At 29.9% G+C, this 72,089-nt stretch overlaps 5 protein-coding genes across 5 annotated transcripts; 4 read left to right on the top strand and 1 right to left on the bottom strand.

The window, feature by feature from the left end:
• Positions 1–2,660: 2,660 nt before the first annotated feature.
• Positions 2,661–4,777, top strand: LOC129320317 (pentatricopeptide repeat-containing protein At2g15690, mitochondrial). The gene has a single exon (XM_054965711.1). It carries the CDS (start codon positions 2,759–2,761, stop codon positions 4,622–4,624), a length of 1,866 nt encoding a protein of 621 aa, XP_054821686.1. The 5' UTR covers positions 2,661–2,758; the 3' UTR covers positions 4,625–4,777.
• A 9,743-nt stretch (positions 4,778–14,520) lies between these two features.
• Positions 14,521–19,904, top strand: LOC129320094 (guanine nucleotide-binding protein subunit gamma 2). The gene is made up of 4 exons (XM_054965276.1): positions 14,521–15,079; positions 18,978–19,030; positions 19,349–19,393; positions 19,498–19,904. The coding sequence occupies exons 1-4, from the start codon at positions 14,945–14,947 to the stop codon at positions 19,580–19,582; spliced, it is 318 nt and encodes a 105-aa protein (XP_054821251.1). The 5' UTR covers positions 14,521–14,944; the 3' UTR covers positions 19,583–19,904.
• Positions 19,905–19,959: 55 nt separating this feature from the next.
• Positions 19,960–24,254, bottom strand: LOC129320093 (uncharacterized). Its single transcript, XM_054965275.1, has 3 exons — positions 24,080–24,254; positions 23,517–23,718; positions 19,960–20,565 (listed from the first exon to the last, which is right to left on the bottom strand). Exons 2-3 carry the CDS (start codon positions 23,706–23,708, stop codon positions 20,206–20,208), a joined length of 552 nt encoding a protein of 183 aa, XP_054821250.1. The 5' UTR covers positions 23,709–23,718; positions 24,080–24,254; the 3' UTR covers positions 19,960–20,205.
• Positions 24,255–32,533: 8,279 nt separating this feature from the next.
• On the top strand, positions 32,534–39,233 carry LOC129319185 (pyruvate kinase isozyme A, chloroplastic). Its single transcript, XM_054964175.1, has 6 exons — positions 32,534–33,343; positions 34,954–35,044; positions 35,169–35,362; positions 36,104–36,225; positions 37,345–37,823; positions 38,508–39,233. Exons 1-6 carry the CDS (start codon positions 32,750–32,752, stop codon positions 38,807–38,809), a joined length of 1,782 nt encoding a protein of 593 aa, XP_054820150.1. The 5' UTR covers positions 32,534–32,749; the 3' UTR covers positions 38,810–39,233.
• An 11,435-nt stretch (positions 39,234–50,668) lies between these two features.
• On the top strand, positions 50,669–55,813 carry LOC129321030 (uncharacterized). Its single transcript, XM_054966760.1, has 11 exons — positions 50,669–51,265; positions 51,432–51,610; positions 51,806–52,028; positions 52,169–52,310; positions 52,387–52,587; positions 52,739–52,870; positions 52,979–53,107; positions 53,621–54,033; positions 54,218–54,434; positions 54,536–54,726; positions 55,478–55,813. Exons 1-11 carry the CDS (start codon positions 50,904–50,906, stop codon positions 55,656–55,658), a joined length of 2,370 nt encoding a protein of 789 aa, XP_054822735.1. The 5' UTR covers positions 50,669–50,903; the 3' UTR covers positions 55,659–55,813.
• Positions 55,814–72,089: the final 16,276 nt, after the last annotated feature.

Genomic DNA, 72,089 nt, shown 5'->3' with positions numbered 1-72,089 from the left:
CCAAACTAAAACCCATAATTCAATATTAGTTTGAACAAAAGAAAACTTGAAAATACACATATAAATACACATAAATCCAGAATAATTTACCAGTAATTGAGCACAAGAAAATTTTAAAACACACACATTCTCAAGAGAAGAGATCAAAACCCAGGAATTAGTCATTGTAAGAAAATTTACAAACATACACACAGAGCATAACTAATTTTGAACTAAATAATTCAAGATTTAAAAACAGAACCAAGCCATTAATGTTCATATTTCCACCGTTCTGGTTCCTATTCATTCAGCATAAGAAATTTGAACCATACACACAAAGTAGAACTACGTTTAGATTCACAACATTCCTATTCATTGAGTATGAGAAAAGTTCGAACTAGACCTTCTTCTTCAACATTTAGATTTGCAATGTCCAGAAACTCTTAAGTTTTGGATTACCAACGCAAGTGGAAGAAACGGTCAAACAGAGCAGAAGCACCTTCAATAAAAAAAACAAAAGCATAACCGATTTGGAGAAAAAATTAGAGGACCATTGAGCGTCTAAGACCTAAAAGAAGCTCCAAGCGTCCGAGCGCAATTCAGGTCTCAAGTGTTTTTACTTCTGTCAGCTTCGTAATGCTGTCCAAAACCCAAAAGAAGCTTGATCCGTGAGCTATAAATGAAAAATGGTGATTGGAATGGCGAGGAAGGATGACAAAATGAGACCACGAGCTCGGCGAAGGAAGAAGTCAGATCTATGACTAAAGATGGCGGGGGAGAGACAGAGGAGAGAAGGATGAGAGTCACTAGAGATATGGAGGACAAACGGCAGATGAGACGAGAGCATAGAGAAGAGAGAAAGAAGGTGGGTTTTGAAGAAATGCAGATGAGTTCGGGCAGGAGGAAAGGACAAACATGAGGCCAGGGGTATCATGGTCATTTTAAATAATAGGTATCACATTGTCCCTTAACTGACTTTCTAAAAGCTACTCATATCAGCTTTTAGATTTTGCCGTTCAGCCCAGGTCCGAAAAGCACATTCAAAAAGTCAATTTTACACTATAAATAATCTCCAAACAACATTTAACTTTTCCAAAGTAAAAAACAACTTTTTAAATGTGAAAAGTAACTTTTTCAAACACACCTTAAGTGTGCGTTTGGTTTTCAGTTTGTCAAAAGTTCATTTGGTAAAAATTTATTTGGTGAAAGTTAATTTGATACATTGAAAGTTGTTTGGTTTGTGATAGTGAAATGTGCTTTTGAGTGTACAATTATCAAAAAGGACATTAATTTATAATGATTTATAATTTTTATTATACAAATGTAATATATTTAAAATATTTAAAAAAATATAATAAAGATTTTAAATAACACAAATTTTGATCTATAATGCTAAAAATTTCATCTCTAGTTATTTATATTTTTTAATTTGTAATTTTAAAAGATGTAATAAAGATTTGTAATTTTTAATATACATTAATGCTAAAAATTAATATGATTAATTATTCAATTTATAATACTAAAAAAATTGATACCTACTTATTATTATTAAAATAATAATTATATTTTTAATGAATTAACTATTTTTTAAATAAAAGAATAAGAGATTAAACTTAGGGTAATATGGTCAAATAACATCCTACTTTTCAAATCCACTTTTCAAAAGTTTCAAATAGTTAAGTTTCAGAAATTCACTTTCAGCTATTGTTTGAATACTTTCAGGATGTGTTTTCCTGCAAAATATTCTACCCAAACAACTTTTAACTTTCTGAAAGTAAAATTTTACTTTCTGAATGTGAAACGAAAGAAAACCAAACGGACCCTAAGTTTGTCGTCTTCATCTTTAACTTTGTGTTTGCTGTTCATGATTGTTTGACTTTGCTGTTGCTTTTAAGGAGGTTTTTTTTTCCTTGAGTATAAGCCATGAAAAATCGTGTAAAAAAATTAAGGTCTAATAATATTATAAGCCATGAGGCTTATACTCTTAAGTTTTTTTCGACTTTCCCTTCCCCTTGGCTTTTGATGATTCAGCGAATGCCTTATGATTTTTCTTGCTGATTCGTGACTGTTCTGATTTTGCTCTGATTCGTGCCTGGTTTTCTGTTCACGGGGCGGAATTTGTTTCAGTGCTGTTGTTCTTGTCATGCCCATGCTTCGTTCCTTCTTCCCTTGTCGGGATTCTACAATATTATTGCAGCATAACCACTTCTTGTTATAGTTTTTAATTATTTTCTTTAATATATGTTATGGCAAATGAAAGCAGGTTTCATTTTTTGTAGATTGACTAAATGTAAATGTGGCTTGTTTTTGTCTTGACCATCAGAATTAAGGGTTCTGATTCTGTTGTTAATTTTAATATTTTATCAGATGTGATGACTCTATGACCTTCTATATACATTTGTATGTGGCGTGGTTTCCTTCCGTGTTGATCGTTTAAATTTATAGTCTCACGATGTTTGGTGATAACTGGGAGGAATTTATCAGTGTTGTTCTTAGTCTTCTATAATTGAACAAGCCAATAGCTGAGCAGATTTAAGAGGGGAAGGCGTTCTTTTAGTAGTTGAATTTTCAATTTTGCCATCGGCCAAGTGGCATCATCTGGATCATTCGTATAATCCGACGGCTGATATATACAGGCTTCAAGAATTTTCGGGTTTTTGACACTACAAGGGGAATCATTCTCCTGCGCCATCCCTCATCTCAGCTCGGGCTGTTTGCTTGCGAGGGTTTATCACAGGGGAGGGTTTTGGTTACATTTTGCTCACTTCATCACTCGAACATGGCGTCGTTCACGGTGATTCAGCGTGCACGAAGCACAATGCTCTCTTCTTGTTTCCTCAAGGTACGCTGTGACTTGCAGCCTTCTTCTTTCATCTACAGCAACTACTATAATCAAAAACTGGGTAAAGCTCTGAGCACTTCTGCGATGCCAAACGAGTTTGAGAGAACTAATCCTCATCAACCTTCATCCGATCCTAGAGCTTTTCGAGATCACAGAGACCCAAACCAGTGGGACCCGCGATGGCAGAGTGGTCCTCGAGGTGGGAACTCTGAACAATCGAACCCACTTGCACAAAACCAGGGCTACGTTCAACAAGGAAATCCCAACTATCAAGCTAATCGAGTTCAGAACGTCCCGGGTCGATATCCTCCTAATCAGGGTCAGATTCCTCAGAATAGGGAGTATCCTGAATCAGGGCGGCGATATGCTCCTCAAGGAAACCCTAATCCGTGGAATCCTCCGAATCAGAGCTATCCCCAATATCCAGGTTCTAACCAGATGAGCCCTCAGAACTCTAGTTTTCAGCCAAGCACTCGACCTAATCGATGGAACAATCAAAATCAGGGATACCCCCAAACTGGAAGCCACAACGAGTTTAACAGTCGGAGTCAAGTCTACCCTCAAAGTGGAAATGCCAGTCAATCGGTTCCTCAATTTCAAAGTCCTAATCAGTTGGGCAATCAAGTTCCTAATCAGGGGCAAACCATTGAAAGCCAACCTTCTGTTTCTCCACCTCCTTCGATTATAGATTTGACCCAATTGTGCCAAGAGGGGAAGGCTAAGGAAGCTATTGACGTGTTGGATAAAGGGGTGAAAGCTGACGCAAACTGTTTTGATACTCTGTTCGATTTGTGTGGTAAATCAAAATCTCTTGAGGATGCAAAAAAGGTCCATGATTACTTTTTGCAGTCTACATTTAGGAGTGATGTTAAATTGAATAACAAGGTACTTGAGATGTATGGGAAGTGCAAAAGTATGACTGACGCCCGTAGAGTGTTTGATCACATGGCCAATAAAAATATGGATTCTTGGCACTTGATGATTTATGGGTACGCAAACAATACTATGGGAGATGAGGGCTTGCAATTGTTTGAGCTGATGAAAGAGCAGGGCTTGGAACCTTCTTCAGAGACTTTCCTAGCAGTGTTATCAGCTTGTGCTAGTTCAGAAGCTGTGGAGGATGGGTACCTACAGTTTGAATCCATGAAAAGTAAACATGGCATTGAACCAGGGATGGAGCATTATATGGGACTTCTGGATGTTCTAGGTCAATCTGGGTATCTTAAGGAAGCTGAGGAATACATTGAGAAGTTGCCTTTTGAACCCACAGTTGCTGTTTGGGAGAGACTGAAAGATTATGCTCGGACACATGGAGATATTGATCTTGAAGACCATGCTGAGGAGTTGATGGTTAGCCTTGACCCATCAAAGACTGTTGCCAATAAGATCCCTACCCCTCCACCAAAGAAGCGAACTGCAATTAGCATGCTTGATGGAAAGAACAGAATCATTGAGTATAAGAATCCTACACTTTACAAGGACGATGAGAAGTTAAAAGCCTTGAGTGCAATGAAAGAAGCAGGATATGTTCCTGATACAAGATATGTTCTTCATGACATTGATCAAGAAGCAAAGGAGCAAGCCCTGCTCTACCACAGTGAGCGACTAGCAATTGCCTATGGTCTTATTAGCACACCTCCAAGAACACCTCTTAGAATTATAAAGAATCTTCGTGTATGTGGTGATTGTCACAATGCCATCAAGATCATGTCCAGGATTGTTGGAAGGGAATTAATTGTCAGAGATAACAAAAGGTTTCATCATTTCAAGGATGGCAAATGCTCATGCGGGGATTACTGGTGAAGGATTCACATTCTACTTCCCTCCCCTTTACTCGCTGCTGAAAAATTATGTGTGCAAGGGCTTCAATACTGCCAGGGCTATGAAATGAATTGTGCTCTGATTTAGAATGTGCTTACTTTTCCTCTGATAATCTATCTTGTTATTTTTTCCCAATCTCTTTTGAGATCTGCATATATCCTTTCTACTTCAACTCAGACTTACAATTTAACACCATTTACCATTATAACTTAACCTTATTGCATCTCTATATTCTACAAAATTGTAGGCCATAGGAATAATGTCTTAATTGGCGCCACTTACATTTTTCACCTTGTTCATACTTGCTTAGTTTTATAATTTAGTCATGACTTTGTTATTTCGAAAAATAGCCAAGAAAGGAATTGAGATGGTCGTGACAGAATATAATACTCAATACTTATATATTTTAGGGACAAAGAGTATGCAAAAACAACGTTTTCTCTGCTGCAAAGCCCATGATTAACCAAGTATATCAAAGATTTTATTGGGAAAAATAACAATATTGTTCAATATTTCAGTTTAGAATTCGTTGAGTTACACTTTCTGCTGTTTAATTCTGAACAAAAAAATATTGGTAAAACTTCACAGTTTAAAGACCTAGTTGAAAAACACTTTTTGCCGCTTAATTCTGAAAACATGCAAAAAAGAAAAGAAAAGGCAACTCTGATTTTATAACTCAAATCTAATATATATATATATATATATATATGTTGTTATAAGTAGTCATCTATTTATAAATTGTGGACAATATAGCTCCTCATTTAAAATTTCAATCGTGTTAATGGTTATTCTCTCTTCTGCATCTCATTTGTGCATGTGTCGTCATTGATCTTCTCACCTTCTCTCTCTTTCATCAGTATTTCACCAGGTTTTGAATTTTTATTGATTAAATTCATGTATACTAGGAGGTGAGAGTGATTGGTGGGAAGTGTATGGGCTTTTGCTTTATGAGTTAAAAATAACTGATCATGGTTCTCTTTCCTTTTCCTTTTTCTTTTTGATATCATTGACAATTTTGGATCAGATGTTTGATGAAGGTTTTAACCTAAATTAAAAGTTCTAAGTTGCGCAACTTGGTGAAGTTTGCACACTTCTTTTTCATATTTAAACTTTGAAGTACCTATAATTTGTCACTTATGATTTGACATAGAATCTCTGCTTAGATTGGCATTACATTGTCAAAACAATATTCGTAATGAAAATTCAAGTGATTCTGTGTTCTCTCATATTGTTACTCTTAAAAGAGCTAGCCTTGTAGAGAATTTCTGGTACCTGCTGCTCTGTGTGCTGCACTGGTCAATATAAGCTGATATTGCAAGTTTCAAAGGGATGTTCATCTGTTGTAAATATATCAGTGATGTGACCAATTAAACGCATTTCAACTTTGAAGCTTAGGCTGCTCTGCACCTACCCATACGTCTAATTTTTTTTTTTTTCAATTTTAAAATAGTTTGGCTTTCATGTCTTTATTTATTTTTTTTATTTTTTTTATTTGTCAATTTGAAAGTAGCTTCTTTCCCACAGTGGCATTCTTTGTTGATTTTTCTTCCTTCACTGGCAATGGAAGTATGTTTTTGGAATAGAGCCATAGGCTATTAACCTAATGCAAGGGAAGCATTCTCTCTCTACTTGCGAATAACTACATGAAAATTTTCACCATAGTGCGATTGAAGTATACCTCAATCTCTACCTCTCCATTTGTGCATGCAGGTTCCCACAAGGGAACTGATAAGACCGCATCACTAGTCAATGTCAAAACTTTAATAAGGAGACATAAAAAGAAAAGTGACAACAAAAATGGGACCATTGGTTTAGGAGAAAATCCTATGGGTGAAGACCAGCTGACACATCAAAGTGGGGAAGTTGGTAGGAGTAATATGTAATTTTTTGGCTCTTTAAATCTGTAACTTCGTGTAGAGGGGGTTGTGGAGTATTTTGAAATTGTGAGGGTGAGGAGAGCTCTGGCCTCTTGAATGCCTGATTGGGGGTGGAGGAAGACTATCTTTCTTTATCATTTTCTCTAGTTGTTTTAGTGTGTGTAAGTTATTGACTTATATTTTGTGATTGTTGCTGGTGGAGAGTATTTTGTGCTGTTTCTATTTTAGTATGCTGTAAATTTCAGTTCCTTATTTTGCTTGTAATCCAACTTTGTTATTCAGTAATAGTAATTTTCTCCATTTGTACTGTATTTTTTAGTTTATGCTTGTTTAAAGCTTATTAGAGTAGAAGGTTCCACCAGGAACAAAAAGGTTTTGCCAGACAAGGGAGAGAGGGTAGTTTGATTCCGGATATGTATTCTTATCCCTTTAACTGGAAAGATGCTTCATACAACCATACCCTCTTTTCTGGAAACTTCACTTTTTTGAGCAAGGCGGGTCATATTGGAAATAGAATTCAATTTCTCAGATATACTATGTTATTATTTTTGCTAATTCTTTTATCCCTCCTTTTGTATTGATTGTGTTACTAATCCATTCATTCTCATTTCTCAATGGTGGATTTATCTGAGAAATTAGTTTTGCCGCTTCCAGTTGTCCAATTCAAAATGTTATGCGTACATATGCTGCAATCAATCATGGTAACAGTGGAAAGCCGCTCTTGGATGAAGCAGCCATACATTCCCCATCAAGCACATCTTTGCGTATATGATTTGCTATTTGAGTGGATACTGTGAGCTCTTAATTAGCATTCACCTTGATTGCATCTAACTTTTTTGGAAAAACACAATCATTGGTATTTATCGTTTTATTGAATTTTACTTTTAGTTCTTATAGTTTTTCTTTTAGTGTTTTCAATCTTTATGGAAACTATAAACATTGAAAATACTGAAATTATAAGAACTTGAGAAAAAAACGTCATCCAATCTTAATGAAATTATATGCACTAAAAACACTAGAAAAGAACTACAAAAACTACAAATAAAATTTGATAAAACTATAAGGACTAGTGATTGTGTTTTTCAAATTTTTTTATTCAATTGGTAGTGTTGGTTACCTTGAGTGCATTCATATTTTAAGTTCCTTTTTGTCTATATCATGTGAAATAGTCTTTCTGTATTTTTTTTTTTTTTTTAACAAAAGTCTTTCTATATGTCATGTTTTTCCATACATCTTATCTCGTGGACTTAAAAGGCCTTTTAGTATTCTTGCATTAGTTACTGCTGTTATTTTTCTTCCAAACCTGGTGATGCTTATCACAATTATTATCTAACTTTTAACATGCTACAAATAGCTACTACATCCTCTATATAATGCAAGGTAAAGGTTTGGCCGATTGGATTCCCATGGGTTTCCTAAATAGGGTTGCTTGGGGAAACACAAAATTGGAGGATAAATACTATATAAATATATGTTGCTTTCCTGGTTTTGTTTGGACAGTTATTAGGATCTACTCTTTTTATGGACTGGGAATTGGGATAAAGATATTGTCTCTGTAATGTAAGTGGGGCTTTCATTGGACTTCTTGAACTATCAGCCTGCACATGGAATATTAGTACTTTTCTACTTCGTGATCTCTCATTCTTTTTGTCTTTAAATTTTCGCTGTTTGACTGAAATTTTATTTTACTTTAGGCTCACTTTGTATCACGGTGTCTATACGTTTACTTTATTTTGGGAACAAAGAAAACTCTGGTAATTTTTTTTTAATAAATAAAGGATTTATTTAGGTTGTTTTTGTTCACCTTTTTAAGAATTATAATTATGTTATATACAAATATTAAAGTTGAAATATCAATGGCTGAAAGAAAGTTGAAAATTTTGCGTGCTGTTGGTGTTTCTGGAAACGAAAATGCTGCTCACTTTTGGCTAGAAAGCCCTTGTAGCGCTTGGGAAAAAAGATTTTCGGAAGCAGTCAAGAAAGTTTTTCCCTTTTGGATGCTGTACTCATTTCATTTCCTAATTTCTTCTTTGTGATGTAAATCATTCTCACACAGTTACACATCAGGTGGATGGGATTTGTGCCGTAGATATTCTAGTATATGATTGGATGGATGAAGTATAGTAATTTTTAATAAACTTTTCAAATCCTTACATTAGTGCATCTACTTTCTTATAATTGCTCTATTAGGATATTTCTTTTCATATTAATATTGTATATTTCTTATCTCACGTATTATTTTCCATTTTTTATATTATTTCTTATACTTATTTAAGTTTTCATCTCTCCTGTGAATCGTATGGGAAAGATACCTTGTTATTTATATAAGATTTTTGGGCAGAGTCATTTGCCCAAATAATTTTCTTGAGCGGCAGATCTTTTGTATATCTTTCATGCCATATTACGGAGGAAGGGTTTGTGTATGAGCTCTTTAAATTAGTTTAATATAATCTTGTTTACATATTTCCCTTTTTAATGGGACAGTCAAAAGAACTTAAGCTTGCTGGTGAGACCTCTACTTTGGTGCCTTATTCAGAGGTAAGTAAGTGCAGAGATCTTGGCAAGATGTTATCTCCCAGTTTGGCAAGTGATTTATGAAATAGATCCCAGTCTTTGGAAATTAGAAGGCAGATTATGTTCAACTTATTATTGGTGACAAGGTACTGAAACCTGGAACCTGTTATTGAATCGGTAAGGTTATTGAAGGATCAATGGTTCAAACTATGGTTGAACCGGGGTTAACTTAGTCATGATTAACTCAAAATGATGCTGATTTAGGTTTAGTAAAGGATGAAAAAAAAATATAAAATTCAACCTGGTGATTCATCCAAAACTTTCGAGTGAACTGGAGAATATTAGTTCTTTGGTTTGGCCAGCTAACTCGAGTTAAGTTTTAATGCCATGATTGATGATATGAACAACTCTAATTTTCTGCAGCTTATTTTGCCGATGGATTTTAGTATTGATTCAAAAAAAGAAACGAGAAGAAGAAAAGTAAGGGTAATTTATTATAAATGTTTGCTTGGCATTTTCATTGCTACTGAAGTATGATTCTGCCATTTAAAAATCTAAAAATATTTTGCAAATAATTCCAAATTTCCTCTGTTAATTCTCATATAATTCATTGTAATTATATATTGAATAATTAACAAACATAAAATTCAATATCTTTTCCGGGTGCCAGAACAATCTCACCCTATCCTATTCAACCCAAAGTACACTCATATCAAGTATTAAAAAACACACATAAAGTGGGGGAACAAAAAAATTCAGTTACAGAATAAATATATTAACAAAATTTTTCATCCTCAACAAGGGAGGGAAACATCACTATGGGAATTATGCACATCATACTATTCATAAATCTTATCACTGCAAATTTCACATTCAAAAATAAAATGACTAAAAATGAAACTTCTATATATCTTGGCGAGTAGACCATTTTTAATAGTAGAGATTGAGTACTTAGAATAAATATTAAACTGTTCACAACTAAGTTATTACATACATAAGAGCTGACATTCAAACTTCCAATAACTTATTTAAGTAATGAGAGCTCATATGGATCATGCTAACTTAAGTTGGTTACGTTCATATTATTAGAATAATGATAAAAAAAATTAATAACTTCATGAAGAAAAGTAGGAGGGAAATGAAGAAAATATGTTTAACCGAAAATAGGAATTTCGATTATCCCCAGTAGCTCAATCATATGTTACGTATGAGAGTTGTGATTGCTATCTATTCCTTTTCAACATGGTCTCCTCATACTGTTGATGTCACATGGCGTCCTGATGAAGCGGAATATGTCGGTCTCGAGTATGACAAAATTAGTTGTTATTCATTTAAATGTTGGCATTTTTTTAGTAAAATTATTTGTAGTAACCTGCATGTTATTATGAGGCATGTTTTCTTTTTGTTTGTGATGCAAAGTTAAGAAAATGAGTTGTATTAGTTTTGATTTTTTTAAATAAATATGACAAAGACATACCAAAGAGATCGTCATTGATAATAACGGTCTCACATAGTGAGGGTTCGAATTAATTTAAATAAGAGGTGATAATACTCATAAGTTTTCTAGGATATCAAACTATGAAATAAAAAAATAAATTATTATTTCTTAATATGGTTAAGATCACCAATATGGAGTATGTAAATAAAAAGTATACAGAGTTATTTACAACTTATGAATAGTGTGGCTTATTTTAGCCTTTGTGTGAAAGCATGAGCATCAAGTTCATCATGTTGAGTTCATTTCAGGGAGAATGTGTTGTCATTCTTCCAAATTAAGTTGTCAATGAATCTAAAAGTAATTAATTATTTTGAGAGGAACTAATATGCAATTCACCCTTCATTATTTTATGCTTCAATGGAAAGAAAAGAAAAAAGATAGTATAAGAGAAAATAGGAGGGAAAAAGAATTTTCCTACATTAATAAAAATAATAATAATAAAAAGTGGAGGAAAAATTATATAAGAAGTGCGTATTTTTTCCTCAAAATTCTCTTTTTAACGGTGGAGATATTTTGGGCGGGAGACATATTTTTTTGAAAAGAATAAAAAAATAAAAATGCTCATAAAATTATCAAGCTAAAAACATTTAATATTCTAAAGTGAGAAAAGATATATGAGTGCACTTAACATTATTTAAATTGATATAAAAGTAATTAATTTATGAAATGCTTTAGATTGTTTTTCTGACACTCAAGTAAATAATTGATTTATTTTACTTGATATAAAAACTCGAAAACCTTTCCCCATCAGTCCTCTTCTGTTTGTTCTTCCTCCTCGCTTGTTCTATTGTTGAGTTGCTTCTTCTTCTCTCTTCAAGCAGCAACATTGCCCTTATCTCTTCCCTGAGCACGCCGTCGCCCTTTTGTCTCCTTCCCTCTCCAATTATAGCAATAGTGCCGAAGATCTTCCTCTCCTTTCTTCGTTGGTGTCTTTTGTGTGTTAGCGTACATCGTCTGAAAATGGGTGAGCCAAGATTGAAGCCGTGAACTTGAATTCAGTGTTGAATGAGGTGGAAATAGGTGGCCACATGGCAGATGCATAAAAGCCACCTAACACAAATTGTGAGACAAATTAATTGACATCAGTTAACTTTCAAGAATTGATTACTCTTACATCAATTTAAATAATTTTATGAGCATTCGTGCGCCTTTTCTCACTTTATAATGTTAAATGCTTCTTGTTAATAATTTTATGAGTATTTTTGTTTCTGTTTCAAAATTGTCTCAAATAACTAAGGATTATGTAGCCTAATAATATGTAAGTTACTTTGTAAGTGGGAGATCGCACGTCCCGCTTGTAACTTCATATTATTAGTATCTTTCCTTCTAATTCATAAAAAAAAAAAATGATCTCAAATGAGATTAGAATCCTTTTCATATGATTATTATTGTTGTTAATTGGCTGTAAACCTTAAAAGGAAAATGATAGTTAGATCTTAAAGAATGAATTAATGACACTTAGGCGCTCAATAAAAATTTTTACAAAATGAATTATAAATATCAATTTAAAAAATTATCAACAAAAATTACTAGTACAATATTTATTTACAATTGAAACTCTTAAATTTGTAATAATTTGGATTGATATTTTTAAATTATTTTTTTAAACATTTGTCAGGAAACTTAACTAATATTAATTTAGTATTTTAAGACCTAAATGTTATTCTCCCAATCATAATTGTCAAACTCTCGAGTGAACTCTATTAATTTAATGTTTTTACATTTTTATCTTATAAAGTCATGTCAACTCACTCATAAATTCAGATTAGACATAAACTTAGTTAAACTCACAAGTTTAGCTCTGAGTTTACCATTTTTATATTTCTAACTTATTAAATTGTGTCAACTAATTCATAAACTCATATTAGATACAAGTTTGATTAAACTTATCAAGCTCGTCAATTTTTTTATTGTTGAGCAAGTTAAGTATATACTATGAAGAATTCAATTTATAAAAGTTATAAAACCTTATTCAAAGAAAAAAAATTGAAATGCAAAAACTAATATTAATAAAAAACAAAAATACCAAAAATAAATTTCCCTATTTTAAAATTTTTATGTCTTCTATATGATAATTTATTAATATAGATGGGTTTAATTTCAATGATTCATATTTTTTAATATATTTAAATTAAATTATAATTATATTTTAATGGTTATTTATTAATAAAGGTAAACTATTTTTAGTTTACGATCCGAGTTTGCGATATAAGATTATATTTTTATCAAGAGTTTACTTAAATTCAAAAGTTACAACCTTGCTCCCAACCTTAAATGATGAAAGTCTTTACTATTTACACTAACTTTATTTGGTCGTTTGTGTTTTCTTTTATTTTTCAAAAATAAGATGAAAAAAAAATACTTCCCCTACCCTTTGTTTTTTTTCACTATCTATCTAAACAAAGAAATAAAAAAATACATTTAAAATACTGAATGGATTAAATTTAAAATTGAAATAATATGAATGTTTAAAAAAGTATATCACATTAACTTTTCCGAATATACATGATTAATTGCACTTATTATTTTCTATTTTAAAAATCACTTAACTGTTTTGACATTTGATGTAAATAGCAAAAATCTCATTTATTGTCTTTTAATGGAAATTAATTTGAATTCTAATCAGTATATTATATTCTTCTTGATATGACCGAAATAAGTAGTTCCCTTTCCATTCAAAAATTAATGCATATTTGGAAAGCTTAAATACTACATATATAATTTTAAGCTGTTTATTTTTAGAATGATCTGTAATAATTTTAAGAATATTTACAACTTTGAAATTCACCAAAAAAATATTTACAACTTCGAAAAGATGTTATTGTAATAAGATTTTTTTTGGTCACATTTGAATAATAATATACTACTCTTGTTGGACTTTAAATTGGATGAAACTAATTTTTTTTTATTCATAAAACTTATAGTTGAGATTTTATTTATAAACTTAGGTAAGAAACATGTAAAATGTAAGAAACTTGGTATAAACGAATTATTTTTTATTTTCCAATCAAATTTCATCATGTGAATTTTGTTATGTTTGTCACAAACTCTTGAATTTACTTGTAAAATTAAAATTTAGTTATTCTAATATAATCATAAAATTTTAAAATACCTACATTTTCTTTTGTTCGTTTAATTTTTTTTAAGTCAAGATTTTTGAATGAAATGTTCCTTGCAATCATTAGGTAATATAAAAGTTAAATCATTCACAAATGTTACTGTTGTTTCAACCTGCTTGCTTTTTTAATTCAAAAGAATTCTGAACCATCGTAGGTTTCATGTGAAAATTTCTAATTAATTTAAATTTTAATTAATCAAATATAACTTATCATGTATAAATAATTAAATTGAACACATCAATGCCACGTCATTCATAAATTATAAACAATAAAGTTCATTCTTTAAATTCCATATGACATATATAAATAATTTATTAATATTATCACACTTTATTATAAAATATAGGTAATATTTTTAATAAGTTTTACTAAATTCACCTTTTATTCAAAAATATAATATATTTTTAATTGAATCTCACCCCTCAATAAAGTATTTATTAAATTTTAAATTAATTATATTTTTTATATTTATTTTTATTAAATATCTTACAATAAATATAAAATTATTCATTAATAGGGATATTTTTTAAAAAAATATAATTATTATAAATTAAAAGATTAAAAATATTTTATATTTTTTAATATTTAATTATTTAAAAAATATTTTATATTTTTAAATGAAGAGAGATCATAAGTCATCTTTTAATTTATTTTTTTTAGAGCCACCAATTTTTTTAATTAAAAATAAAAGAATTAATTTACTTCATGTTTGGAGGAAGGAGAGAAGATTAGTCAAACCTCCAAATTATTTAAACTAAGAAATCGCATGAGCCGCGCCGCACCAACTCGGAAAAGGAAGAGAGAGAGCGGAGGGAAGAGCCAAAAGAAGAGAGAGAGAGAGAGAGAGAGAGAGAGAGAGAGACAAAAAAGACACAGAAAATGAGAAACACAAAAGAAAACCAGCTTTCGACCAACACATTACACAACCCAACGACAAGTTCAACAAAAGTTTTTTCCTTTCGCCTAAAAAGGTCTTCTTTCCATCATATTCCTCCACAGCGAAAGTTGAAACGCACCAACTCACAACACAACAAAGTTGGACCTTCTTCCATCTATATATCCTCCCAAAATTCTTCTGTCTCTCTCTGTCCTTCAGTTTCAGTACGAGCATGGATATATAGATCTCTCTCTGCCTTTCACGCCATACTTCATCATGGGGTCCATGAAGATTTCTGGGTCCTTCTGTTTTTGCTAAAAGATGGCTTCTTTACTTTGAATCAGACCTCTTTTCAGAATACACTCTGTTTCGTCATAAACTTTTGAAGTTCAATTGTGCCAAAGGCTTCTTACAGAGATGCAATCTAGTGGGTCCGAATCCGCGAGCCCGATTAACCACCGGGTTCAGTTTTTGCCATCTACGGATACCAGAGGGAAGCATAGAATACAAGCGGAACTGAAACGACTGGAGCAAGAAGCAAGGTTTTTAGAGGTACTTCATCATCCAATTCGGGAGTTCTGTCTATTGATGTGATTGTTGTTCTTTAATGCGTATCTAGGTGTGATTTTGCTGATAGTGTTCTCACTATCTGATCGGATGTTTTTTCCTTGCCTTTTTTTGCAAAATTGATGCCATGGGAGAGTTTAAAATTTTCTTCAGTGTTGTGAAAGCTGACTGATTACTCTATCTTAGCTGTGAAATTGATCAAGTTGGATATGATGGGTTTTAACGTCACAGTTTGCTCTGGAAAAAGAATGCTGGTTTGGTACAGATAGCTGCGGTTTCAATTACATCCTCAACAGAGCATGTTTTTAAATGTGATCCCTCAAGCAGGAACATTGTTTTAACGCTGCCTTCCATATTTTCGTCCATAATTAGGGCTAAACCTAACGAATTTTAGTCGGTGGAATGGCCTGGGGTTTAAGTTAGCAGCTTTAGGTAAACCCTAGGGCCTGGTTTGGACGGAGGGAAAACCGGAATAGTTGGAAGTAAGTAGGGATGAGAGAAAATTTCCAAAAATAGTAATTTTTTTTAACTATTTTTGGGAGTTTTCCCTCGTAGTATTTTCTCTTCCCTATTTTTCTCCCCATCCAAACCAAGGATAAATGTCTAGGTTAGCACTGTACTAGGCTTGATGTTACTTGTTGGATATATGTCTCTCAAACATTTTAGCAATTGGGGGGACTAAATTGAAATGAATAATTTGTGGAAGATGAAATTGAACTTTACTTATCTATCAGGGAGTAATATAGGGTTTTCTTCATTTGTTCTGTTTGTTAGCTTTTGTCTTGTGCAGTTTATAGCTGGGCATTGTTAATGTTCTGCCAGCTGAATTGATGAGTATGGTTTATGGATTTGGCGAACAATGACGGTTTGAGGAATTAAATATAGAGATGGTAGATGCGTTTTTTCATTTACTTTGCAATGCATGCTATTGTTGTCCATGTAGCTCTGGTAATCATGGTTTTACGCCTGCTATTTGAAGTTTTTTCTGAAAAGGTTTGGATTATTAATCATATTTTGAGAACAAATGGGATATAACTGGAAGTCTTGTCTTGTGAAGGAGGAAAAAGCTTTGGAGTAGAGGATCTGCAGTATTAGGAGCTTAATCATTTAAGTGATGCAACTCTACCTTTTTTATAATGGGTTGTCTTCATATCTGTCTTTTTAACGATTGACACTTGTGTCTTGGACAGCTCAATTTCATTTTTTTCCCTAGGAAGATGCCAAAAAATCCATTGATCATCAAAAGTATCGCTGGGGAACAAAACTGTTACTCAGTTTGGTTTAACACTTGTGGCATTACAAATTCATTTGCCGCATTGTGGTGCATGCAACACATGCCAATTTGTTTGGCACTTTGTGTGGTGCTACACATTCTATATGATAATGGAGCCAATGTATAAAAATTAATTGAGCCACCCCTCAGAATTTAGCTTACATGAGTCTGCATTTTTAATTTATGTGGTCTTCCTCTGATCCAGTGCATCTACTCCAATTTGAAGAACTACTTCTTCTCTTTCTCTCCCTTTCAAAATGAAGCAGAATTAGGATGGTTCGGGGTTCAAATTGGTAAAGCTAGGATTGAGAAGGCAACGTATATACAAATATTTTTTTTCCCCTTTTAAGAGGAGAACCAGTGTCTGTCCTTTTGAACTATTGTTGATTTGCTTCCATGTTGATTCCACCAGTCTGCTTATTATTTATATCTACGAAGTATTCATGGTATTCATGATTATTTAAACATTGAAACAAAAATGGAGACAATAATCAATTTGGTGATCATACTATTGAACAAAGGTCAAAATATTGTTGGGAAATTAGGCTGCCTAGTAGAAGTCTGAATGCAATAAAGATTGTAGAACTGTGGAATTGATTCATGCTCGTAGCTATCTAAAATATAACCTTTCCTTGAGGTAATCTTAGTTATACAAAGATGGAATTGCATCTTGAGGTCCAACTTCACTTCAGGGTTGATGAGACCAAGATACTGACTAGGAAAATTTGGTTTATTTCGAGTTACCTAGAGGAGGATCAAGTGTTTTGTTTTTTTAAGGGTGGAAGGAAAGATTTATGTTTACTTTCTTTTTTAAAAGAAAAGGTATATCTAATCTTACACTTTTTAAAGTAGGTGATCCTTTGTAAGTCTTACACTTTGCATCTAGTCTAGTCCTTGTGTTCTTTTTATCTTCTAATTCTGTTTAATAGTTATTAACATAAACTGCACTTTTTCTTCAGATGATTCTATGGAGAGCTTGATGGCTCAAGTTGTTCTGCTTCCTTACAATTAGATGTGCCTCAAAATTTTCACTCTTTTTCTTTTTATTGTTTTATAATTACTCCACGTAGTGGGACAAGGCTTGTTGTATAATTCAACCAATTAGTTCTTAAGGTGAGAATTAAGGCATATCTATCAGCTAATATATTGTTGCCTAGTAGGAACTTGAGCATTGACTATTAAGTATTTAGGGAAGTGGTAAAACTCCCTTGTGAATTGCATCTCTTTCAGACGATAAAAGTGGCAAAACAATATATGAGTTATTTCAGTTGCCAAACTCACTTTGGAACATTTTGTAACCTGCCAATGACTGCCATATACTGCTTGTTTTGATGGATAGATGTGTTAGGAATAATGAAGTTTTCTCTCTATGCTTGTCCTGGCCTAGCAGCTTAAGCTTCTGGGATTGTTAGTTCATATATTCTTAGAGCCTTTGTTTGAACAGAATGGGTTTGATGCCCATTCTCGTAATTGAATTTCAGTACTTGGTATGATGGGCATATGCTTTTTCCTTAACTATTTCTTGGCTCCAAAAGTAAGCAGTTGGAAACAGGATAGAAAAAAGATGTAAGAAACCATTTGATCCCTTGCTTGAATACATATAGTAAAGGATAGTAAAGGAAGGAGACAGGAAGCATTTTCCTTAACTATTTCTTGGCTCCAAAAGTAAGCAGTTGGAATGAAAATTTATGAGCAGTTGGAAGGAAAATGAAAAACAGGTGATGAAAATTTATGAACAGAAATTAGTTGTGTCCAAGACTTTTACATTGATGAACTATGATCAGTATTCTTTTTAACGTCTATCCCATTTCTTGACGACCTCTTTGATTCTTTCTATTCCATTTTGCTTGATTAGTTACCTTGATATGTGCTCAAACTTCATTACACTATCAGATGCCAGTATGTTATCTGATTTTGATTGCAATTCTTTTTAAATGTGAAATATAAATTCTGCACTGAGCTGAGACAGTTCCATTCATCATGATGGTCATGCTTTATGTTTCTGTCTGAACATTCTCATTGAAAATGCTGACTGTATTGATCATTTTGAACTGGACGGGAGAACACTTAATATTTGAAACTTGAAAATATTTTATGTTGTATGACAATGTTCTAATAGATAGCAGTTGTTACCTGTGACGTTTGTTATTGAAATGTTTTATTCTCCCCCCTTTATTTAAAGATATCAGATATGATAATTATCGATTTCATAAATGAAATCTTCGTGGGAACATGATTGTATTGGAGGAACAAGTTTCAGAATAACAGAAAATTTTGCTTTGTATGCTGGTCAAGACGACAGAAATGGTGATTGGCACATTGCCTTCATAGACTGGATTGTTTAGTGTTGTTTTCATTTTTCATTCACTGCCCTGCTTTTCAATTCCTTCTTTTTCCCTCTCTGTGACATTATCTTCTGTTGCTTTTTGGTCTTCTCTTGTGTGATTTTCAAACTCTGGCTAGTGTTGCCTGAAATTTAAGACATCTAGGCCACCATTTGGTGTGCTTTTCATGTGTAAGTTGATAGTGGTTCTTAGTCGCTTCAGTGACTAACCTAAGTTTTGAAGACTTGTATTTGTGAGAGTTTAATCGGGAACAAATCGAATGCAGGAAGAGCTTGAGCAGCTTGAAAAGATGGACAAAGCATCTACCTCATGCAAAGAGTAAGCTTGAAAGCAAACAAGAACCTATCTGGACTAAATAGCAATTGGGTCCCTACATTGTTAGGCTTATATAGTTTTAATTCTTACAAATTTGTAAGTACACGAATTAGTCCCTAAAAATAAAATCAATGGACTTTGGTATTTTTGTGTGTCAAGTGGAGCATGGACATCTAAAGGGACCAACATGCAACTTTAAAAAAAAAAAAAAAATTCAGCTACCAAATTGTTAATTTAGTTCAGCATATGTAGCGTCTAAGAATTGTTAGTTTAATACTTATTTGTGATTTTAATATTCCATCTGGTGCTTTCTTTTGCCAGAATGCTGAGTACTGTGGAGAAAAGACCTGATCCTTTACTTCCAGTGTAAAGTCTCTTCTCTTATCTCTTTGATCTCATGTTATATTTGATCTTTTTTTTCCCCTTATAAGAATTATATTTTTTTTGTTTTTTGTTTTTTTTTTTACCAGAACAATTGGCCCCATAAATCCCTCATGGGATCGATGGTTTGAAGGTCCTCAAGATTCTAATGGTTGCAGATGCTGGATTCTCTGAAGATTTTGGATGATTTGCAACAGTTATTGTCTGTTTGACTTTGACATTGGCTTCAACCAGCAGATTGTGGCAGTTTTTCATTCTTTTTCTTTTTTCTTGTTTTACTTTTTCTTCTTTCCCAGATTGGCCTGGAAAGTCTATCAGTTTTGAAACATTATTGTTTTTTAGATAGTGTTCATGGAATGCTTTCTTGTGCAGAAGACAGTTAAAGCAAATACATAGTTTTGATGTTTGAGAGGAAAGCTTAATTGTCCAGGGGATGGTTATATACTGAACACTTTATTGCTCATAATGAAAGAGGATGAAAAAATAAAATTTAAATGGTTCTGAAGATGTAAAATGATATTTACGTATGTACATTGAGAAAATATAAGATATATGGGATGAGAAGAGATTTCAATTTCTCCTATTCAAACAAGTCCTCTTAAAAAGAGGGAATACATTTGGTAAATGATATTCTCCATTGCAGGTCAACAAATGGTACACGACTGAAATAAACAATCTACAAATTTGCATGGCCTTGCCGTTCAGTGTTCCCTTAAACGTATAAATGATACACAGAATTTCGTCACTCATCACAATCATGAGTACATGAAAAATGAAGCTCGACCTGTCACGTTTAATCATGAAGGTGCTTTCCCAGTGACCCGGCTGGCGACCCACCCAAGACCATCGTACAATCCATCACCAGTGAGGGCACTGCAGGCTTGTATGTGCCAATCATGATTCTTGATGCTGTGTAGAGATAGAGCATCGGTGATCTCAGCAGGAGTCATGGCCTCCTTGAGGTCTTGTTTGTTTGCAAAGACTAGAATAACAGAATGCTGCAAATCTTCATGCCCCAGCAACCTGAAAAGTTCATCTTTCATAATGGAGATCCTGGCTCTATCACTGCTGTCTATCACCGCAATTACAGCGTGAGTTCCGCGATAATACGTTGCCCATGATGTTCGCAATCTTTCTTGCCCACCCAGATCCCAGACCTGCAATGCATTGCATATTGAAGTGAGTAATATTTCAGCCCACGCAAAGACTAGACGTGCATAGCATAACAACTCATCACCCAAAAAATAAGACCAAAATATAAAGAATCCCACAGTGCAACTTGACTCGACTTCAAGTGTTAACATTTTCATCTAAATCCCTGGTGGCGCTTATCTGCATCAGCGAAGAGGCCAACTTTTGTAAACATATTAAATTTGTCATCCTTAACCTTCTGTGGGCGACAACTTTTTAGACACTTAAAGAATCCCTCAGTGCAACTTGACTTGACTTCAAGTGTTAACATTTTCATCCAAGTCGCTGTTGGCGCTTATCTGCATCAGCAAAGAGGCCACCTTGTGTAAACATATTAAAATGGTCATCCTTAACCTTCAGTGGGAAACGACAACTTTTCGACACTTCAGCCTTCCTTCTCCAGCCCCACAACGCTTCACCATTTTACTTCTCAAAGGTTGACTCTGAAAACCGCGAGAAAGTTTTTATATTCTAATTTAAACCAGGGGATAAATTGCTTCTGTTAATGCAGGATTTCACACCGCTTCAGGGACAATGTTTGTTCATTCAGCAATGGCTGGCTTTTGCACTGTGTGAAATGGCCAATTTTTCTGCCACCAAAATCCGGTCATTCGAGGCCATCTCTGATCAAGATTTAGCTACAGAATTACTCCTTATGATTTGATATACATCAGCTGGGAAATTGAACAGAGTAAAATGAGGGGCTTTCAGCCATGAAATTCGGTTTATTCCTTTTATATAAAGATTTTAGCCAAACTTCCTATTGTTCAATCTCAAGAGCTGACAAGAAAACAATCACGATTATGAAGCTTTCAGAATCTGACATCAGTGTGACAATGGCGGATTTTAGGCACTGAAATACGATCATTTCAGGCCATTTGTGATCAAGATTAAGCCAGACTTACTTTTCTGTGATTTAATCTACATTAACCCATAAAATTGTTGAAAACAATCAGGATCATGAAGGTATTGGACAACAGTGTAAAAACGGAAAACATTTGGCCCCAAAATCCAGTCACTTGAGGCTGCTTATGATCAAGATTTTTTCAAATACTTACGTCCCTTAATTCAAACTGCATTACCCCTAAAAAATTTCACTGAGAAAGATGAAGATTTAGAAAATTTCAAAATCAGACAAAGTTTGGTTTTGCCATATTATAGCGGAAATCTGCCATTGACGACCAAAAGCAAGAGGATTCACATACATAATGAGGCTGGAAATGGGGGAAATCAGGACTGAAACATGCTATTATTATTGCCACGTGGAAAGATTCCACGAATCATTTGGATTTTTAACAGAAGTACTGAGAGGCACAAAAGTGAAGGCCTAGAGGGTCCAATTGTCAACTTTTAAAGTCGAGAGAAGTAAAATGCACAAACGCCTAAGTTGGAAGGAGATATGTGCTTGGCCCTAAAGCAAGAAAAGAAGCCAAAAAACCCTCCCAAACCTAGACTAGAAGCAAAGTTGTAAGAGATGTTGTGGTTAATCAGAAATTGGCTTTAATGGTTTTGAGCAGGAAAAAGAAGCATAAAGTTCTCCAACAGCATCAGAAGTTTCTCCAGTCACGACTTAGGGAGCAAGTTGTTTTAAAGTCCATGCAGGCTTTACCCTTTTTTGGCTTCCAGGGGGGCACACATTCATACATTGAAGACTTACACAGAAGTGATGAAAGTTAAGTTAATATCCCAAAAAGTAACATTTTGATTCATAGAAAATATTAGGCCACAAGCAGTAGTATCAGCAAAATGTAATAAGGAAGAGTGTCCAACAAACATCCTAAAAGATACAAACCATGGCCTCAGTTATGCATGTGCAGGAGATGATACTATCATTCCAATTTAAATAGATAAAAACACAGAATTTGACTGCTAAAAGGTATATCACTCCATACTCGCTATTAGTGTGGTGCACCGTATTGGGCTTTTAGGCCCAAAGCCATAATGTTAGTACTTAGGTTTCTTATTTTCCTGTATGCCGCTATTTGTCTTTTCTGTTCAGATTTGATTTCAATTTCTTTTTTTTTTTTTTTTATCTTTATCATTCCTAGCATCTCGACAGAGTCCTCTCAGTTTGATAGAGAGTTTTGTATCTATAAAACCTATTTGCTATTCAGTGAATAAAGTAACGGCATCATAGAAAACCTCGCTTGTATATCCCTTCTGCATCAATCTGATTAAAATGGGGGCTTAATAAATAGGGTTAACTTTAGAGAGAACTTTCTGCATCATTTTTTAGCAAGTCTGGACAAGGTTTACCCAATTTAAGAGTCTGTTTAAGCTCACCTAAAGCATCTTTCATTTCACAGAAAGCAACCACAAATGTCGAAAATGCAGATAATTTAAGAGTTATCACCATCTGCAAATTAAGTATTGGTGGAGCAACAGCATGATTGGAACCACATTTAATCCATGGTTGGAACCATGTTTAACTATTAATGCGTGGCCCCAAACCTTGGTTTGCCCAAAAGCGACAATTTGACGCTTGGGCAAACATGGTTTTTGCAGTGTTCGCACCACAAAATTAAACTCCCAGCAGCATTCACTCTGGTAAGACTTGTTACACGAAAGTTCCTTACATAAGAAGCACAGATAAGGAATCTATCCTTGCTAATTGAATCAGAGGCCAAGATATAATATAGAAAAACCAAGACATATTGTCTTAACATCGTTTTTCTTCCAGGAATTAGGAAAGGAAGCCGACTAACAGGAGGCATTCTTCACGTAAAAGAGGGAAACTTTGCCCACTATATGTGCGTGTGTGCGCGTTTTGGTTAATCATTGTGCTTTACTCACGCTCACTTGCTCATGAGACAGAAGGAAAATATAGAGTAGAGAAAAAACAGTGTCAATTTAACTTGAAACCATTGAAGTGAGATCAAAACATTAAAAAATCATGAAAAGAGTATGCTTAACAAACCTCGAATCTTATATTCTTGTACACGAGTTCTTCCACGTTGCTACCTACGGTAGGGTTCGTAGTGACGACCTCACCCAGATGTAATTTATAAAGTGTTGTGGTCTTCCCAGCATTATCCAACCCAACAACCACAATCTTGTACTCCTGGGCAGGGAATAACATGAACCAAAACTTGGATATCAATGCTCCCATCCTTATTCACCTAGAACACCGTCAAAAGATTAATTCGCAAAACACATTTATTGGGATCAAATAAAGCAACTACAAACCCGACTCTATTCCCAAATTTTAAAAAATACAAATTGCGTCGGTTCAAAGTAAATTTATAAGATCAATAAAATCTCATGCATGAAAAATGACCACCAAGGGGGGATTGAACCTGGAATAGCCCTGGGGAGATTGCGAAAATACAGATAGAGTTGTTTGTGTATATGAAAATATTAACAAGGTGAGGATACGATTTATTGTAACCCCAACAAACACAAATCAGATTTTCGCCGGAAAATTTTGAGATCCACCGGATTGTATGAATATTTTTTTAAAAGGCGGAAGGAGATCTAAACCTGCGATCGAAGGAGGCTGGAGCAATAAGATCGTCGAAAGGCCAAGCAGGCGCCGGCGTTGACAGGGATTGGGTTTGGAGATGAAGGATGACGATGGAGTCTGGAGAGGATATAGGTATCGTCCTCGATTGTGCTTAGAAGCGCGAGCGTATATAGATTTCGGAGAATATCCAGAGATTGAATATGTATTTAGGGAAGAGAGGAAAAAGTTCGGAATTTGTATGTTTTTCGTTTTCCAGGGGGAAAAAAATACTTTTTTAAAAAATAAATAGGACCACAAATTTACCTTATATTAAAATTCGTCTTTAGGTTTTTCTTAAAATTATTATATTAATTCTTTAAATTTAAAAGCATATATTGATTGTCAAATTAATCTAATAAGTACCTTATATTGTGATTCAATATAGATGTAGTTAAATGAACATAAATTAATTTTCAAATCAATTTTATTTTTATCAATTTAATTCTTATATTTGTTCTTTTGTCTTATAAAATTCGTGTGTGCGACTACGTTTTTTTATATAAATAATTATAATTTTTATTAATTAATAAATGATGTAAACTCAAGGAATAAAAATTAAACTCAGGACACTAAATTGATAATTAAAATAAATTTAAAGGATTAAAATTTTTATTATCTCAAAATTTTAAAAAATAAAAAAATTATTAATTAAATTAAGCATAAGTATAAATTATGTTAAATTATATAACTAGAGACTGGATGCCTAGTTAATATTAAGATTAATTAATAGTAATACATAACTTCAATCCACGATGAAAATATAAAATTTCTGATGAATTATTATTTTATTATTAACTCATGAAATTGAAGATTAATACAATTTGTTTTGACCTGGAACATTACAAATTAATCGAAGTTGAAACAATAGACCTTCATGTTTATTTCTCGCCAAACAGGGTCTTTTTCAATATTTACCCAAAATTTTTTTTGCCTTTGGCAATAAAAGCCAAGAACTTGGTCAAAACTCGAATATATATTCCGCCCTTTCAACATGTCAATTCAGAATAGCTTCCTTCATATTTAAGTAAGTAAATTAAATATCTATCTTTTTGTAAGTGCCAAAAAATGTATACTTATTATTCAAATCACATATGCCTCCCAAGCATAACCTAAGTATGAATTGAACATGTTGATTGAGCCATCATAGGATCCGACTGGATATCCGTGAAAGAAAAAAATTCATTAATGACGAATTAAAATTAATATGAGCGATAGGGAATCTCATTGTATAAGTAAGTAATTTAAAGTTTGAATCCTAACACTAATATAAGTAAAAATTTAATTGAAAATTTTATACCATTTGCTTTTAATATCTTGAGAGGTATAATTTTTTGCTATCAATGAAACATACTCCTTATGATTCCAAAAAAAAAATAATTAATGATTGATTTAAAATATAATTAATTATGGTGTGTGATGTAATTAATTTATAAAATAATAGATAAATAATTTTGATTTTAAGCCGAATGAAAAAGTAGAATTGAAAATAAAATAAAATCATATTTATGTAAAAACATATCTAAAGTCCAAACACTCTATTAGCCTATTACATGTCAAAATTAATTATAAACTCAAAATTATAATTTTCTTAAAAATATTCAAAATATTCATTTTATATATCAAAATTAATTATAATCCAAAAAGTAGAGTTTTCTTAATAATATTTAACGCCGGACTTGGTTTTTATGTCATGTCCCCGCCAATGTCTTCCTCGCCTTGGGTAGTTCCTTAACAAATTTATTTGCAGGTACCCTTATAAAAGTAATATAACACTTTTGAGGGTGGTTCAACAAAATCACAAAGCTAAAGGCTGGCTGAGTCAATCTAACCTGTTTTACACATCAATCCATATGAACCCACGTATATGATTTGACTTAGCGCATATTCTTTCTATTAACTTGTAGCTGCAACATCATCCTTCAACCATCCACTTGATGCAGGAATCAAAATAGACAAATAAATTATGTGAGATGAGGTTTGTAATTGATAATTTATTATGAAATTTAATGGTTTAATTTCTCTTGATTTGTCTCAAATACAACTTCATTTATATTCTCGTGGTTATTAATAAATCATTTCTAGTTCTAAAAGCAGAAGGAGGAGGAGATCAACAAGGGTTACAACCCCTTTCAAATTTTTAAATTTTTCTTAATAATAAACGAATGTTATATACCTTTAGCCCTCTAAAATTTATAAAGTTTTATGGTATATAAATTTTTTGACCTCTATCTCCTTTTTTTTAAATTTTGGTTCTGCTGTCTTTCAGCATATTTCCACCAAAATAAAAAAAATAAAATTTTATTAACTTCGTCTTAAACTTTAATAATTTTTTATTTCTATCATTAATAAAGATAAAAAGAATTATTCATAATAATACTTTTTTTAAGATTTAACAAACATAGTTTAAAAATATAGTGAACATAAAATTAATCTTCTCTTTCTACTCTATAAATAATACAAAAGGATAAAATTTATCTCAATCAACTTAGGAATAGTCAATTCTTGAGAAATTGAATTGTGATGGAGTAAAAATACATATATATGTAGATACGTACGTACGTATGTATGTTTTGCTTTCTCGGACTTGTCTCTTCCCTAATCTTTTGAGTTTCTTCTCTTGTGTGAGTCTTTTGGTGAGCGATGAATTTTTATGGGAACTAATTGACAGTCTTACAAGATTATGGGAGATTTGAGATGTGTTTCGCCAGGCTTTGTTGTGGTTTAGCTCGAATGGGACAATTCTGGTTTGGCATTAGATATTAGTTTCTCTGTTTCTGGCTAAAAAAAAAAGAAGAAGAAGATATAACAGCCTGCTTTATTTTTTTTTTAATTTTATTGTTCTAATAATTGGTGTTATGTAAAACATGTTCCGAAAAAAAAAGTGAGTGTTTTTCATTCTCCCTTATTTTTCAAAACAATAATCTCGAAAAATTTAAAAGATGTTTTCGTCTTTTCATTCTCCAGAATAATATTTTATTTTTTATTTTTTAAAACACTTTGAAAATACATTAACAAACATTTTTTTTGTTCTACAGAATAGAAAAATATTTCAGAATAGATTGCCAAATAGGCCCTAACTTTCTCTATTTGACCCAAAAAAATAAAGAAAAATTACACTAGATCCACAAAAAAGAATTTAGTACTGAGAGATTCATAAAATGTTTTAAGTCTCAAATCTTATGTATTTATAATTTAATAGAAAATATTTATAACTAGACAATGGATACTTGTAAGTTACTTTTTGCATAGGATCTCTTGATGATAATTTTTTTCCTTTTGATAACTAGGTGTAGTTTTCCTGAAAAGTAATCAAATCAAAAGTGTGGACCAACCGGATAAATGGTTAAAATTTCACAATTTTATCAAAAAAAAATCACAAATTGTCTCACAGTGAATTAAATTTTAGAGAATACATTGTGATCAACTTAAAATTACAATGGTTAATTTTGTCTAATTTTAATCATGCTTTGAAAATTTTGATGTTATTGGGTGCTTTGGAATTCCATATTGTAGATTTATTGTAAGTTTCTGCCTGTTAGTTGCTTTATACTACAAGCCCACTATGGATTTCAATTTTTTTCCCAAAAAAAAAAAAACAAACGCGAATGTGATTAACAAAAACAGGCTTTTCCAATTGCGTGCCACGTCAGCAAGCAACGTTGTTCCCCCTTGTTGACACCTAGCAAACGCAAAGCATTAGGAAGTATATATGTAATCCTCTGGACTCCAATGTCAAACCCCTCATAAAAATTATTATCTCATTATTTATAATAAATCACTTATAATAAGTTCATTTTGAACTATAATTTGATCTAACCTTTATAATTTTCTCACGGCTTTGTCCATGTTCTTGTATTAAAAAAAAAAGCATTAGGGAGTATATATTTTCTATATTTGCATTCATTTTATTGTTTTATTGTAAAGTTGGCTTATGTAATCATATAACAAGAAAATTATAAGTAATTGACCTGCAATTCACAATTAACTTTTGTAATTTTCAACTGATGTTATAAATAATTTAAATATATTTAGTAGATTTTTTAAATAATTTATCTATATATTAAAAGCAAAGAATCATAAACAATTGGCTTGTGATTTATAACTGACTCTCATAAATTTTCAATTAATGTTACAAATAATTTCAAGTATATTTATTTAATTTTTTAAGTGTTTTATCTGCACATTGACAGCAAAAAATTAAAATTATCAATTAACTTTTATAAATTTTCAATTGATATCATAAATAATTTTAATTATAGTTAGTAGATTTTTCAAATGAGTATTCACATTTTCTTAATTACAAGTAAGGACCAAAATTTTTATTAAAATTTTAATAATTTAATGTCTATAATTATCATCAATATTCTTATATAGTCCTAATTGTCGGTATTTTGAAATAAGTTGCGCTATATTACACATGTATATTTTTTCCTTAACAGCTATTTATTTTTGGGGGTAAAGATCTTTTATTTATAACTTGGAAATAGTGTGAGTTATTTTATATTTTTATGCATCACTATGGATTTTATGTTTTATTTTAATATTACTCATTATTTTATATTTATTATTTTTAGAATTATTTCAGTATAAAAATGAGTGAAATACTTTTTTATTATTTTTTAAGATCAAACGTTCTCATTTCTTCACTTGCAAATGAGAAAGGAGAGTTGTCAAAAGATAACGCTGCTTATCCCAGTGGCAATCCCACTTCTCTTAAATTTTGATCCCACATTGAGGTGTTTATGTTTATTTATGTACGTAGGTGTGTGCACAAATACGAACTCAAAAGTTAAAAAAAACAAAACAAAAACAAAAACAAGTACAATGTAAGATACTATTTTAATTAAACTGATTTGAATATTAATTTATTCTCGTTTAGCTCTGCATATATGTCAAGTCATTGACATATTTTATATATTAAATTAATTTAAAGATTAATTTGTGTTTTAAAACTTAAAAAACTATCACAATAATTACACCAAATCAATAGAAATTAAATTAAAAAAATTAAATTAATAGTTAATACAAAGTTGAAGGATTAAAAGTTCATTATCAAAGAAATGATAAAGATATGAGGAAAATTTATATATTTAACTTTGTATACTTAATATATATATATATATATATATATTTTAATAAAATAAAAATAAATGAATTTTGATATATTAGTAATAGGAAAAATTACGTATAAGTTTTGTAGAACAAACTTATTTATAATTAAATCCTAGAAATTTAAAAACCATAGCCAAGTCTCTTAAGACTTGAGTATAATTTAAAATTAGACTGCAAAAATAATAATATCTCTATTAAACATGCATTCCATCAATTAAATAATTAATTTACAGCTATTTTATCATCAATTTATAATTTTAATTTTAATTTTTTACAACTATAACTTCACATATTCAATATTTAAACAATCATTTGTTACTAATAAAGTTTAACATTAATTATTTACAACTACTTTATTAATAATTTATAACTATAACTCACTTTTTACAACTATAACTTCATATATTCAATAGTTAAACTAATTAATTTAATTTAATTATTGGATATATGAAATTACAATTATAAAAAGTTAAGGTTATAGTTATAAATTATTTAACTAATGTAATGTATATATACATCTAATAGGGATATTATTATTTTTTATCTAAATTTCAAATTACACTTAGGTTTTAAGAAATTTAGTTGTGATTTTTAAATTTTGTATAACTTATTTATAAATAAGTCAGCTCCACAAGAGCTATATGTAATTTTTTCTTAATAATATTAATAACAAAAATTTATTATAGATTACCAAAAAAATTGTTATCTAATAAATAACCTATAAATGTTACTCATGTCTTGATTTAATTGAAAATAAATATCTTAAGTATATAAGGCTAATTATATAAGATTTTCCCTAAAGATATTTAGTCCAACCAAATACATTGAAATGAAATGACAATAACATCCTTCTATATATTTTTTTAAAGGAGATGATAATTAAAGTTCTTATAAGAATATTAATTACAAATTATAGACTTTAAATTATTAAAATCTCAATAATGGACTATGGTCCTTATTTGTAATAAAATATTTTTTGTTGGGTTGGCTTGAGATACACAATTAACTTTTTGTAAATTCTTAATTAATGTTAAAAAGATTTTCAAGCATCTTTTGTTGATTTTCCAAGCCATTTATCCACATATTAACAAAAAAAAATTATAAGTGATTAGTTTAGAAGTTACAATTAACCAGTGATGGATGCAAAAAAAAAAAAATCAATGGGGGAATAATTTATACTTGAAATAAATATTTATAATTTTATAAAAAATAATTTTAAATATACATATTAATTTTTTTGCCACAAAATATACATATTAAATTATATTATGATATAAGTTAATAAAATTAAATATTAAAAACAACACATCAAGCATAACATTATAATAACATAAAATACTATCTTTATATAAACAATTTTCTTAATATATGTTAGAATCATTTTTTCAATTTTCATTAAATAAATTTTGTATACCTCTTTTGTATGTTAGAGAATTTTGGACACAAACCTCTCCATTTCCTTATCATCATTTTTCCTTCTATTCCCTAATCATAAAGAAAAATGATGATAAGGAAATGGAGAGATTGCATATTTGAGAAATTTTTTTCTTAATTATTACTTTTCCATTTTAAAACTGTTGCTATTTAAGATCATATATATATATATATATATATTAGTTTTAGATAATAATTCTTCCAGTAGAGTGAGTAAAACTTTATAAGAGGATAGATAAGTGAAATTTTTTTAAGTGAGGGGAAAATTGGAATTTGTTAGGGTCCAATTAAAATTACTTAGGACCAACTTAAGTAATTTTTTCTTGGGTGGTGGGTCAATTGCCCTTCAATGCCAGACATGGTTCCGTCCTTGTAACAAACTCTTGTAAATTTTAAATTGAAATTATAAATAATTTAAAATGTATTTTATAGATTTACCTATAGCTTGCGATTCACAATTTGCTCTTATAAATTTTCAACTGAAATTATAAATAATTTTTAATATATGTTGTAGATTTTGAAGCAATTTATTTATATATGGATAGAAAAAATCACAAGTGATTAACTTGCAATTCACAATTCATTCTCATAAAATTTTAATTAACGTTACAAATAATTCTTAATATATTTATTAATTTCTCAAGTGATATATTTATTTCTTTATATTAACAATAAAAAAATTAAAATTTATAACTGACTCTTATAAATTTTAAACTAACATTACAAATAATTTAAAGTACATTTTGTTGATTTTTCAACTGATTATTTGTATCTTTTTTAATGGTAAGCAAAGGACTACAGTCTATTATTATAATTTCAATAATTTAAGGCATATAATTATTCTCTCCGTTAAAAAATATATGGTATTTTTAATCAAATCACATCTCCAATAAAATAGTTAGTTATCTCCCAATTAATATTATTTTTTATATTTATCCTTATTTAATAAGATGTTTCTCTTTTAAATAATAAAAAATGACTTATTTATTAGGGACACTTTTAATAAAAATATGTTAACTATATTTTAAAATATTAAAAATATCTTATATCTTAAAACATTTCAATTCTAAAAAAATGTCATGCATTTTTAAAGGCAGGAAGTATAATTAATGTTTGTATAGATTTCCTATATTGACATTTTCCTTTTCTTTGAAGTCCACCCTCACACAGCCGCCATCACCTATTCGTTGGCCATCATAGCTTTGGCATTGGTTAATTTTCAGGGTGGTCAAGAAGTGATGTGAATCCAAGCCACTTGGCTTATTATTTTTTTTTAAAAAAAAAAAACATCGACTACCAAGCAACCGAAACACATTAATCATACAATATAAAAAATTACATGTGTGACAAGCTTAGTGTCCAAATCACTAACTTATTATAATATAAAGTAGTAATCTTTAAACCCTTAACTCAACTTATCATTTTGTTAATTTTATTTATTAATTTGTCAGAAAAAGTTGCAAATTGAGAGATTTGAAAATTCAAGAATTTGATAAGTTCTTTTTTTATAAATTGGACATTAAATGTTAGTGAAAAAACATGTTGATATTCATATAGATTGGTCATGAATTTTCATTGACGATTAAAAAATATCAAATAAATATGATAGCACAAATAATACTGAATATTCAGGAGTTATGTGTCATCAAATATTCAAATCAATACAAATATCAAATTTTTTTTTGGCCAGAAATACAAATATCAAATAAAAATGCACTTGATACAAATGGATCGTGCTCTCGAGTCTCTTCATTTTCAGAAAAGACTCGTCGAAGTCTGGAACGTTGCAATCAGGTCCCCATCGGACGATCAAAACCCTCTCCTCTTTTTTTTTTTTTTTTGGGTCAAAACCAAAAACCTCTCTTAATTCTCCTCGTTCAACCATTTTCCAAACGGGCGTCCCTTGTCTTAATGCCTTCACTATTCCCTAACAAAGGCGACATCTTCGAAGCTTAATCTCACTTCTCTTACAGTTTCTCCTTCTTCGTTATCTCCGCCCCCCTCATCGTTGTTTCTTATACTTTCCTACTTCAAAGGCCTTAACTTCACCAATTGGCATTCAAAATCTTAACTTGCTTGTCTCTGTCCCTCTTCCTAGCGCCATGTCTCAGTCCCTTCACCTCTTCATTTCACCGTCTACTCGGACCCTGAATTGCAGTGCATTCCCCAACAACACTTTCCATTCAATTTCGAAACTTTCGTTGCCCAGGAACTTGAATTCTCGGTTTCTGGTGACCTTCGCCTCGAATCTGTCCATTCGGGCCTCGTCGGGTTCGGATCTCGATCCTTCGTTGTTGTCTTCCCAGGCGTTGTTGTCTGACAATGGAGCTGGTGCTGGGCTTGTGGTCACTCCGTCTCAGGGGTTGGTCTCCGATTTGAGCTCGATTGAGGTTGATGCGGTGACCGAGACTGAGCTTAAGGAGAATGGGTTCCGCAGCACGAGGCGGACCAAACTTATCTGCACTATTGGACCGGCGACGTGTGGGTTCGAGCAGCTTGAGGCGCTGGCAGTGGGAGGGATGAATGTGGCGCGAATCAACATGTGTCATGGTACGCTGGAGTGGCATAAAATGGTGATCGACCGCGTGCGCAGGCTCAACGAGGAGAAGGGTTTTGCTGTGGCTATAATGATGGACACAGAGGGTAGTGAAATCCATATGGGCGATCTTGGTGGTGCTTCTTCAGCCAAAGCAGAGGTGGCGTAAATTCCAAATTCTTTGGTGCTTAGGTCCTCAATCCTGTGATTGTATGCTTTTTGTTTGCTATTTGTTTTGTCTGTAGTACTTTCAAGTTTCTGATTCACATGCCTGGGACTTATTTTGGTTTTTGAGTTAAGTGGATTAAATATGATATGATCTTCTATGTAATAGCGCTGTTTTGTTTAGTATTCTGGGTTTTTTGGCAGAGTACTTTATTATGGTGGGTGATAAATGGATACAAGACAATGAAGTGTAAGAATGAAGATTTCTGGAAGGACACCAAGGAGATTCCACTTAGTGTCTAGGTTTTCCTTTAAGAAAGTCATAGTGCATTTGGCATGCTATTTAAAATCATGGCATCACTATAATTGGTGGGAACAATAGCTCTTTTGCACACTGCAATACAGTTATAACTTATTTGTTTTGGTTGGCTGTCTATAATATTTGAAGTTCAAGACAATCATAATTGGCACATTGTCGTTTTTATTCTTAATTATGTAAAACCCCACAACTTTTTTTTTTTTTTTAAGTTCTCAATATAGATTTATGAGCAGGTTCTTTTTCAAATCTCATATATTAGTGCCTTAGGAATATTTCATATATTTTTACTGCTTTGAGTTGTCTTTACATTTTACATCTTTTTACATGTTTGCCTGTTAGTAATACTGGCTGTGTCCATTATAGATATGGACAGCAGTCTTTTTTTTTTTAAATTTAAGACATCATTTCAGTTGAAATTTTCACATTGCATCAGAGTTATGTTTATGGGTTTACTTCTTTCAAATTTGTCTGTTTACATGGTGCACATCTCTGTATAATTTGCCTCCAATGAATAAGCTGCTAGCTTTGTCTATGGGCACTTTCTAGTTTCTTCACATAATTGGGCGATCTCTTCTCAACTTTAAGTTAGCAAGTATGGAGTTATTTTAATAATTTTTTTTTTGCACACAGACTGTCAATTTATTTTTAATTTTTACTCCCTGTTCCTGAGTTCTGGATCTGCCACTACTGTATAACTTCTTTGTTTTTTGGTTTAAAGTACTATAAAATTTAAATTATCAGTGTCAACTATAGCTGATAAATTGTGAAAGAAAACAAATATTTATGTCCAGTGCTGCAATGACTTTTTTCTAATGGTCTTTAAGTTATTGTAAGGATGTTGTGGAAATTTTGGTTGATCATATAGCAATCCTATCATGATTGAACAACTATGACTGTAGTACTGGTAAACAACTTGGATACTTGTACGTAAGGTTAATGGTTGATTATTCGATTGAAATTTAATGATGAAGTAACTTCAACATTTGAAGCTTAATGCTTCCTCTAATTCCATATTCAATCCATCTGGTGTGGAGTATGTGCATTCATTTTCCTTTTCGTTTTGTTTTCGTGTTCCAATTGTTTTGATCATGTACAATGGTCAGAATCAGGGAAATACATGCTTAAATTCATTTTAAACGACAGTGATTTGGGGCTGTACATGTTGCATTGACGTTTGATTAATTTATGAGCTTGTATGTTTTTTTCCCTGCAAATTTATGAGCTTTTATTGACAAATGTTAATTTTTCCATCGTGAAACTCATTGTGGTTCAAAAATCTTGCCCAGGATGGTGAAGTTTGGACTTTCAGTGTTAGAGCCTTTGATTCAACTCTTCCGGAACACACCATCAATGTAAACTATGATGGTTTTGCTGAAGGTTATTCTTTATGAAACATCTAATGAAACATTTAGCTTCTTTTGGGTCCTGATGTTGATTCTTTTCTTGCTAACCTTGGATGATATTGTTAAACTGCTTTGAACCATAACCTGATTCGCCACAGATGTCAGAGTTGGTGATGAACTCCTAGTAGATGGAGGAATGGTTAGGTTTGATGTGATTGAAAAGATTGGTCCAGATGTTAAGTGTCGTTGTACTGATCCTGGATTGATGCTGCCAAGGGCCAATCTGACGTTTTGGAGAAATGGGAGTCTAGTCCGAGAGAGGAATGCTATGCTTCCTACAATTTCTTCAAAGGTTGGCCATTCTTTCATATTCTTCAGTTAAATGTTTTCTTTTTTTTCTTTTTTTGTGGTCAAATACAAGGAGAGATTTGAAGTTTATGTGTTATGAAATTTTTTAGTTAACATGTCTTAAGGAAAGAGCTGAAGCTTGTTAGTTTGTGATATCATCCAAGGTAGTACTATTGAGTCCTTGCAATATATTGAGATGATTTTTTATTTGGAAGCTTAATGCCTGTAAATAATGAAACAAAAAAATTTATTTTTACTGATTATTATAAAATATGAAGGAAGAAAGAAAACCCTTCCGATGAAATTTAGTATGATATTGAGTTACTTGAAATCCTGTATTCATAGTTCAGAGTACAAAAGAAGGTGCTAAAGCCTTGTTATGACTAATTAAAGGCCTACAAATTAGAATCAGTACCTGGTTAAATTTTCATCTATTGCTGTGTGTGTGTGTGTGTGTGTGTGTGTGTGTGTGTGTGTAACATGGACTAAGTGAGAAATAGCCAATCAGCCACAATAAGGCATGTGGTTAATCATAATCAATCAATGTGAAGCGTGATGCATGTATGGTGGACCATTGATAATATCTTTTTGTACATGTTCTGGGGCCTTTGTCCTCGAATGAGTTTTGTTTGGACTTCGATTATTGATGGTCTGGTGCTCTAATAAACTTTTTTTCAGAAAATTATCTACCTTAGTTGATTTACTTTTTCATTTATCTGATTCTGAAACTGTTATCGATATCCAGGATTGGTTGGACATTGATTTTGGTATTGCTGAAGGTGTTGATTTCATTGCTATATCGTTTGTCAAGTCTGCTGAAGTTATTAAACATCTTAAAAGTTATATTGCTGCGCGATCTCGTGATAGGTATGTTTGTGAAAAGTTTATATTATATTATACATTGTTAGTAGTATAATTTGTTTATTACTGACTACTTGTACTAGCTATTTTTTGTATGCCTTCTTTGTTATTAATCTCATGACTGGATCATGTTATCATATACGTGGGTGACAGAGCTGACATGTGATCACTTAATTTACTTGTATTTTTCAAAATATTTTGAGAGAATCTGTCAGTCTGAAGGCAAAAGAAACCTGTATTGATTTCATCTGATCTGTCACTGGACTGAAATGACAGACATATTTCTTACTCAGCTCCATTGTATTGGACACTCACTGCCCCATTTATAGGATCTTTTACTCTAAGAAAACTGTTATAGGAACATACTGTCCCCATGGCAGAATATCTATGGCACCTTTATTCAACTAGAGTAGGGATCCTGTTGAATCATTAGGAAGAGCATAAGGAACACATGTCAGATGTTCAGTTGGAAATTAGGATTTCTTACATTCTGCCAATGTAATGAATTGTGGCACTACAAAATATGAAAGAAAGTTATATTGAAAATTACCAGTAGGAACGGGAACGTTCATGTTTGATGATGCAGAAGAACTTCTAAAAGCTTAAAAATGTGCCATTGCTCTTTGATGAGATCAGTAAATTTATTTTGGAGTTTTAAAATTGTGCTGCAACAAATATTTGCTAACACTCAGATTAAGAACAAATTAGCAACAAAAGCGAAGGCAACCAGAAGGGTAAAACTTTGTAAGTACATGATTTACAAATTAATCTCATGTAATGATAATTTGAATATGCTAAAAATAATCATCGCTATCTGGGTACATTGTTGCCAAAATCTTGTTTAGGAACCAACCTGTTTCAGATGCCAGCAATTGGAACAATAAATATTTTTACCCAACCATTTATTTGTGAAGGTGGAACCTTATTCCTTTGAAATGAAAATTTACTTCTGATAGCTGAGTTACTTTTATGGTGTTGGTGGTGCAGTGACTGTAATTGTTGCAAAAGAATGAGCTGCTGAATTGAAACTTCATACCATTAGCTTTTTAATTTTATGAATGTTACGTTCATTAAATTATTAGCTTTTGATAATCTTGGTCGTGTTATTGTTATTTGGTAATGCAGTGATATTGCTGTCATTGCCAAGATAGAAAGCATTGACTCGTTGAGGAACTTGGAGGAGATCATTCATGCATCAGATGGGGCTATGGTGGCAAGAGGAGATTTGGGCGCACAGATACCTTTAGAACAGGTTCCATCAGCCCAGCAGAGAATTGTTCAACTTTGCAGGCAGCTGAATAAGCCAGTCATCGTTGCCTCTCAGCTACTTGAGTCCATGATTGAATACCCTCTACCTACGAGAGCTGAAGTAGCTGATGTTTCAGAAGCAGTTAGGCAGAGAGCGGATGCTTTAATGCTTTCTGGAGAATCAGCCATGGGCCAATACCCTGAGAAGGCCCTAAGTGTTTTAAGGAGTGTTAGTTTGAGGATCGAGAGGTGGTGGAGGGAACAAAAACGTCATGAAGTTATGACACTTCCATCAATTGGGAATTCTTTTTCAGAAAAAATATCTGAAGAGATCTGCATTTCTGCTGCTAAAATGGGTAAGCAGCTCTCATGTCTACATTTTCTTTTTCATTCACAGATTGTTTCTGATGTTTTCAAGTATTATTGATGCTAGTGCTGTTTTTTCTCTTTCCAATGCGGTTGCACGCATGCTTATTTGTTTGGACATAGCATCCATACTCAAAGTGTCAAGAAACTTCTATTCGCTTCTGTACATCTTTATGTGAAATGGCAATAGCATAGTTATATAATTAATATACTTGAATTTATTGCCAATCTAGAGGTTTGATGATTTAGGGAATCTATGCACACGAACCGCAAGTGTTTTGTGCACTCATACTTTATTTTGTACAGTGTGTTCCTATGCTGTCTCGTCTATTACTAAGCATGAGCGTTATTGTATTCCAGCGGATATTTTTTTGGGGGTGGATGTGCATTGTAAATGTCTTCGACAACCCTAAGAAGTGATGAAATGTTCCAAGAATGAGGATTGCTATGCTATGTTCATGAGTTTGTTTAATGTGGACTTTCTGTTCATACTTTAAATTTTTCCTTTTTGAAGCTCTAAGTAGTTAAGACTCCAGTTAGACACATGCTTTATTCATTTTCTCTGTTTCAGGATTGTAGGAACATTTGATGATTACAATAATCAAAAGCTCTTTTGAATTGCTGCAAGTTGTATGGTCATGCATCTTTATTCAACTTTTTTTTTTTTTTTGCAGCCAATAATTTAGAAGTAGATGCACTTTTTGTCTACACAAAGACAGGGCACATGGCATCTCTGCTGTCACGTTGCCGTCCAGACTGCCCAATCTTTGCTTTTACTTCCACTTCATCGGTACGGAGGCGTCTGAACCTCCAGTGGGGCCTCATACCCTTTCGCCTTAGCTTTTCCGATGATATGGACAGCAACCTCAATAAAACCTTCTCATTGCTCAAGGCCAGAAATTTGATCAAATCTGGTGACCTTGTCATTGCTGTCTCTGATATGTTGCAGTCCATACAAGTAGTGAATGTTCCCTGAGAAGCATGTTTCATTTCTGCTGCAAGCATGGCCTTAGCTGTTCTGAATTACTTTTTGTCTAAATAGCCCTTGGTTCAAAATTTGCATGCTGGTATTGTGCTACAATGGAGTTGAAAAGAGACTAATCAGGAGATAAACTATTTTCATGTTACAACTTTTGTGCCATGAGAGTTGCAACTAAAATTGTGTGGTACTCTTTACCCACAGAGTTCTTTATTGCTTGGCAAATTTCATCCTTGAGGGTCAGATGTAGTTTCTGCTTTTGCTTGCAATCTAGCTTCTGTATTTTTCATTTCGTTAGGGTGAGTTCTTTTGCTTGCAATCTAGCTTCTGTATTTTGTTTTCTTGTATTGCTAGCTTGTGTTAAATAAGCTTTTTGTATTCCAATAAAAGATTCTCTAGTGTTTTAGTTAAACATGCTCAATATACGCTTGTCTCCATCGTTAATATGTTCAAATATGCTTGTCTCAATATATGCAACTCATTTCTGTAGCTATTTCTGGAAGGTTGCTTGTGTTAGAGACGTATAAAATGCAGGCTATAAAGTTGCTAAATGATTAAGTGACAATAGATGTCAATTTGACTCTCTTTGAGCAGTAGAATTCATTTTTAATTCAAAAAATAAAAGAATGTCAAATAATATGATGGGTTGCTAACTTGCTAGTTCCTTGCCTAATGTCTGGCCAGCCCGGTGCAATGATCCGACCCAACGCGGTCATTTCTGTATTTTTCCTCAAATTGGGGCTATTCGGGCTTAACCGCTTGAACGCCCTACTTGCTAGTTTGAATGGTACTTCGGTAGTTTCAAGTACATATATTATGTGTATTTGATTTTTAATTTGTTAAAAGTTTATTTGATAAAAGTAAAAGTTTGTTATTGTAATAAAATTTATATTTGAATATATTTTTTAAAGTCAATTTGGTAAATTAAAAGTTGTTTAGATTAAAAATGATTTGTACTTTTAAAATATGTTTTGAATATACAATAACAAAAATGATATTGATTTATAATTATTTGTAATTTTTGTTATATAAAATAATATATTAGAATTTTTTTACCAAATAATATATTTCTAATATAATATAATAAATATATTTAAAAATGTGAAAAAAAATTAAAATAACATAAATTTATTATGTTAATAATAAAAATAAAAATAAAATATGTAATTTAATATGTTGGAAAAAATTATGTAATAAATAGGTCAACATTTATAATATAGAATAGTTATATAATTAATGGTTTGATCTATAATATATAATTTAATCTCTAATTAAATTGTAAATTTTATCCATCTTTTTATTAGAAGTTACACTTAAAATTTTACTTGAAATTTGTGATAAAAATTCATGCTTGTTAATATTATCACAGAGATGACAAGATACTGATTAGCTTGTATTATTCTGTTTTTTTTATTTCTGTCCCTTGGTGCTTTTTGTCTTGATGGGGAAAAAAATGAATCCAGTCCTTTTTTTAATTTATTTGTTCAAAGACCATGACAATTAGACAATTTTGACATTGTCAAAAATCAATTTTTGTTTGTTTTTTGTTTCAATTAACATTGACACTTTCTTACAGAGATTTGTCATATCTGTTAGATTTTTTTTTTTTTGTGTAAATTACCTATATTACAAGAGATAAGCATATGAATATACAAATGAACAGAACAGACTGACGAGCAAGACGTTAAATAAATTTAATTTCTGTTCATTCTTCTGTTCCAATTAAAAAAAAAAACAGTAGGGCAACTGTTTCAAATTGTTTTGATAATAATTGTCATGCAGATTAATATAAGCATCTCCTAAGAAAACAATCAAGACAAATAAGGTTATTGATTGAACAATCTAAAGGATACGAGAGATTTGAAATTCTAGAATTAGTCACGTTAAAATCCTACTAAAAATAAATATAAGAAAAAATTATGAATAAGTTCTACTTGAAAGACTTTTTTTATAAATAAGGGAGAATGATAAAGAGGTTTTTACTTAGATCTCCAAATGTCAATCTCTAAGAATTTGTAAATTCGGTTTTAACATAGTTGAAGAATAAATAAATTTATTTTTTTTATTAAAATTTGAAATATAAGTTGCAAATTCATTACAACAAAATCATAAAATTGAAAACAGAACTTACAAATTTTTAGAGTTTGATACTTAAAATTTAAGTTGAATTAATTGATCCTTTTAAACATTTTTGTCATTCTCCCTATAAATAAATCTCGTGAATTTATGAAAATATTTTCAAAATTTTTGAAACTTGGTTGTACCCACAAACCTATAAAAATGTCAACCAAATTAAAGGGGAAATGAAAAATTGAAAATAAAAGAAATGAATCTCTCTCTTTATATGTGTGTGTGTATATATATTGGTTAGTTATTACTCTAATACTCTTAATTCTTCGGCCAAACCTTATGGCCATAGACATTGAATAGAAACCTGAATTAGACTGACCGTACCAGTAACCTAGTGATCCGATCACCTAGTTGGTTTGGTCAAGGAGCTAAACTAGAATTTTATTAACCCGAAATGATTTGAGATTGATTACTTAATCAAACCCATTCAGTTTGACAAAAATATTAAAAAATGCAATTAATAATTTATCATGTATTTTATATTAAAAATAATTTTTTTAAAAAAAGACGTAATATAATATAATAGAAACGAGAGGGAATATTTAAGAAGGAGAAGCGGATTAATTAAGATACAAATGGTAATGTAGCTGCCCATATAGGCCGGATTGGGATATAAATCAAGTCATAAATGCAGTTACTCACTCATATTTTGCTTACTTCAATTAAACAGATTTGGCACAAAATCTCGATATTCTCAAAAAGTAATGCTTTGCTCGCCTTTTCCGAGCTCTCTTCCACACGAAAAAGTACCATTTTTTTATACTTCTTCCATCTTAAATTATAAAATATTTTTAAATAAAATTTTACATATTAATAAATTTATTAAATATATTTAATAATTTTATTTTTTTAAAATAAAAATATAAACTTTTAAAAATATTTATCATTTAATATATTAAAAAAAAGAGACAAAAATTAATTATAGAGAAAGGAAGGATAATATAAAAATTGACACATTTAATGAAATCTTAATCTATTCAAAGTCTCTTATATTTTGAGGCAGAAAAATTCCTTTAAAAGTATCTTATAATTTAAGATGGAGGTAGCATAAAATTAAACAGAGTTGTCGCACTCAAATCGTGCCCTTTTTAGGTGAGAGAAGGTTGATAAATATAAAAAAAATAAGATTCACTAATAAAGTTTTTAGAAAATCTTGAAAAATTTTATAATAAAAAGAATGATATGTGAAAAAGATTCTAGAATCAATTGTATATGGAAAAGGTGTTAGGTATCCTACGACACCCATTCATAAGAATGGTTACCTTAAATTAATTGTGTGAAATTAATTAATATTTTAATAATATCTTAATTATCATTTAATCACATGCAAAAATGAAGATTAAAAAGATAAAGAAAAATAAATTATTTATTTATTATTTAGGTTTTTTTAATTTTTTATTAATTTATTTTATGAAGGGAATGTTATTTTGTGTTATATAATTATATTTATTTTTAAATAAAAAATTTCATGAGGAAGAACTTTTGGGTAAAAGGAAAATAACCAGTATTGAAACTTGCAGCGATTTAGTATCACTTACATTTCACTGTTTGACACTCTAAGTATACACGGTAATTTAGTATCACTCATGGCAAACCCTAAAGAAATTTTTTAAGTGAATTTTCTATAAAATAATTTAATTATGAAATTTTCATATAAAATTTGATGCCTTAGTGTCATTCAAAGTATCTTATTTGAGATTTTTAGAAATCTATGGTAACTTAGTATCACTCAGGGTATATCCTAAAAAAATTGCCAATAATTTTATTATTATTATTATTTTGCCACTTAGTGTCATTCATAATATTTTGTTTGATATTTTAAAGGATCCATAGTGATTTAATATCACTGATGATATAATTTAAAATGTGCTAAAATTTTATTATTTTTAATAATGCACAAGAGAGAAAAATTTAATTAGTCTTGAAACTTGTGGTGATTTAATATCACTCATAATCCACTGATTGATGCTTTAAGTGCATATGATGATTTGATATCACTCATGACAAATTTTAAAGAAATTTTTAAAATAAAATTCCTATAACCCTATAAAATAATTTAATGATGAACTTTTTAGTATAAAAATTGATAATTGTTATGACTTGGTGCCACTCATGGTATTTTATTTCTATTAATCTACAGTGATTTAGTATCATTCATGGATCCTAAAAATAAACCGATAAATTTTGATATTTTCTAGAATTTGACACTTGATATTTATAATGATTTAGTATTACTCATTCCATTAATATATCAAATACCTAAGATAATTTAACATCACTCCTAGATCTTCTTTTTTTTAAAAAAAATATAAAAAGGTTATAGGAATATTTTTCTATCAAGACCCCCTTTAAAAAATGCATGCAATTTCAATGAATAAAACAAAACTAGAAGTGTCAATTCAAAGCCCAAGATTCGGTGCCATCATCTCACGCAGAAATTAATAATCATGATTATCCATTCATCACAGACCATTTGCCACGAACACATGATGCATATGAACCATATTAATAAACAAAATAGATAAAAGGATGTGAAATTTGAGGATGTGGACAAGGCATAATCGTTTTGAATTCAACAAGTGGATCACATTGTGAATTAGTATAAGAGCCACGAGGTATTTATATTATATCAGCATGAAAATTTACTGTACCAATCACTAGTAGTAGCAACTTAAAATGGTAAATAATTATATGAACCCTAAAACACGAACCTCATATTGCTATCATGCATAGCAAGGACAAGAGTGACAAGAAACCTATGAGTACATCATCAAACACGCACCTAAGGTCAGAGGATAAAAAGAATTACTTACTTTTTAAAACTTCACTTTTATGCTCTGCCTTTTTAAAAAAACTTCTCTCTCTTCATCCTTCTTCTTTTCTCTTTGCTATTTCTTTTACTACTAACTAAAGTTTTTTCTCTCATTAATAACCTAATCAATTATAATCACGTCAAATCATTGATAATTTTCATTTGACTTTTGCCTTAATTATTTGAATCAATTATAATATTTAATTTGATAGGACCATAATTGTGAGGATTTAGAGGTCATGAAAAAAGAAAAAAATTCTTTTAAATGATGAAGATGTTATTTTATTTTCTTAATATTTTTTTATAAAATCCTATTTTCCTTATTTATTTAATTTAGTCAATTTTATTGGTTTTTTATTTACTTTTAATTTACATCTGAAAGCCTAAATAAAATATGGTGCTCACAACAATAACTTGTAAATAATAGGGAAAATCATATAGTCCCACATAAGAAAATTTCTTATCAAAAGATCTCATAAAATTCACAAAATACTTTCAAATCTCAAATTTTGTGTATTTATAACTTGTCTAAGGGAACAATTGAGCAATGATTATTTAACTTATAAAGAAAAATAACAACTTAAATAACAAATTATAAATGGCCATTGACCAATTGCCAATACCTTTAATTAAGTTGTAAATGCATAGAACTTGAAACTTGGGGGTATTTTGTAATTTTATGGAATCTCTTAATAATAAATCCTCTTTTGTAAGTCCTGGATGTAATTTTCTCTAAATAGTATGATTTTTTTATACATGTATTTGTTATCTTATACTATTTCTATTCAAATTGTACTCGTTCAAAAATATAAAATATTTTTGTAAGGTGAGATGTTCAAAATTATATGGTATTTTGAGTTTTTCAAGATATAACTAATGAAGTTTTTTTTTTCAAAAATATCTTTTAATCAGGGGTGTAATTAATAATACTTTCTAATTGAGATATACTATTAAATAGAGATAAATATTAAAAGAATATATAATTGTAAAGATAATTAATTAATTTAATAAGGGTGTAATTCAATCAAAAACACTTGCACTATTGAATGAAAGGACTAAGCTATTTTTTTTTTCAACTAAGCTTAGACCAAAATATAAGACACTTATTTTTTAAAATTATTTTTTCTAAATTTATCGTTGTATTAATTAATGCTGTGTATAGGAAATATAACATTACTAAACATTTTTTCTTACTCTTCATGATAAAAAGGGCTAAGGACAAACAGAAAAGAAATATGTCATTTTTCATGGAAATAATAAAATAACTATTTTTATTGATATGCAAAATATGGTTGAAAATGTCTTGTAATTTAGTTTGGAGGGAGTATTATCGAGCTAAATTTAACTTTTATTGAGCTCAATTAAAAATAATTTTGTTAACATATTTTCTTAATCTATCTAATTTAATCTTTTAATCTTATATAAGGAAAATTAAATATATTCTACTTTACTAAACTAATGTTAATATATTTTTTAAATTTTATATTAATAATTAATAACTCATTGTCAAGCATAAAAATTTATAGTATTTTGCAATATTCTCAAATTATGATTTCTGGGATTTATTTCAAATTATGTACAGTTTAAACAAACAAACAAAAAAAACAGACACACGCATAAGATGAAGATACATTTGCAAGCAAGGGTGCTCTTATAGTCTAGCATGAGCTAACCCGCACAACTCGTAGGTTTCTCGATTTTTTAATTCCTACTCAGTTTGGATTTTTTTCAAAATGATAGTACAAACGGTAAAGGAAAATATCAAAATGCTATACTGTAAAAATTATTTAAAAAAAAATACTACACCTAAAATCGTTCTTGCGCTGAACGATTTATAAACTTAACGACAACTTGAATGTTTTCTTCAATATATAGTGCCAAGTGTAACAAAATTTGTTCTTGGCAGGAACGATTTTTAAACAACCTTAGCACTTGTCGGTTGAAATGAATGATTTGTCTCGTAATTTAGTAATTATTTGAATGAAAATGATAAATAAATTGTTACTAATATGATTAAGGATATAAGGCATGTTAAATTAAAATTTTTTAATAATAAATAAATAACTATTAAGTTTTATGAAAATTAATACTAAATTATTAAGTTATATGAATAGGATGTGAAAATTAATCTACCTCATAAATAGTGACTTCCGGTACCATATCTTGTTCTCCTTCTCATATGCTATTGCCATGGTTGTTGTTGTTTGTTCCTCTTATCTTGAGTTTCAAGTGTTTTATTTATATGTATAGTTGGTGTATTTAAATAAATCAAAGGTGATTCAACTAAAGAAATTGACCGTTGAGGGTTCATTTGATGGTCTATCATATTCAAAAATAGAAGTGTTGTATTCAATTGAAATTAGTGTGGGATCATCAAGTAAAGATATAAATGATTTAAATTGAATAGAAATGGGTGAGTTGAGAGGGGATAATAATGATGGTGGCATGTAATGAGACCAAATTGAGTAAGATTAGGAGATGTGAAAGAAGGTGATGATAATGATAATGCTGACGTGTAATGAGATTGACTAAATTTTTAAGGCTTTTATTCCCCTAAATTTTGATTTTCAATTAATGGGTAAGTAAATGAGTAGCTACCACATCACTTGCTTGGTCTATCTTAAGAAATTTGTGGACGAGGCAACTCAACTTTTAATGGAGCAAGCTAAGAGTTCATATTAAATTGTTGTTCTATCATCACAAGTAAAATATTGTGTTGGTCTTTAGCAAGGGTGGAAAGAGGGGGACTAGTAAGGGCCATGGCCCTCCTAACTTTTTAATTTTTTCTTAATAAAATATAAGGATTATATATTTTTAACTTCCATAAGTTATCACATTATAGAAGTTATGAAATACTAGGTTAAATTTTCATTTTAATTCTATATGTAATTTTTTGCATATGTATAGAACAATTATTTTAATAGTTTGAAAATATAGTTGTCATAAAATCTACTCATTTTCAACAAGACAATGTTATACATGCTATACATACTCACTTTTAGATTTTCTTAAGCATTGCAACATAAATCTCAAGATATATTGAATGATATGTGATTGATATCTATCATAAAATCACTGATCCAAAAGGTAAGAGATTTGGTGAAGATGTTCCTTTTTTAAAAATAATCAAGATATTAAAATTTATGATATCAATGGTTTTTACTCCGATATAATTTTATCTCATTGACATTAAGATTTTATGACAATTGAGCAATATTAATGTGTTGATATATTTTTTTACTAAAATTTCCAATTGAAAAAAATTAAATAGTAAATTCAATAAGCAAGTAATATAGCTTATTAAATTGAATAAAAATTTAAATTTTAATGATGTATTTAAATCATTTAATGCTCATAGAGATGATGAAATTTTTACTAATTTAATGATAATTATATTGAGAAGAAAATTGCTAAAACATTTATAATAAACATATAACTAATGATTTTTATTAAAATTGATAGCAAAACTTAATATATAAATATATATATATATATATATATTGTTATACATGTGTAAAATTAAATATAAATATATATATATATATGTTAAAATATTTATATTATGTTGGTGATATATATATATATATATTTTTTTAATTATCATATATACTTTGTCATCCCGGCCCTTCTGAACCAAAATTCCTGTCTTCGCCCTGGTCTTTAGCAACCTTATCTCAATAATCAATGCAATGAGCATTCTAAATAAGAATTAATCGTTAGCTTATATAACTCCTCTGCTATGTAAGCCTAAAATGAACAATAAGATATTGGATTATAATACTTTTTTACAAAGAAAAAGGATGGTACTAGTGGAAGAAAGTGAAAAACTTACCGCATACCGAGTATCACAACTAATATGTTAGATTTATCATTGAGTATGTCTCAAATACCATTGCATATATTCATATGTTCTATCAAACTCATTGAGTGCTGAAGGAGTGTTAACTATAGTAAAGGCTTATCTATCTAATGCTTGAATGAATCACAAGGAAAAACAAAGTAAGAAAAGAAAGTAGAAATTCTCACAGTTAGTTAATATTAAATAAAATTTCAAGTCAATAAAAAAAGCATAAATTGATCATGCAATGAATGATTTCATTTTTTATTGAATAAAAATAATTTTCAACTATAAAATTATCCTTGTCCTGAACAAGTTCTTCACAACCATAAAACTCATTTTCAGTTTGAAAGATTTTTAGTATACTATTTGAGTAAATACTTTTCACTATGAAGCATTTTGGATAATTTCTTTTGCTGTTTATAGTATATTGGTAAAAAAGCCTTGCTCATCTTGAGCAACCACAATTTATGGTCAGTTTGGTTTCTATTTTAAAAAGTGGTTTTATGTTTTTAAAACAAAAAATTAAAAAAAACTTATTTTGAATAAAAGCTTTTGATCTAATTGTTTTCAAAACTATTCTCATTCTTTTTTTGAAAAAATAGAAATATCTTAAACTGTTTTCACTTTGTTTTTCTTGTTTTAAATTGTATTACATTTAATTATTAAAACTACAGTTACGTTAACCAATAATTACATAAGTTACCATCATTAGTGATCATTACTATCAATTGATTTTTTAATAGGTAAAGATGCATTTTTGTTTTTAAAGTATTTTTTGAGAAGCATCCAATATTTTAAATTATTAGTAAAAGCAATTTGGCTATAAAGTAATTAAAACGAAACATTTTTGCTCTTACTGTTAAATTCCCTAATAGTAAACGTTAGAGTCTTAGTTAGCATTTTTTAATAGTCAACATTGGTAATTTGATGGCAAGGGGAAAAATACTTCATTCTAATTATTTTAAGGGTAAACTTGCTCTAATCAATAATTTAAGGTATCGGATGCTCCTTAAAGAATTGTTCAAAGGCAAAAATTAGAGCCAATAATTTAGGTAAAATGAGCTTATTTAGTTCAGCTAAAAATACCTAAACTTATAAAAAAACTCATATAGTCAGACCAAACTCTAACACCATTAGGTTTAGGGCTTAATCAAATTGGCCGAAATACTTGAAACTTTTTAAAATTATTTTTTCTCAATGATTTTAATTTTTAACCTAAAAATTAAAATTTTTCAAACAATATAAATACAATAGCACTCTAAAATACAAGATAAATCATAAAAATTACATCAGTGTTTGGCAACCTATTTTAAAAACGGTTTTTTATTCTCCAAAAAAAAAATTGTTTGGTAACGTGATTTCAAAAAATATTTTGGAGAATAAAAAAATAAAATATTATTTTAAATAACAAAAAAATGAAAATAATTTTTAAACATTTTGAGATTATTGTTTTGAAAAATAAGAAAAAATTAAAAAAATTCTATTTTTTATTCTCAAAACATGTTTTATAAAATATCAATTTTTAGGATAATAAAATAAAAACAGTTTTAAATAAGGTTGATGTTTCTTTTGCACAATTCTTTTAGGTTGTGTTTGGATAAGTGAATTTAAGTTGAAAATTTAGATTTACAATCTCATATGTGAAATTTCACATTTAAAATTTATAAATACTGAATTCTTTATTTGGATGATATAAAAAATTTAAAATTATAATATTAAAATTTTTTGTTTTGATCTAAAGTAAAATTTTAAATATTAAATTCTATATTTAAATTTGAAAGAAACTTGAAAGATTAGTTAAACTCAACGATTCAAATCACTAACTTCTAACGGGATTAGAGAAACAAAGTTGACTGGGACTATGACATTAGTGATGATCGGGACGAGACCTTTGACTTCCATCGAGACCGGACCATCATAATGAAGGGGACAGAACGACCGACTTTCATTGAGACCAGACTAGTGGCAACAATAAGGGATGGATTGCTGACTTCCACCTTCCATTGAGATCGGACCGATGGTGACGATGTGGACTAGAAGGCCGACTTCCACTGGAATCAGACATATGGCCATGATAAGGACCAAATGGCTGACTTCCACAGGACCAGACCGATGTTGACGATAGGAACAGGATGACCAGCTTTCATCGAGATTGAACATATGGCTACAATGAGCACCAGATAGATGACTGCCACCGAGATTGAACCGACGATGATGATGGGCACCGAACGGCCGTCCTCCACTAGGATCAGATTGAGGTTAACAACAAGGACTAGACAATCAACTTCCATCAAGATTGAACTAACATCGATGACAAGGACAGCATGATGACTTCCACTAGGATCAGACCAACGTTGATGATGGGGATCGGATGACTGACTTTCACCGACATTGGATTGGATCGATAGAGACCAGACTGAAGGGACGACGATGGAAGGCAATTGTCTGGTCCTCGCTTGGTGGAACTTGGACTTTTGGTCCTTATCATTGCCATAGGTATAGTTCAGGTAGAAGCCAACCGTTCAATCCATGTTGCTGTCGTCGGTCCTGTGTTTGAGGAAGTCAGTCGTCTAGTCCCCGTCATCGTTGTCGGTCTGATGCTGGGGGAAGTCGACTTGTCATCATCATTGTCGGTCCAATCTTGGTGGAAGTCGGCCATCCGATCCCTGTCCTCACCTTCTATTTGGTCTCAGCAGAAGTCAGCCATCCCTTCTCAGTCAATGGTGGTAGTTTGTTTCTGTCAACTTTAGTGGTTCACTCCAATTGACAGGTCAATCAAGCCTTTAGGCATTTGGGTCAAATTACAAAAAAGTTTGAGTTAGGATTTAAAATAATAGGGGTTTAAAAATGATTTCAAATTATAAAGAGATTAAGGGAGAACTTGAATTTGAATTTAGATCAAATTTAAATCCATATATTTTTAATTATTCAAGTAATAGATTTGATTTAAATCTAAATTTAAATTTAAATTCATGTGTATCAAAATATAACATTATTTTATTTTTTATTTTTGAGCAAAGTTTCTTTTGCACAGTTCACAAGCCCTCAAGTAGGCGTCAATTTGTTTTGCAAGCCAGAAGCCGCATAGAAACAAGAAAGTGATCTTATTCTACATATAGGAAGGAGGAATGGGGTATTAGGGATTTGGGAATTGATGATGAATTTGGCGGCAAAGGAGAAAAAAGAAGAAGGACGAAGGCGGACCAAAGACGATTCACGATGAAAGAAGAACGGAGTTTGCTGTTTTCCCGTTTGCCAAGCAGAGAAGACAGTCGCCGTTGCTGAAGAAGAGAGAAGGAACGCCAACCATGCGCCAGTTTCTCCGATTGGGTAGTGTCAGTAGACAGTGCCGCCATCGCTACTGTCACCTTCGACACTATAAGATGCCTAAGCCAGCGTCTCCACCGTCACCACCGACGCCTCCAAAGCCTCCAAAGAAGCCTCAGAAATTTGAGTTCCATGGGATTACGTGGGAGGACCCGTATAGTTGGATGTCCAATCTTAATGACAAGGTGGCCATGCGCCATATGGACGTTTACATGGAGCAAGAGGAGAAATACACGGAGGCAATCATGTCTGAGACTGAGCGCCTCCAGAGTAAGCTCCAATCCGAGATGGCACCTCGAATGGCCTTTGAACTTTCTACTCCTCCACTTCGCTGGGGCGCTTGGTACGTCTCTCGCTCGGATTATTCTCCGAAATGTCCTGCTTTTTATTCTTGAAGAGAATAAAATTAGCAAACCGAACAAGTTTCCCCCCATTTTTGCTTACAACTTCAGAGTGTAAGCATTTCTTCTCCTCTTTCTGCTATTTGAAGTAGATGTTCGTATGTTCAGGTTGTATTATCGACGTGCTGAAGAAGGAAAGCAGTACCCGGTACTGTGTAGAAGGTTGGTGAGCTTGAACGAGGAATTCATATCAAATAAATCTCCTTCAGCGGGATTCGATTTTGCGTCAGGGAAGAGAATTGAGCAGAAGCTTCTTGACTACAATCAAGAAGCAGAGAGATTTGGCGGTATTACCAATCTTTCTTAATTCTTTTCTTTGTACAGTTATCTTAGTGCAATGAAGGTGGGACTTCTTCAGTCGTATATAATTACTCTAATAACAAGGAAGGAGTTGGATTGCTTTTTAATACGAAAGAGAAAGAACCTCTGGTTAAGTAAATGGTGTTGTCCTAAATGCTTTTGTTTTTTCCTTTCTTGTTTAGGTTATGCTTATGAAGAATTGTCGGAAATTTCACCAAATCATCAATTTCTTGCATACACTATGTATGATAAAGACAATGACTACTTTAAGCTATCTGTGAGAAATTTAAATTCTGGTTCATTATGTAGCAAGCCTCAAGCAGATCGAGTTTCAAATTTGGCATGGGCAAAAGATGGGCAGGCGTTGCTTTATGTTGTAACTGATCACAGGAAGAGACCCTACCGGTTGTTAAATTGCTCATTTTATTGATTTCTTTGTGCCCTCAAGCATTAGAAGAATAAAGAACCCTTTGGTTTTTGGTTGTATATGATTATCAGCACTGAAATTTTTGTAACTTCTCCTTATCCCAAACTCCACTGTATAGGATCTACTGCAGTATGATTGGATCAACTGATGAGGATGTTTTGCTTCTGGAAGAATCGGATGAAGGTGTTCACATTAATATAAGGCAGACAAAAGATTTTCGTTTTGTGACTGTAAATACATTCTCTATAATGTCTTCGAAGGTACCATATTGTAGAATCTGACAAGCCAAGATCCTTTTCAAATCCCAATCATTTAGTAATTGTGACCATATTTTAGGTCTTTCTGATAAATGCAGCTGATCCATTGTCGGGCATGACTTTAGTTTGGGAGTGCGATGCTCTAGCTCACTGCATAATAGAGCATCATCAAGGTTACCTTTATTTATTTACAGATTCTCCAAAAGGCAGCAAATCAGTGGATAATCACTATCTACTTTGTAGTTCAGTGAATGATTCTTCAAATCCAAGAAAATGGGAGGTAAGTTGAAGCATTGGTTAGTTATCCGTAATGTAAGACTCTTATCTTGTGGTAGTTACAATTCTACTTGACTTGTTTATATATATATATATATATATCTTTTACTTGATTTTGATAATCAAATTCACGTAACATGTTTTATAAGCTGCAGGAAGTATTTGTTGATGACCAAAATTTGATTGTGGAGGATGTTGATTTTTGTGATAAATACCTAGTACTCATTACAAGGGAAGGGCGGAAGTTTCAGCTTTGTTCTGTAAGCTTGCCACTGCCCTTTGGGAAGGTAATGAAAGAGCATTCTAATGTCTTTGCTTTAGCAGATGAAACTTTTGTTGCGTGTATGCTTTATCATCTTATGTAGTGTTTCCTTTTGGCCTCTTTTTGTGAACAGGGGGCTATTAAACTGAGGGAACTGGACCTACAGTATTTGTCTCTTCCAAAACATGTTTGTCAAATTTCACCTGGACCTAATTATGACTACTATTCATCAGTGATGCGCTTTGTAATATCATCACCTGTGGTATGTGATGAATTATGTTTTTAATGATTTTGGAGATGGTCTCTTGACTTGCTTTTGTGGACAATTATATATTTCCACATATTATATGAATTATTAATGGCCACTGAATATGGAATTAAGATGATTGAGATGTCTTGATATTTAATCGTTATTGATCTGTCATGGAGTATCACTTAATGCTGCAAACACTGAGTAAAAGTTCAATTATTTCATAATAATATTGGTGGATCTCTTTCTCTTCATGTTGATTTGCTTACATCTTTACACCTTTTCATTTTGCTTCCAAAGTTTGCTCTGTGTACTACTATTGTCCTTGTTAAGTATTCCTTATTCATACCAATTTATATTGTGCCTATTGTTACAATATTTGCCCGACGTGAGATACGATTGTGAGACACTTATAGTCATTTACTCTGGCCTTCATTGATCATTTTACAGTCACAACCAGCAACTTTGATTGAAAAAACCCATCTTCAAATTCCAATTTATTTACCATATCGAGCATTTTTACAGATGCCTGATGCCGTGGTTGATTATGACCTGACAACTGGTTGTTGGAACATCATTCAACAGCAGAATCTGCTTCAGGAAAGAACACAAATACTGTATGGTATGAAATCTGCAACCATGAACCGGGACTCCTCATACCCTAAGCGTTCGAATTCTTTGAATGCTAATGTACAAGATGACCTCCTATGGAATAGTCTCTCTGAGTTTTATGCTTGTGAACAATATGATGTCCCTTCACTTGATGGGGTCATGGTTCCTTTGACTATTGTTTTTGCACGTGACAATAAGAACAAGAATAAAAAGCCTGGGTTACTGCATGGACACGGAGCTTATGGTGAGTTGCTTGATAAACGGTGGCATGGTGAATTGAAAAGCCTCCTAGATCGTGGTTGGATCATTGCTTATGCTGATGTTAGGTAAGCCCTTGGTAAAATGGTAGCATGCTCTGCCCCTTGTATGAAAATTCTTAAAATTATTGTACTTGTTATCAAATATAATTGCGTTTTTGTTTCTGAATATCTGCAAATTTTTTGTATGAATTTTTATTTTTCCCTGAAGTTTATTCTCTAGCCTATTGTAATTTTTGCTATCATGGTTTAGAGGTGGTGGTGGTTGCGGCAAGAAATGGCATCATGATGGAAGACGTACAAAGAAACTTAATTCAATCAATGATTATATCTCTTGTGCCAAGTTTCTGATTGAAAGAGATATAGTGGATGAAGATAAATTGGCAGGTTGGGGATATAGTGCCGGAGGCCTTTTGGTTGCTTCAGCTATCAACCGTTGTCCAGATTTATTTCGCGCTGCAATCTTGAAGGTTTCCTAGAATCTCTGCACTCTTTGGCTTTGGAGTTTATATTTATTTGCTTTAGATCTTATTGATTCTCATTTCCTTCTTTCTTCTGGTTTCTACTTTAGGTACCATTCTTAGATGCGACCAACACTCTTCTATATCCTCTGTTACCACTTTTGCCTGTTGACTATGAAGAATTTGGCTACCCTGGGGACCTTGATGATTTTCTTGCCATTCGGGATTATTCTCCTTATGACAATATTCAGAAGGATGTTGTTTATCCAGCTGTATTAGTGACCTCTTCTTTCAATACACGGTAATATCCTCATGATAATTATTTTTTTCCCAAGTTACTGAAAATTAAACTGGTTATTAAACCGATTGAAGTTTGGTTTAAAAGTTAATGGTTAAAACCGTAGTCGAACTATTATCAAATCAATTATAAATAAAGTATTTTATGAAATCAATCAAGACACTAGTTTAATAGTTTTCCGATTTAATCGGGTGGATTAACCCTAATTTCCATACTACTCTAGTCCTAGTTATATGACAAGGAGAATATCTATTTTGATCCTATTCATAGGATACCTCAATAATTATTGTATGCATTTTTTACCCTTTTACTCTGTTAAATGTTGGGAAGGTTATTTAAATGTTACAGTATTTGATTTTTAAAGTATGTATATTTAATAGGGGTAAAGTTGAAAACTTGTTGAATTTTTAGATAGGGTTAATGAGATATAAGATTTTTCTTTGTTCTAGTGAAAATACTAAAAAATGATTTATAAATATGATTTTTCCTGCCATAGCTGGATTATGTTCGGGGGCGGCCTTAGAGATGAGCGCCAAAAGTAACGAGTGTTTTTCCTTGTTTATAATGTTTCCAATTAAAACTTAAGAATGCTTGAGTCATTTTATATTTTCCGTTAGCTGGATTCAATCAATAATTCTGTTGGCATTGTTAACATTACTATGCGTGGGCTTCACCTCTGAGCATATCAACGTTTTCATCACTTGTCTCCCCTTTGTTCATAACCGCATATTTACAGCTGATATTGTCCTTTCAGATTCGGAGTCTGGGAAGCAGCAAAATGGGTTGCACGAGTCCGTGATGTAACCATTCAGGACCCAAAAAGACCAATACTGTTAAATTTGACGGCAGATATAGTAGAGGAAAACCGTTATCTGCAGAGCAAGGAGTCAGCATTAGAAGCTGCATTTCTGATTAAGACGATAGAATCTTGTTAGAATTAAAGACATGAATTATTTGCTTGTTTAGACTTTAGATATTCCATTTAAGCTTTCTTGGGGACGACGCAGTTTCCATGTTTCACTCAGTGGCTTATTATTCTGACTTCTGAGTGCCTTCATTACGATCAAAACGGGAGATAATGTTGACAGTTCTTCGAGCTTAACAGTTGAGTTCAAAAAAAAAAAAAAATAGTTGAGTTCATAATAAATTTTGGCATGTAATAGAAATATTTACTCTTTTCATTTAAAAATATAAGATATTTTTTGATGAGTTGGGTATTAAAAAATGTGAGACATTTTTAATCTATTGAGGTATAATTATCATCTTTTTTTTAAAGTGTCCTTATTGATGATGATTTTATATTTATTGCAGGGTGTTTAATAAGGATAAATATAAAAAGATAAGGTTAGTTGAAAATAGTTTACTGAGGGATGAGATTTGATTAAAAATATTTTACATTTTTAAATGGAGGAAGTAGATATTTTCATAAAATCATGATTTTGTCCTGTAACTTGATTAAACTTGGTATCTACTTAGTTGGGTATATTTTTGTGAAATCATAAATTGATTAGTTTATGTATCTGAACATGCACTACATGGACCTTTCTTTTATTATTTTTTTTGGAGTTTCATTCCCAGTGAAAATTTTGACCTTAAATCACAATATAAATAAATATGTGCATAATATGAAAATTTTAATAAATCACACAATATGTAGTATAACTCATTGTTTAAATATTATGAAATATATGAGGCTTGTTCTAATCTTTTTTTATAAAAATAACTATGCACAAAAATCATGAGGAGATAAATGGAGTTTAATCATCGGAGAATGATAGCTTAGTTCCAGGATGCCAATTTAATAATAGTGAGGTCCCTAATAATTTTTTTAGAAAAATCAATTGCATATCAAGCACGTTCTCAATTTGAAATTAAAAATTATAATTATAACTGTTTGAATAAATATTTATAAATTATTTTTTAAAATTTAATGAACATCTAATTGTCATTAAATTAACATTTTAGAACTTAGTTATCAGCTGTTTATGTGGTTGATAATTTGGACAGAAAATTAGCAAGTAATTTAATTGATATAATAAGTAACTTGACAAGTAATGTAAGAATTGATAAAGCAAGTCTTGCGAAGTTTCTAGAGGTAACAAGTAACATCATAAATAAAAGTCTAATATTAATTTCATTTTAGTCCCCAAATTTTGTAATGAATTTTTAAAATTGTTTGGGCTTGATTTATAAATACTTCACATGGTTGTCCTTTTATGAAATTCTTATTAGGATATATGAAAAAGAATATATTTTCATAAAAAATAAATAAAATTTCACCTCATCATCGTACATGGGTCCTACTGATTAATTCAATATGTGACCCACATCATCAACAGACAAGACTTGTTCAACTCCTGCAAATGAAATAAAAAAAGTTCCATGCGCGCCGAAAAATTTTACTTCCTAGAGGTATTTTTTATTTGAGCTTAATAATAAATATTAAATAATTCAATTAATTTTGGCGTGCATTTATTATTGAAAATTTCTATAATTTTGTCAAAACTAAAAAAATATGTATTAAAATTATTCTCTACGATGCCCTGATGGAACAGTTTAATTGTTGCACTATTGGATGCCCGATCAACCTAAACCTTAAATCATTAATAAGAGCAAATACGTTAGATCAGTGCTGGGAATTCTGGAAGAATTAAATGTGGAATTATCAGATCAGTTTGAATAAAAACAAATTATTTAATAGGTAAAAATTTAGTGATTAATTCATCTATCATTTTTAAAATTAAATTAATATTTTGAAAACAATTATAACAAACAATATTGCTACATGACTACTTGATAGTTGAATCGTAGGAGAATAAAACATTTCAATGAAATTGCATGACAAAAATAAGTTATATATATATATATATATATTCAACATATATAAATAAGTTTTTTTAACCAGTACTTAAATAAATAAGTTGAATATGCACAGGTGGAATTAGTCCATTCATTGGTTATTTGAAAATGTAATCATTATTTAAAAAAAAAAAGTGTCCCTAATAAATAAATTACTTTATACTCATTTTAAAATAAATTAAGTTTTTTTAACCAGTACTTAAATAAATAAGTTGAATATGCACAGGTGGAATTAGTCCATTCATTGGTTATTTGAATCAGTTCATTCAATTCAGAACACTTAATATGTATGTTGCATCACATATCAAATAAGAGAGTTAATCTCGATTAATTATTTTTATATTTTTTATTAAAATAAAAGTATATAATTAAAATGTCAAGATAAGATATTATTCCATCCGTTAAAAAAGATAAGATATTTTTAGTATTTTAAAATATAATCATTACTTTTTTTAAAAAAAGTGTCCCTAATAAATAAATTACTTTATACTCACTTTAAAATAAAACACCCTATTAAATAAGAATAAATTAAAAAAATTATTTAATTTAAAGATAAATAACTACTTTATTAAATTTGAAATTTAATTAAAAAGGTCTTATATTTTTTAATAGAAGGAGTATGAATTGTTTCCTAAAGTTTAATAATAAAGACTAAATTGATTTTAAAAAAACTAAATTAAAATTTTTTAAATTACAAAAGACATAATAATTAATTTATAAATTATCATCAAGATACAAATAAAGGTGCCAAAATTATTAACCTTTACTCATTAAAAAAATTGAAAAAAAAGGACAAACAAAGAACCAAGAATCTTACCCACAGCAATCCCAAAAGTGGTATCGGTGAACAGGAAACAAGAAAGAACCACCATTTCCTATGAAGGGCTGTCACTATTAAATTGCTTTATGTATCTGGCCAAAAAAATAAAATAATTGCTTTATGTCATTATCACTCATCATCTCTCAATTTATTTTTTATTTACATTTATTTTAGTTGAACTAAGGAAATAATTGCTGCGTGCAACTACAACCACTTTTGTTGCCATTGACACAAACAAATAGAAACCCCCATTTTTAATCACAAGACTTTATTATGAAGGTCTTGTCCATATCAGCACCAAGAAAAATTACGGGGGAAAGAGATTTCACCATGTAAATAAAATTAAAAAAATGTACATCTCCAAATATTAAGTTATGGATTACAAAAAAGAAAAAAAACTATTCTGGACAATAAATTATTTTTGAGTGAAAGAGCACACTGATGCTTGAACTTCAGGCCTGAGAGGGTCTGAAACCCTAAACACATTTTTATATAATATTTATTTTTAATTTTTAAAAATAATATAATCTGATTCTTGTCGTTAAAAAAAATTTACTTTGACAATTAATTTATAAGCAAATGGTAGAAAAGGATCTAAAAAATAACAAAAAATGACCAATAAAAAATTCGTTGTTCTTTTTTGTAATTTTTAAGTTATTTACTGTAATTTTCATCCTTTTTATAACTTTTAATGTCATTTTTCTTAATTTTTTGGTCAATAAGTCCCATATGCTCCCAAATCTATAATTGGACCAATTTGCTCATTTACCCATTATTTTTTTATTTTAGGATGTTGAACTTAAATATTTTTATTTGAAATTTTAAAGGATATAGAAAACCTAAAAAAGTATATGTATTTTTTTGGCCAAGACTAAAAACTGTATTGATAAATGTAAGAAGTGTGTGTTATCAAAATGTAAGAAGAGTGAGCAAGCATAAGAACTATCTTAAAAATAAAAACTATTAAGTTTCAACTTTCAAGCCAATTAATTTTATTTGATTAAAATTGTCTTCAATTAAAAAAATAATACTTATTTTATTTAAAAATGTAAGGCATTTTTTAAAAAGTTACACGTTCAAAAATATAAGATATTTTTAGTCTTTTAAAGCATAATCATTACCTTTTTTTTAAAAGTGTTCCTATTGATAATGACTTTATACTTACTGTACGGTATTTAATAGGGCTAAATGTAAAAAGATAAAGTTAGTTTAAAAGTAGGTTACTTTATTAGGGGGTGAGGTTCGATTAAAAATGCTTTACATTTTTAAACGGGGGAAGTATTTTTTTTTTTTTGCCAAAACAAAATAAGACATTTATTTGGAATTATATTGGGTGCGCTGTAATAATATAGTATAGTTGTATATGCTTAATTTGAAGAATCTAAAGAGTGTGTGTGTATTGAAATTTTAATATGCAATTTGTCTTGAAAGAAGTAGAGTATACAATGTAAATAATCTTCTAATAATAAATTTTTAAGAAAATATAACAACTAGAGATTAAAAACCAAAATAAATTTAAATGATGTAGATTGAAATTTTCACATAAAAACAAAATAAATCTAAGTCATCCACATTAAATCTAAATGGTATAATTAACTGCAAAACAAGAGGACCATTATATTTATGTTTTGTTGCAGCAGAGGATCATAATTCTTACTTGGATTATTTTCATTTTTTTCCCTTCCGGAGTAATGTGTGGTGAAGGATAAAGACTAATAATCAATATTTAATATACAATACAAAGTTCATAGGAAACCACACTATGCATAATTCATAAATTCTTTGACTTTCTGTAAGTGTGAATCAATGTATGAGAGTCATAGTCTAATTATTATATAATGAACATAAAAAATAATAATATTATTTTATTCGATTCAAATGGAAATCGATGGCTAAAAAGAAAAAAAAATAAATCAACAACTAATAAGGAAAATAAATATAGATGGTGATGATGGGGGTAAGGTAGGCCAACCAATGAGAAAATTTAGAGGAATAAGGAAAAAGACAACAATATATTGACAATAACCTTTTTTATTAATTTTGGTGAAGTGGTTGCATAGTCTGTCTTCTCTTTTCTTTCAGTGGTCACCCCAACATGTCTTCACTTTTTATCATTGCTATTTTGCGGTGTGCTTTGAGGGTTTAGAATTTTGGTTGAATATTTCATAGTATAAATATTTAATTTTTTTAATTTTGAAAATTAACTACAATAATTTTTGACAAAAATATATGAAATTTATAAGGTGATAAGTTTTTTTAATACAATCACCTGACATTTATTATTACCGATGGTTCTTTGAATGTAATTTTTTTTATATAGGTAAATGTGCAAATTATTTTTAAATTATAAGTCCAAAAAAGCTTAGTATCTTAAACTTATTTTTTATATATTATCATCTTTTAAATTTTAAAAAATGTTACATTTTAATTCATGTCGTTAACAAAAGTTAACTTTAACTATTAGTATACCACAAAATAATAGAAAAGACATAAAATAACAAAAAAGACCCAAAAATTATGAACAATAATCCATAAAATTACAGAAAATTATCAAAAGAAATTTTTTATTTTTTAGGTCTTTTTAATTATTTTCTAATCAACTTACTATCAAAGTTAATTTTTATTAACTATAGTTATCAAATTATATTATTTTCAAAAATTGGAGGGAAATATTGTATAAAATAATAAGTTTAAGGTCTCATATATTTCTGAACTTATAAACTATACACTATATTTTAGCTATTCAAGACTTAATTTTTTTCTTTGTTTATAAAGGTTCCAAATTATGAATTGATTTAAATAATATCGAATTGTTTCCACTAAATCTAATCACTATTAGTTGAGTGATAGATCTTGCTTGAATGTATTAATGTTCAAAATCAAGCCAAGTCAAGTGAACCATTTGTGCATCCAAATTCATCAAAGCCAATTAAAAGCAATAGATAATAAATTAAATTTACCTGTTATGCACAAAAAATTAGCAAAAGTTAATATTATATTTATAAAGGAAAATTCAAAGGAAAAGACCTAACATAAAATTTGATGATCAAGTAAATCCAGAAATGAAACCACAGATACTCCAAAAATGAAGTTGAATCAAACAATTGATGCTCTCAAGGAAACTTTATTTTTATTTTTTTAAAATGTTGTCTTTAATTTTTTTTTGTCTGCCAAATAAGTTAATTATTTTTTTCCCTTGTAATTTCCTTCCATATCTCAATCATATTTGTTTTCTTCCATCGCAACAGAACCTTCAGAGATTTTCCTCATGTTACCATTTTTATTTTAATTTCTTCCTAGTTTGACCAAAATTAGATTCAGCGTATATACTATATATAGAACAAGAATATCAAAATATTATTGAAATGCTTACATTCCATAATCATATTACTATTTCATTATATTTCTACACAAATTTGTATGTATATTTTTACTGTGCATAAATAGCATTCTATTGAAGGCAATTATATTCAAGATACTATCATAGACTAAACATGAATATCTCTCACAACAAATATTTGAATCTTAATTTATCATATTGTGAAGAAATAGATTCAAACTCCATTAGTTGTACATCCTTTAATCATGTTATTTATATAATAATATGAAGATATATAGAAGGTGTGGAATTTTTCATCCTAAAATGAGGGGAAACAAAGTTTATGGCGATCTCTTGAATTGTGATAAACCTTTTTTATGAAAAAAAAAATTTAAATGAATTTAGTTTTGGGGGTTCATTAAGGCTTCATCATGCCTCCAAACTCAAAATATATTTATAAAAATACTTATAAATCACTTATTGATAAGATCTTTGCCTAGACAACAGGATTTAAACCCAAAATCTTGTAGGTTATGGATTATACTATTATTAACTTTTGTTGGTTGAATTTTGATCGTAAGCTTAAATAAAGGTTCTTATTGTTTTTTCACAAAGAAATCAATTCCTAGAGTTGTGATTAAAATTGATCAAAATATTTAGTATGATCAAACATATTTCACATACCAGCAACTTATTACTACCATATCAATGACACATCATTTCTAAAGATGTTGACTAAAGTTGAATAATTTTAAAGAACGGAGGTTATGTTGTTAGTTTAAAAATAAAAACATTCAATGAGAAAATTATATAAACAATATTGATGATGAACATTATGTTCTTCTTCTTCTTCTTCTTTTTAGCACAAGGAGTGTGCTTTTATTGACAATAAAAATTATATCTCCCAATATACTGAGGACAAAGAGTAAACTTATAAAGTGGCGCATTTATTTCAACAGAAATTTAGTTGTGTGACCAAAGCTTAACTGTTTAAGTGACCATCTATTTAGATTATTTATGCTTATTCTTCTAAGTGTTTTTTTTAATTTGAATAGATTTAAATTCCGAAGATTAACTTAACAATAAAACATCTGACTAATTCAGGCTATAAAATCATAGAAGTTTGATGGAATGTAATTAACTAATTATAGATTTAGAAAACGAGTCCTCATGATATAACTAGAAAAAATTAATTTTTACTTAAAATAACAATTGTCACTCTTTTATAATTATAATTAGTCTCTAACAAATAAATCCATGAATAAAAATGACGCCTGCTCACTCAAATTGGTAAAGGATATTTGGATGTGTGGCAAGGAAACAAACTGTTTTTCTTTTAAAAAAATATATTTATCTAACAGCTTTCAATATTATCATGTTAAGTTCAAATGTTGCAAGGCTGGAGGACATATTTGTGTTTTTAGCGTATAAAATAGAACAGAGCAAAACTAAAAACATTTTGTAGTTAAATAAATAATATTCTCAATAAAAAATAATAATGAAATCATATAATTAAATAATTAATTAAAGGGATAATGAAACTTTTAGTTTCTCAAATTTATTTCAATTATTAATATGGTTCCTTAAGTTTTTATTGATCTGGTCTTTTTTATTTTCTTAAATTATCATATTAGTCTTTTAAGTTTTAAAACATAAATTAACTCTTAAATTAATCTAATGTGTAAAGTAAGTTAATGATTTGGCATTATATGGAACTAAACAAGAATAAATTAGCTCTCAAATTAATTTATTTTTCATCCACATAGTCTCTTATGTTATATTTTTTTATTAGTCTCTCATGTTATATGTTGCTTTTTATTTTTAAAACTTTTTGAGCTTTTTTTACACAAATAATTATATCTCTTTTCTTTAATCTATGTAACTATCCTCAACATTCCATGATTTGTATTATTGCATTTTATTTAAATAGTAAAAATCAAATAAAAAATTAAGGTAAATTTTTCAGGGTCTAGGATCCCTTCTGTTTTATCAAAAAAATTAAGGTAAGTTTCAGTGACCAAATTAATAAAAATTAAATTTGATAAACTAAATTCATAATTAAGACAAAATTGAAAGGCAAAAAGGTTTTATTATTCCTTAATTAAAAATAATGTCCATGGCTTATAGTTTCAGTTACAGTGCCACCTCTCTTATTTAAAAAAAGCTCCGAATCCAAAATTAGTAGTAAAATATTTGCATTCACGTGTGAATCTTCCCTCCTTGAGAAAAATAATTGGGTTGGGATTAAAAATTTTAAAATAAAAATAAAAATAAAAATACTATCTTGTGAGGTCACGGACTGATATTATTATTATTATTATTATATATAAAGCGACTGATATTATTAAAAGTAAACGAAGAAAGATTTGACGTCTTATCTGCAACAAAACATATCCAAATGGCCCACTTTATTTATAGGCCAGTTTCACCGCTATTTAGTGCTTCCTTTGTGGAAAATGACACTCTTCAACTTCAAACTTCAATGTTTGTACCTTATTTATTTATTTTTCATAAAATTTTAATTAAAATGAAATATTTTATCAATTTATTAAAAATGAATCTATCTTATTGTTGAAAAAATATTTAAATTATATATATATGATATTTTAAAAATTAGGTACATTATTTCATGTATTACACAAATTATTTAATTTTGGGACTAGGAGGATTAATTATGTCAAGCAATTTATAGCCTTGTAGTCTAAAAACGTGTAGAATTAATTTATAGTCCGTGACTCCCCTTGATAGTGGAAGGTCATAAATTTGATCACATCGTTAGCTCATGCCATTGCATGTTTGATGTAATTAAAAAAATTTATTTGAAAATTATGAAAATGGCATCTTAATCATTTTGTGTAAAAATTTTAAAATTAATATTTTCATTGAAATAAAATATTTGAGTATTTCATAAATAGTATATTTGAGTGATTTAAATATATCAAACCCATGTCAAGTCAAATCATCAAACCCGTGTCAAAGATTAAACAAAAAAGCCTAAAACAACGTTGTATTCTGTGGAGAATCTCACGCCATCAAAATATAAAAATTTACATTTAAGATTTAATAAAATTTAAAAACACATTACAAGTTCAAGAGCCTTTCTTGTAAATTTTGTTATGGATAAAAAGATACATTTATTTTTATCTCAACAAAATATTCATGTATATACAATAAGATATTAACAATCATCAATACAATGTTTATAAATGTACGATACATCTGGTGAATATAATTTAAATTAAAATAAATGTACAAGTAAATAAATGATTAAATTAACAATACAATATTCATGAATACACTACGATATCCATCCATTCTAAATATAGTGAACATATATAGATTTGTAATATTAATTGCCATTCACAATTTTAACTTACAAATTGTTGTTAAATTTTTATTATTTTATGATGAAAAATTATGAATCTTAAAACAAAACTTACAAATCAAAGGTACAAAGTATTTATTCTAAGTTTTGAAATTTTTATTTTAATTAAAAAAAATTTAATTTTTTACGTTAATTTTTTAACAACAAAAAAATTTTTAAAAATTTTAAAAAAATTATAATATTTAAAGAGACTAAATCGTGACTATAATTATTTTCAAAGTCAACACAAGTTAGCCCAAAACAAAATTTTCTAATTTTTATCTTTTCATAAAGTTGAATGGCTTGTGCTGTTTTGGTCACACGCAAAAAAAAAAAAAAAACAAAACAAAAGAAAAAGAAAGAAAGAAAGAAAGAAGAGAATGGCTTGTGTTGTTACGTGTGATGCTCTGGGCGTGCACCCGTGTGCATCACAAACAAAAGGATATCAAATGTTAAAGTTAATCAAGGATTATAAATTTAATTAAATAATAAAATCGAAGATTCTCCCCTAAACTAAGCATGTTAAGCAACCAAGATCCTAAATCCTTAAATCATATATCCCATTTGAAATTAATTAAGATTGACACATCAGCACCTGGAAAAATAATAATATTGACACCTTAAATTCAATCTTTTAATTCAACCATGCCCCAACTGAGAAAGGGACCATGTGGTGCTGCTTTCGATTCAAATTATATGTCTACATACATACATATATGTAATAGTTAGTTAATATTCTAAAATAAAAAATAGTTAAAAGTTATTTATTTTGTGAAACATTAAAATATATACACTATAAGTTATTTTGAAATATTTTTCTATCATTTTCTGATCAACTACTAGTTAGAATTAATATTTGTTAGCTATAGAGGTCAAATTACACCGTTTTTAAATATTAAAAAAATGTTATATTAAAAATAAATTTATAATCTCATACGCTCATTGACATATAATTTAAGACCAATTTACTCTTTTATTATAAAATTTATTATGTAAAAGATTGATTAATATAATTAATTTTAATTGTAGTTGATTGTGTTGTATATAATGCTAGTGTTGATTGTTGCTATTGCGAAGCATGTGAGAGGATCTAAGTCCGTATGAATAGGTATGAATTAATTACTTGCATATTGATCATATTTGTCGAGAAAATAGAGCACAAATTTATTAAATATTGTGTTAAGATGTAAATTTTAACTTTTAAATAAAAAAATTTAATGATAATAGTTGAATTTTTGACTTTTTCACGAAAAATATTTCACATATTATTAACAAATGATCTTAATTCAAGTTATGATAGTTTATAAATAGGAGAAAACTCTTCAAGCATGATTTTTTTTATATAAGATTCAAACTAGAGACCATATTAAAGAAATACTCATTATAGTTCAAAATATAAGTATTTTTCTTCAGCTAATCTTAATTTAAAATATAACCAATCTAATGTATGTAAAAAAAATTCTCATTTTGTTCCTTATATGTATTAATCTAAATATTTGTGTAAATCTATTGCACACTCATTATAAAGTGAATTGATAATTAAAATTAGGGTAAAAATATAATAGATTTAAATCTAATATATGCCCAGTTACTTTTTTGCTTAATTAGCTGCATACTTGATCTTGTTTTCTCCTCTTAATCTGGTAATTAAATTTGGCAATGTTGATGAAAAGAAAGTGATTGTCCTTCAGGATGACTTTATTGGAATAAGGTTTCAGTACTTAGAGGATAAAAATAATATATAATTAATATTTGTAAATTTTGCAGGTGGGACCCCCCAAAAATGAATTTCTTAAACTACTCAAAGATTGAAACTTTTCCTCAAGTCACCCAAAACAAAAAGAAAGAACCCTGATAAAAATATAGCATTTGAATATTTAAAAGCTAATAACTAGCCCATGTTCCCAAAAGATTTAAAGTGAAAATGATGGGTATTTTTCTTTAATTTTTCAAAAGGTGAAAAAATTATAATAATTTCATTAATAGACATCATAAAAAGAAGTTCATTAAAGTGTCATCAATGTGGTAAAGCTCAAACATTGAAAAAATAAAGCCCCTAGTGTATTTAGTGACATTAACCTAATCCATTAGTCATGATTATGTCTCACTGATTGCAAACCCTTTGGCTTTTTGGCATCTTAATCATACATAAAACAACAAAAAATTATTTTTTTTATATATTTCAGTTAATAACTAATATTATTAAACAATATTTTATATGTGCATAATAATACATTATACAGCTATACAAGTTTTCAATTCAGTGTCAGTGTGAAAAAAGTCATGACTTTTGTGATCTTTTGTTTTGCTTTCCCAAGACAAGTATAAAATTTATAGGCTCTCGTGTATAATTGTGTTATTTTATATGTTAATTATTCACAACCATTATGCTCAGCCAGCTTGAAAGACACAAAGAGGATTAATTCTTGATTTAGCACTCATGAATGGATTTTTAGTTAGAAAAAAAAAATCACTTTATTAAATCACGACAGATCTTAGTACTCATGTATTATATTTTTTTAAATAAAATATTAAAATGAAACATACAAAATTTTAATTTAGAAAGAACATGAGATAAGTGTTTGGGCTAAAAATTGAAATATTGCCAGCTAAAGGCCATAACCTCATATGGGCTTAGTAATTAAAGAGTCAGGCCCAATTAGCGACCTAAATGAAAGGGCCAACCCAAATCTCAAAAGAAAGGCTCGGCCAGATGAGCACGTTAAAATCAATTGTGAACTCACTCTTTAAAATGTTGGCATATAAAACCACAATCTCAAACGATCTTGAATCTTGTGAAGACATGGCCATTAATCTCGAATGTCTCAAAGACACGAGCTGACAGTTAAACAATAAAGCACATTGTGAAATGTATCGTGTGTAGCCAATTCTTGATATTTTGCGAGTACATTCCAAATTCCATGAGTGCAATTGTCGTAGCTCCATCATTATAAATAGAGGATCAAACCATAAAAAGAACACACAAACATTACTCCAAAGACTTACACTTTGCACCTATAGCTCTTAAATTTATCGTGTAGTTTTTTACTTATAGCCTTTATTTCCATTTCAGACTTGTAATTAGCTTTTAATTCCATTTCAGACTTATAATCTTTTGCACTTTGTAATCCTTTAATATTAATCAAACACTTATTTTATCAAATCTTGAGTATCTTTTATATCCAGGTAAGGTAAACTATGGTAAAGAAACCCATGAATCCTTTATCATCAATTGAGACTCAGCATTTCTGGCATGCCTGATAATTTATTGTTCCAGATGAAGAATAAGATATAAACTTGAAATTTTGAAGGCAAGGCTTCCATTATGAACTTCGTCATAACTCATGAGTGCTTATATTTGAGTTAATCTAAAATGAAGAGGAAATGAATAAATTATTAGAGAGGGATTGATATTTGTAAGATTGGTCAACATGTGAAATCAATAAATTGTAAATATTTCCTGGCCAAAATAAATAAACTCTAAATATTATAATATTTATAATATTTCTGAAAAAAGAAGGGCATAGAATAAATATTTAAATCAAATGTGTTTTGGTAATTAATTTTGTTAAATTAACTAAAATCTAATTGAATAAAAATACATGTATGAAATTTTACCCAAAAAAAATAAACCTGTATGAACATGCAGAGTTATTTTACAAAATATTTCAACAAGGACACCATCAAGTAATTATTTTAGTATTTTTCATTGGTTTACCTAAAATAATTTCATTTATCATCAGTTCTACACACATTATACAACTGATGTCCTGATTATACAAAAATCAGTTGTGGAAAAAAAATATTCTACACTAGTTGGTTTCACATATTGAGTCATTTATCAAGAAAATAATTTATATCTCTATTTTGAGTAACCAATATTATGGGGGAACATGTTAGGAGCACTTCAATCATTAATACTGTATATACAAATAAATTTTGATATTCAAAGTGCTAACAAAATAAACAAATAAACATATTAAAATTGCATTGATTCCAAATATTAAGATGGTCATTAGACACACACACATAAGGATGATAAAGTATTGTTACTTGTTAATTATTACTATTATTATTACTATTATTGGGAACAAGAACTCTATCAAATATAATAATTTATTGTTATTATTAATTATTAAAGTATACTAATTCTTGTCTACATTTACATGATAGTCTGTTGTACTAGTATAAGGAACAGTACAATCATATCTTTCAAATATAATAATTAGTAAGGAATGTAAGGCAATAGGGAGTTTTAATTATTTTTTTCTGGGGACAGTTCATGATGGAAAATTGACTCAATCTTATAAACTCATATATAATCAATTGAACCACTTTTCACAAATTAAAGGGTGGGTTTTAGTTGATTTTCGCTTTTCTAAAACAAAAGGATGAAGCTAAAGAAAGTTGAGAGCTTGGGGCCAATCTCTCTCTCTCTCTCTCTCTCTCTCTCTCTCTCTCTATATATATATATATATATATAATATTCACAATAAAAAAATATTTGTTGTGAAATTCTTGTAGAGCTAAAAATATATTAAAAAGATTGGATAAAATAATAACAATAATAACTAGCTACATAGATTGCACGAACCCATTATAAAACACTAATATATTTTTGTTTTTGCAATTATTATTCTTTAAATTAAACAAAAAAATTTATGATAAAAAACTTTAAAATATCAATAAAGTTAATTTAGTTGATAAGAATTGATTTAGTATTCATATTGAGTGTAAATTTGAGTTACAATATTGATGCAGTGGCCTTATTAATAGATAATTTGTGATTTGAATTATGAAATTTATTCTATCCATGATGAAACTTCAAAATTCAATCCACTAAAAGTTTTTGTCTTTAAAATAAGAAATCAATAAACAAATGGGATGAACAATAATTTTAAATAATTAAGTCCATTTGACACTTACCATGCCAATATAGATGTGCCACTCAACCCAAGAATCAAACACACTTTGTAGAAGTACATTTTTGTTATCCTTTAATTTTATGTAAAATTTCAATTATATTTCCTAATCTAATAAAATATATTTTTAATTCTCAAACTCTAACATCATTAATTTCATTAATAATAAATGCCAATGTTACAATTTTAAATTCTTACTAAGAAATCTCAAATGATGATATTTCAATCCAATCATTTTCATTTTTTAAACTTAAAATTAATATGTCAGTATTTGCTAATATTTTGGCAGCATTTGTTAACGAGAATTATGATGTTGAATTTAGATAATACATTATGAAATTAAAAAATTAAAATAAAATTTTATGTAAATTTATAAGATTAAAAGTATGTTTTGTCTATAACTATTTAATTCGTTTTACGTGTGTGAACACAAAAAAAAAAATCTTATAGAATCATATTTCTCCTAAATGAAGTCAATTGGAATCATCACAAAAACACGAGACAACTAATTAATAACTCAATCTTCATAAGTAAAATTGATGATTAAAGATTGTAAAATCGAGTTTATTATGATGATTATTGATATTATTGAAGATTGTCTGACACCAACATCAATAAATGGAGCATGGGGCTCCGTGACCATCCACGAACAGACAGACATGCGTACATTTCAAGGCTTTTCCAATTCTTTTCTTTTCTTTTCTTTTCTTTTTTTTTACTTTTTAACTTTTTTACCTTAGTAAAAGACAAATCCTGTAATTATTTCAATGTATCATATTTTCCATAGTTTTAGCATATGTAACATGCATTATATGATTGGGACAAAGCAAAATCAGATTTGGATATATTTCAGATTTTATTAATTTTCTTAATATTATTCTTTATTGAAAAGCATGAATGGTCTAATCATTACATCAACACTCATTACAATATAGCCATAAAAAGACTTAAAATTTTCATAAAATCAAATTATATTGATCATGATTTTGTAGTGCTGTTTTTACATAAATTTACTATAAATTAATATATTAACATAATTAATTTTTTACAAAAAAAAAAATGTAGGTGAGTTTAGTCCGAGAACTCATCAAGACCAAAACGCACCTTTAAATTTAAATAGAGCTTATAAAAATTAACTACTAACAAAGTTTTCCTACATTAAGGTTTGATTTCACAATATTGTGAGTTATAAATCAAATCCTTACAAACTAAATCAATATTTGTTGCCACATTAATATAATTAATTAAATAAATAACAAATAGTAGTATTTATAATCTATGTATAACTTTTATATTAGGTGCAATATTTTATTCAAAGCATGGTTAAGAGTACATATCTTGTTTAATGTAAACAAGCCAGTGGCCCTTGTGATCCAGTGGTGTCAACATTCCCGCTATATAACAAGGAGGATGTGCGTTCAAGCCTCAAAATGTGCGCGTTTGTTGTGGGTGTGTGTATGTCCTTGCCAAAAAAAAAGTTTAATATAAAAAGCATATATATATTCATATATTTATCATACACTTTATCTTTAATTTATACATTCTTAAAATTATCTCACGGATTTGTAAGAATGTCACTTGTAAAAATTTTGATTTTACGGAAGATTATAAGTAGAAAAAAAATATTTTTGAATTAAGTCCTAAATTCTAAATGTTGGAAAAAATCGAATTAAAAGAGTTTTTAAATTAACTTTGAATTACCAACCGTAGTCTTATGACTGAAAATAAATCGATTTAGGACTTGGAATGATCACTATTAATTGAATGTAACATTACTTAAGTTTAAATAAATTATAACGAATATTAGATAATTGCATACGAAAATAATCTCATCAAGGATTCAAATCAGCAAATAATACAGGACTGCAAAAGGGTTTGTCTTTTTTTTTTTCCTTCTTTTTTTTTTTTTTTTAAAAAAGAGGTTCGTCTTTAAAGTAACGGTCTAACCTTCATGCATTCCTTGACCAGAACATGTGTCCCATTTATCAGGCAAACCTACCTACACAAGATGGTTACAGCGTTATAATTGCTCTCACACGCACGCACGCACACGCACGTGTGTTTAATATATACTCCCACCTA

Source organism: Prosopis cineraria, unplaced genomic scaffold (genome assembly GCF_029017545.1).
Source record: "Prosopis cineraria cultivar Desert tree isolate PC_DT_omini unplaced genomic scaffold, ASM2901754v1 PC9, whole genome shotgun sequence".
Taxonomy (NCBI): Eukaryota; Viridiplantae; Streptophyta; class Magnoliopsida; order Fabales; family Fabaceae; genus Prosopis; species Prosopis cineraria.
Note: the sequence above shows the minus strand (reverse complement) of the source record. Positions and strands in the feature narration are given on the sequence as shown.

What these genes read in the sequence shown, in the direction of transcription:
- LOC129320317 (XM_054965711.1), top strand. Translation starts at nt 2,759, where the DNA reads ATGGCGTCGTTCACGGTGATTCAGCGTGCACGAAGCACAATGCTCTCT.
- LOC129320094 (XM_054965276.1), top strand. Translation starts at nt 14,945, where the DNA reads ATGCAATCTAGTGGGTCCGAATCCGCGAGCCCGATTAACCACCGGGTT. An exon ending in AAGAAGCAAGGTTTTTAGAG is followed by an intron (nt 15,080 to 18,977) that starts GTACTTCATCAT and finishes AATCGAATGCAG; the next exon opens with GAAGAGCTTGAGCAGCTTGA. An exon ending in GCATCTACCTCATGCAAAGA is followed by an intron (nt 19,031 to 19,348) that starts GTAAGCTTGAAA and finishes TTCTTTTGCCAG; the next exon opens with AATGCTGAGTACTGTGGAGA.
- LOC129320093 (XM_054965275.1), bottom strand. Translation starts at nt 23,708, where the DNA reads ATGGGAGCATTGATATCCAAGTTTTGGTTCATGTTATTCCCTGCCCAG. An exon ending in ACAAGAATATAAGATTCGAG is followed by an intron (nt 20,566 to 23,516) that starts GTTTGTTAAGCA and finishes AATGCATTGCAG; the next exon opens with GTCTGGGATCTGGGTGGGCA.
- LOC129319185 (XM_054964175.1), top strand. Translation starts at nt 32,750, where the DNA reads ATGTCTCAGTCCCTTCACCTCTTCATTTCACCGTCTACTCGGACCCTG. An exon ending in CTATGATGGTTTTGCTGAAG is followed by an intron (nt 35,045 to 35,168) that starts GTTATTCTTTAT and finishes GATTCGCCACAG; the next exon opens with ATGTCAGAGTTGGTGATGAA. An exon ending in TTCCTACAATTTCTTCAAAG is followed by an intron (nt 35,363 to 36,103) that starts GTTGGCCATTCT and finishes ATCGATATCCAG; the next exon opens with GATTGGTTGGACATTGATTT.
- LOC129321030 (XM_054966760.1), top strand. Translation starts at nt 50,904, where the DNA reads ATGCGCCAGTTTCTCCGATTGGGTAGTGTCAGTAGACAGTGCCGCCAT. An exon ending in CACAGGAAGAGACCCTACCG is followed by an intron (nt 52,029 to 52,168) that starts GTTGTTAAATTG and finishes TCCACTGTATAG; the next exon opens with GATCTACTGCAGTATGATTG. An exon ending in ATTGCTTATGCTGATGTTAG is followed by an intron (nt 54,034 to 54,217) that starts GTAAGCCCTTGG and finishes ATCATGGTTTAG; the next exon opens with AGGTGGTGGTGGTTGCGGCA.